At 41.6% G+C, this 64,178-nt stretch overlaps 7 protein-coding genes across 8 annotated transcripts in view; all 7 read right to left on the bottom strand.

Moving 5' to 3' along the window:
- Nucleotides 1–8,639: 8,639 nt before the first annotated feature.
- Nucleotides 8,640–9,554, bottom strand: LOC115457250 (olfactory receptor 1509-like). The gene has a single exon (XM_030186672.1). The coding sequence runs from the start codon at nt 9,552–9,554 to the stop codon at nt 8,640–8,642; it is 915 nt and encodes a 304-aa protein (XP_030042532.1).
- Nucleotides 9,555–18,357: 8,803 nt separating this feature from the next.
- On the bottom strand, nt 18,358–19,317 carry LOC115457249 (olfactory receptor 1509-like). Its single transcript, XM_030186671.1, has one exon. It carries the CDS (start codon nt 19,315–19,317, stop codon nt 18,358–18,360), a length of 960 nt encoding a protein of 319 aa, XP_030042531.1.
- A 4,474-nt stretch (nt 19,318–23,791) lies between these two features.
- LOC115457248 (olfactory receptor 1509-like) lies at nt 23,792–24,748 on the bottom strand. The gene has a single exon (XM_030186669.1). It carries the CDS (start codon nt 24,746–24,748, stop codon nt 23,792–23,794), a length of 957 nt encoding a protein of 318 aa, XP_030042529.1.
- Nucleotides 24,749–32,185: 7,437 nt separating this feature from the next.
- On the bottom strand, nt 32,186–33,133 carry LOC115457873 (olfactory receptor 1509-like). The gene has a single exon (XM_030187541.1). The coding sequence runs from the start codon at nt 33,131–33,133 to the stop codon at nt 32,186–32,188; it is 948 nt and encodes a 315-aa protein (XP_030043401.1).
- Nucleotides 33,134–41,043: 7,910 nt separating this feature from the next.
- Nucleotides 41,044–41,976, bottom strand: LOC115457875 (olfactory receptor 1509-like). Its single transcript, XM_030187542.1, has one exon. The coding sequence runs from the start codon at nt 41,971–41,973 to the stop codon at nt 41,044–41,046; it is 930 nt and encodes a 309-aa protein (XP_030043402.1). The 5' UTR covers nt 41,974–41,976.
- Nucleotides 41,977–48,132: 6,156 nt separating this feature from the next.
- LOC115457247 (olfactory receptor 4Q3-like) lies at nt 48,133–49,182 on the bottom strand. Its single transcript, XM_030186668.1, has 2 exons — nt 49,167–49,182; nt 48,133–49,079 (listed from the first exon to the last, which is right to left on the bottom strand). The coding sequence occupies exons 1-2, from the start codon at nt 49,180–49,182 to the stop codon at nt 48,133–48,135; spliced, it is 963 nt and encodes a 320-aa protein (XP_030042528.1).
- Nucleotides 49,183–61,791: 12,609 nt separating this feature from the next.
- Nucleotides 61,792–64,178, bottom strand: part of LOC115457747 (olfactory receptor 1509-like) — a 5,237-nt gene continuing 2,850 nt past the window's right edge. The window contains exon 2 of one of the 2 annotated variants that reach the window (XM_030187325.1): nt 61,792–62,713. In XM_030187325.1, the coding sequence (XP_030043185.1) occupies nt 61,792–62,562 (771 nt within the window). In that variant the 5' untranslated portion in view covers nt 62,563–62,713. Of the gene's footprint in view, nt 62,740–64,178 lie in introns of those variants that run through there. The other variant, XM_030187324.1, reaches the window with a different exon arrangement.

Genomic DNA, 64,178 nt, shown 5'->3' with positions numbered 1-64,178 from the left:
ACCATGCGCTCGTATCAAGTCACATCAAATTCAACCACGTCCAAAGCATGGACACCTGAATGTGGAGTCCCACAAGGATCGCCTCTATCACCAACTATATTCAACCTAATGATGATCCCTTTAGCCAAACTACTATCAAACCACAACCTCAACCCATACATATACGCCGACGATGTGACAATATACATCCCATTCAAACAAGATACCAAAGAAATCTCCAACGAAATCAATCAAAGTCTACACATCATGAACACATGGGCAGATGCATTCCGCCTGAAACTAAATGCAGAAAAAACCCAATGCCTGATACTCACCTCCCAATATAACACAAATGAATTCAACGCAATAAACACACCAACCCTAAACCTTCCAGTCTCAGAAACGCTAAAAATCCTTGGAGTCACCATCGACCGCCACTTAACACTCGAAACCCACGCAAACAACACAACCAAGAAGATGTTCTACTGCATGTGGAAATTGAAAAGAATAAGACCATTCTTCCCAAGATACGTCTTCCGCAGCCTAGTGCAATCCCTCGTCCTCAGCCACCTGGACTACTGCAACTCACTATACGCGGGCTGCAAAGAGCAAATACTGAGGAAACTTCAAACAGCCCAAAATACAGCAGCCAGGCTCATCTTCGGAAAACCAAGATATGAAAGGGTACAACCACTACGAGAAAAATTACATTGGCTTCCACTCAAGGAACGCGTTACTTTTAAAGTTTGTACACTAGTCCATAAGATCATCTATGGCGAAGCCCCAGCGTACATGTCTGATCTAATAGACCTACCACCCAGAAACGCTAAAAGATCATCCCGAACACACCTAAACCTCCACTTCCCCACTTGCAAAGGCATGAAATACAAGACGCTGCACGCGTCAACCTTTTCCCACAAGAGCACGCAGGCATGGAATACACTACCGCGTAACCTGAGAAGGATTGACGATCAAGCTTCCTTCCGTAAACTACTAAAGACTCACCTGTTTGAACAAACTTACGGAAAGAGCCAACTCACATAGAGTCCACACTCACTATTCATCAATGCATTTTACAACCACTTTGATCCCTCATCCTCACCCCAATCTATCACGCACTTATCCACGGAACTATGGACACCATATGTCTATGTCTAACACTACCCTTTAGCTTCCCATTGCCCCCCTCCAATTACTTCTATGTTGATATCCCATTGTCATATTCCAAATCTGACATTTGAATGTCTCTTATACCTTTGCACAATGTAATCCATAACCAAATTGTAACAAATGTATTTCTATTATTCATATCCTATTGTAAGCCACACTGAGCCCGCAAAAAGGTGGGAAAATGTGGGATACAAATGCAATAAATAAATAAATAAATAAATAAATTTATGCAATTAAGAAGTGATAGCAGTAGCAATACAATTCCAATCTGATTATATATATATATATATATATATATATATATATATATATATATATATATATATATATATTAATTAAGGAAAATTTTGAGAAGACACAATGAGACACATGAGGTTGGACAAAGAGAAACAAGGTGAACAAGAAAGGAGACGAATGTATATTGATACTGGCAAACAATTCTGCTGCTAATTAGTCATTATAATATATTCTTTATCCTACACTTGAACATTCTTTTCATGGTAAAAGGCTGAAAATTGCAAAGCAGTTAATCGATAAAGATAAATCTAAGTAGATAAGAGAGACTTACAGCATATTATTTGGCGAGATCATCACTTGAATGAATAGTTCTTGCCTTGCTCAATTCCAGCTACCAAACACATTCCTGAAAATTCCCTCAAAGTATAATTTTTAGATCCTGAGCGTTCAGAAATTCTGGAGAACAGGCCGTCTCTGCCTTTCTACTTCTCCAAACAGCTACTGGATGGAGTCAGTAAGAAGAGCAGCAGCTACTAAAATGGTCAATGGCCTTCGTCATGAAACCTATGGAGACACGCTTAAAAAATCTCAATATTTTGGAAGAGAAGCGGGAAAGGGAGATATGATGGAGACATTTAAAGGAACTCTGAATGAAGGGGCAAAGGTGAAAAAGGACAGGCTCAGGATACAAACTTTAAATGAATTCTAGAAACTCGGGGCAAGTACATAGATCTCTAACGAAAAGGGAAGGATTGTAGATGGAATGGATGAGCAGACAGGATAGGCAATAGGGTCTTTATTCCGCCTTTATTCTCTCTGTTTCTCTGTCTTTCCAGTAAGCAGTAAAGTGATGTACTTAAATTGTATTTGGGACTCCTGGGATTATAATCTTTGGAGGATCTTAAAAGAAGCAGGTAGATAAACAGTGTTGCTATTTAGACTATTCCCTAGTACATCTGTGGAAAAAAAAACATAATAGTTTGGAATTTCTGGAGTCCATGAGGATAAATCTTACAAGAAAAATAAATTCAAATCATTTTCTTACTGATTTTTTTTCTTGTTGTCAAAATTAAAGTATACGTGGGTTGTTGTTGTTGTTTTTTTTAAGAGGAAGAAATTCTTTAAGTCATAAGAAGGATGTATATTCTTTCTAAATCAATGTATCCTTAGGCACACCAGAGTATTCTGCCTGTGTTTATATCATTGCAGCTTCTGCAGGAACATCATGATTTCAATCATGAGGGGCAGCCTGGCCCTTTAGAAGTCCCGCAGAACTTGCTTTCCTTTTGCATTTGAAACTGGCATATTGATGCATCAACCTTCATGGTAGGAACACTAGCCGAGGACTCCCACACACCTTAGAGGGATTGTTGTTCATAGCATGACAGTATTACAAAGCAAGGTTTATTCTTTATTCATTAAGAGGTCATCATTATTTCTTATACTAGTTGTGGCTCTTTGAAAACTCAGCAGAAGGGTATTTGGGCAATCAACTATTCCTATCTTTTTTCCTCCTGTCAGTGGCCCGACCCCCAAATGCTGAAACAGAATCCAAGCCCCAGCAATCATTCTATCTAAGCTGCACAGAAGTTCTACCATCTGAAGTGATACAGCAATGTCACGGTTTCAGTCATGAGGGAAAAGCAAGTTGTTTGAGAGTCCCTGGGGACCTCCTTGCCTCTCACTATTGAAACCACAATAATGGTGCACCAGCTCAACAGTAGGAATACCAGTGACCGATTCCAGTGCACCTGAGAACAGTCCATCCTAACCTTTTCTTCAAAATGACCCCTTTTTAACTCTTAAAAATTCATGTTACCATAGATAAGAACAAAATAGCAGATCTCCATTCTGCACTCATCCAGTAGCAGCAGTCAGCTTAGGGCCGTGTGTGTAGCCAAATACCCCAGAACACCCCATTCATTCCTAGTCTGACAGGAATCCTACACAGGAGCTGGGGTAAAGCCCATGAATGTTCATTGACTCACAAGGTACTTTTTGGAAGAACTTCACCCAGAGTCATGTACATCAACAACAGTCTGGACACAGGCAATAGAAAATTTCATCACAAAAAAATATTCAAATGACAGTTTGTATAATAGTATAGTCACCTCTCACTTGGATTATTGCAATTTGCTTCTCACTGGTCTTCCGCTCGGGCCATCTCTCTCCTCTCCAGTCTGTCCAGAATTCTGCGGCACGACTTATTTTCCGCCAAAATCGTTTTACCCACACTAGCCCACTCCTCAAGTCACTTCACTGGCTCCCTGTCCGCTTCCACGTACAGTTCAAACTTCTCTTACTGACATTTAAATGCATCCATTCTGCAGCCCCCCATTACCTCTCCACTCTCATCTCTCCCTACATTCCTCCCCGTAAACTCCGCTCGCTGGACAAATCTCTCTTGTCATCCCCCTTCTCCTCCACTTCTAACTCCAGGCTTCGTTCCTTTTCCCTTGCGGCACCTTATGCCTGGAATGGACTTCCTGAGCCTGTACGCCTAGCTCCATCTCTACCTGTTTTCAAATCTATGCTGAAAACCCACCTTTTCACCACTGCTTTTGGCTCCTAGCCACTACTCAATTGCCCTCCCCTTGTTTCTTCTCACCCAGTACTTCCCTCGCCCTTAATTGTCTTGTCTGTCTCTATCGAGCAGGGACTGTGTCTCTGTGTCAGGTGTTCAGCGCTGCGTGCGTCTGGTAGCGCTGTACAAATGTTAATAATAATAATATGCTATTTGCAGTGTTGACACAATACACATTAAAACATCTTAATAGACAGTATGGGATGTAAGCGGAGGTGAAACAAATAGACAGATATGACTGAGTAACAGGAGTTAGACTGAAGATCATGGGACTAATTTAAAGAAATATATCCATCAAGTCAGAATATGATCTCCACTAGGGTAAGAGTGGGTAAGACGGTCCTGCTACAACATGTACAGCTGAGTATATGCGTCTAACTAGCTAGCTTATTTTTTCCATTAAAGGCTTGGGAAGAGTCTCAAGCTTTCATTGCACCCTGAAACAGAAATAGTCTTGTGTTGAGCGAAGCCTTTCTGGGAGTGCAGCCCAGAGTATGGGGATTACTCCGTAGAAGGTCCTTGGAGTATTTCACATCATGTGACATCTTTTGAAGAAGCTGTCGTTAGGGATATTTTTTATGAGAACTAAAGTGACCTTAGAGGTGTGTAGATGGAATTGTTGTTGTTCAAATGCTGTGATCCATTTCCTTCAAGGGACTTGAAGATCAGATATAGAGTTTTAATTTAGCCCTGTATTGTACTGCTATCCAGAAAAGTTTCTGCAGAAATGAAGTGATGTGAACACATCGCTTACAACCATCTATCAGTCTTGCTCCAGCATTCTGAATCAATTGAGACTGGTGCAAACCCTTTTTAGCTAGACCAGTGTAGAGTGAGTACATTACAGTATATCTACATTGTAACCTACTTTTGGATAAAGTGGGATATAAATACAATAAATAAAATAATACTTCAATTTTGACTTTTTGTAGGCGTGAACCACTGTGACAAGACTTGCCTTCTTGATGTGTGGATAGAGACACTGCAGTTGTCATTCATGATAGATCCAGCTTCTGGAACTTTCTTGGATCTGAGGGATCAGCGTAAGTGTTGATTCTAACTGTACCTTAATTGTACCCCAACAAAATTACAGAACATGTACATAGACATGAATTAATGGGACAAAGCTAACATGGATTTAGCCAAATGAAATCTTGCCTCACCAATTTTCTACATTTCTTTGAAGAGGTGAATAAATATGTTTTTAAAGGTGAGCCTGTTGGTATTGTGTATCTGGATAGTAAGAAGGCATTTGACAAAATGCCTTGTAAATGACTCCTAAGGGAAGTAAAACATTATTGGATAGCAGGCAGTGTCCTCTGTGGATTAAGAATGTGTTAAAAGATAAAAAATAGAGAGTAGGGTAAAATGGTCGATATTCTCAATGGAGAAGTGTAGATAGTCGGGTTCCCCAGAGATCTGTGCTGGGACTGCTGCTTTTTAACATATTTATACATGACCTCAAAACAGGAATAATAAGTGTGATGATCAAATTTGTTGGTGACACAGAGCTATTCAAAGTTGTTAAATCGGAAGAGAATTGTGAGAAATTGCAAGACAATCTTATTTGACTGGGGCATCCAAATCGCAGCAAATGCAGTGATGCATGTAGGAAAAAGAAACCCAACATGATGCAAGGTTCCACATTAGGCGTCACCACCCAAGAAAAAGATGTAGGTGTTATCATTGATAATACATTGAAACTCTCTGCTTTGTGTGCAGTAGTGACTGAAAAAGAAAATAGAATGTCAGGAATTATTAGGAAAAGAATAGAGAACAAAACTAAGCATATTTTAATGCTCTATGGTACAAACCTCATCTCAAATATTGTGTCCAATTTTGGTCACAGCATTTAAAAAAAGGTATAGCAGAAATAACAAGGTACAAAGAAGGGCAACAAAAATGATATAGGGGATGGTATGACTTCCCTATGAAGGAAGGATAAAAAGGCCAGAGGACTCGTCAGCTCGGGGAAGAGATGGCTGAGAGTTTTGCGATTATGATTGAGGTCTATAAAATACTTAGTAGAGCCAATGCCCATTAAGTTATTTGTGACCCACTGAGCAGAAAGATATCAAACATTTCAGCCTCAGGTATAGACTAATGATGTCTTTTAAAAAAGAGAAACGTTCATCAATTTAATAAAAAAGAAATTAAACCCAGAAATCACATACACCACAGTTTTTAGGCTGTAGAACATGAAAAACATCAAAGTAGTGAAAGTAATTGCATAGTCCCTTTCTGCTGACCCTATAGTACATAAAAGTTTCAAAAATGAAAGTTGTCCAAATTTACTCACCCCTCCAAACTTTTATAGCCTTTATCTATGTTATTTTTAGTCCCACTTTTGGTGCCTTCTTGCTCAGCAGGTCACATTTTTAACTAGAGGTTGCGGCCGCCATTTTAAAGAGCCAGTTTCCACAGGCACGAGTGAGTAGACATTACTTCTGCCCTTTGGACCTCACAGGACCACCAGGACATGTCCAGGTAGATCCAAGGTCAGATGAAAGCATTCTGTACCCCCAAAGAAATGTCTGACCTGTATACCTACACTGACAGGGGCATCTAATGGTAGAAACCATGTAGTTAGAATCACAAGTAGTAGAACTTGAGATTGCATATTGGAACATTGTTTCTGGATTAGTCCAAATAGTGTATGTCTTAGTATTTCTGCAATACTGGCAATTGCTACAAGGTTAGAGTGAGTAGAATTATTATCCGAGGTCTCAGGAACAAAAGAATTAACTATCTTGTCGCATAAGCTTGGACCCCATGGGAAGGTTAGATCCTGTAGAATAAAATTGAGAGTATTGCCAACACATGCCAATGATTCTTAATTATGCTAACCAAATTCAAGCTCATGGGACTGATTTTCAAAGCATTTAGACTTACAGGTTGTTATTCAACTTTATAAGTCTAAGTTGAAAATATGCCTCAATTTGGGGTCCTTTTACCAAGCTACGGGGCCCTTTTTACTGAAGTGGCCCCCAGAGACACATTGTTATGCGGTAAGAGCTTCATGGCCATGCAGCGGGGAGCCACTTATTGAGGTGATGATAAGGGCTTCCGCATTAACCCGGTGGTAACCGGTCATCACGCGGTAATGCCGAATTACTAGTGGGTTATCGCTGATCAAGCCATATCTGGGGAGTTTCTGTTTCCCCCAGAATGGTGCACTCTCGGGATGAGACTACCGCTGGCGGCCAGGTTGGGCCAGCAGTAAGAAGAGCAAGCAGTAAGCCCGCGTTGGGCTTATCGCCACTCTATAACATAAGAAACAAACAATCTATCAAGAAGATCATAATGGGTATCCAATATTAATTAATCCCATTGTGCAAAACAAGCTCTTACATAGGCTTTATGTATGACATGTTAGAATATCCCCTGATCTCCAAATGCTACTTCAATAGCTGTATGTGTTGTTGATTTGTGATTGACAGAGCTATTTGATATGCAAAAACTGACCAATCAGCAATGATGTTCGCAGGGACCTAGGATGGTAACTGGCTATAACTTTATTAAGTATATATATATAACTTTATATACCTTGAAATCCAAATGAAAATGGCTTACTAGTTGTAAATGTGAGATTGATATCAAAAGAATTGAGCCAAGACACACATAGTTGTAAATTATTCTGTGTAGATGTTCAGAGCCACAATACGCCTGAGCGTGTTTACGGTACTCCGTTTTAAGCTGCATTATTCACGTTATTGATGGAATCACAAAAAAACAGAAATAAAAGATTCAGATCTCCAGAGAGAAAAACCAAAATTGTTTATTTGTTGGAATAAAATACTTTCTAATAATCACTTATTATTCATACTGTACACCACCTTGAGTGAATTCTTTCAAAAGGGTGGTAAATAAATCCTAATAAATAAATAAAAGAAATAAAATGTAAGTATTCTGTTCTAAAATGTTTATCCACTCCTACCCTAGCTGAGATAATATTTATCCATCTCTCTGACCTCGTGTGCAACTTTCTTTAAATCAGTCACCTTATTATCTAACGCTTCTTACTCCCTTACCTGTCTATATGTTACATCTTTGCTTTACCCTTCATTATCAATTAAAATGTCCAATTATGTGTTGTGTTCACATTGTAAGTAGTAACTATGCCATACTTTGTATTGTTATTTGAATATTTTTACTGCTGTAATTGCCTATTGCTCATGTTTGATCTATTCTTACTGTACACCGCCTTGAGTGAATTCCTTCAAAAAGGCGGTAAATAAATAAAATACATATGAGATAGATATCCATTTGTGACATACAGACGTGGACATCCGTATTCTGAGTTGGATGTCCTTCCTAAAATGCTCCCCAACGTGTCTTTCAACAAACCTCCTAATGAATCTCAAAAAAATAGTTTAAAAAACACCATCCATACAAGTTTAATAAGCATATATAGTATTTACATAAATTAGGACTCTTGGATTCCAGAATGAACAGAGCATGAGATACAACGCCCAGTTTTTCTTAAGAACAGCATAACTCATTGTTTTTCTATACCTTTCAAAGGAAAGTCCATTAAAAAATGAATCAAGGGGAATAGAGACCAGATTAAGCATGCATCAGTTAATAAGAGAAGGTGGTTTACACGACACTGTCTTCACTTAAATGATCAGCAAATCGGTTGATATGCATCTCCAGAAAGGACACTCTCTCAACGTCCCAGCCTCTTCATGGCTTTTTTCACCTCCTTGTTTCTGAGAGTGTAAATGAAGGGGTTTAACAAAGGAGTCACGATGGCAAAAAATACAGAGACCAGTTTGACAACTGCTAAACTCACCGGTGGTTTCATGTACGTAAAGACAAGGGGACCAAAAAACAAAGTGACCACCACGAGATGGGAGGCACAGGTAGAGAAAGCTTTCTTCTTTCCCTCAGTTGTACGAATTTTTAAGATAGTGGAGATGATGAACGCGTAGGAAACAAACAAGACTGAGAAAGAAACAATGGATATGGTTCCGCTGTTGATCATGTCTGCAGTTTCGCTGAAGAAGGTTCTAGAGCAAGCCAACAAAGATAAGGGGTGGGTGTCACAAAAGAAATGATCTATCTCATTAGGACCACAAAAGGGCAGCTGGATTACTGGAAATACCTGACCGAAGCCGTGCATGAGACCACCTACCAAAGTACAACCTATCAGCAGGAGACAGACTCGTTTGTTCATTATTGTGGCATAACGTAAAGGATTGCAGATGGCAACGTAGCGGTCATATGCCATGAGAGTCAGGTGGAGGCATTCTGTACCTCCAAAGAAATGCAGGAAGAAAACTTGTGCCATGCAGCCATTGAATGAGATGGTTTTGCTCTGCAAGAGAAAGTTTACCAGGAATTTGGGGACAGTCACTGTGCAGAAGCTCAAATCTAAGAAAGATAAATGGCTGAGGAAGAAGTACATGGGAGAGTGCAGGTGAGAGTCCACAAATATGGTTACAATAATGAGAAGGTTCCCAGATACAGTCAGAAAGTACATTACTAGAACCAGCACAAAAAATATGATCCGTAAGTCTGGATCGCTAGAAAGTCCTAGCAGGATGAAATGTGTGACTCTGGTTTCATTTGTGACTGCCATTCCTTCCACTTTGTCAAATGTAGGCAAACAGAAACACAAGAGACAATAGAGAGAATATATAAAATCAGACAGTTATCTCAGAGAACATTTATATTCTCTGAAAGGACTTCCAGAGATCCTGCGTCATGCTTTGTCTCTAATCCTTTTCAAATCCAGGATAAAGCTCACCTTTTTGAGGCTACATTTACATCTTGACTACTTCTCCGTAATACAGTATCCGAGAATGTCTTCTTCATTATATATTCTTCTCCTGACTTGATTGTAAGCTCCGGGGAGCTGGAACTGTCTCTTTTAGAAGAGTCTGTACAGTGCTGCAGTGTTTTAGAAATGATAAATAGCAATAAGGACATAACTTCCTCGACAAACTTGGTCTCTCAAGTTATGCTTCAATTCTATTTTAGGCTTACGTACAGTTTTATAAGAACACACTCAATAGCCTCCCCTCCACCCTAATGTAACCTTGTCCCCAAAATGGATTCTGGAACCCCTCTTCTCTTAGGGGGTCCTTTTACAAAGGTGCACTGAAAAATGCCTTGCAGTAGTGTAGGCGCGGGTTTTGGGCGCATGCTGATCTATTTTTTAGCGCACCCTTAAAAAATGTCTTTTTGTTGCCGAAAATGGATGTATGGCAAAAATCAGAATTGCCGCGCGTCCAATTTGGGTCTGAGACCTTACCGTCATTGGCCTGCTGGTGAAGAATCCAGGCGGTAATGACCTACGCGCACCAAAAATGAAATTACCAAAAGAGCCACACGGTAGTCGGGCGGTAACTCCATTTTCGCACACGTAGACGCTTACATGGCTTAGTAAAAGGGCCCCTTATTCTTACACATATCTAGTGCGTTTTTTCTAGCGAAAAGTGCCGGTACTCAAATAACAGGCCACCCCTGATTACTGAGGGACCCACTCCACAACAGCCAGGCCCCCTGCAACAGGTCACAGAATCTATGACAAGGCAGAATTGGTGTGTAGAGCCTGAGCTCTTTCATGAAAACTTGGGGACCATGGGTCAATTTTACCAGACCGTAGAAAAGGTGCCGGTACTCAGTACCCCCTCAAAAAAAGCCCTGCACATATCCAACCATTATACCTCGATAATCCTTCAGAGAGTAGCATCTTTCTTAAGGTACTTTCTGTAAATTTAAATTCCCCTTGAAAACATAGTTCCAGAGGTTGATAGAGCAAGTTCTGCATGGTGAAAGTGAAGGTTGTGAACAAAGGTCTGCCCATATGTAGCCAAATGAAGAGCTCATGGTTTTTTTTTTAAATCCATCCCATCCTATGTATCAAGATCAGCACTTTTACTACATGAAGGCTGCTCATCGTATCGTACTCACTGGCCTCCTTCTCACGGTTCATCAGTTTTCTCAAGATGCTATTGAATTACATGGAATAAACCTCAATGGATCTTTTTATAATCTCACAATACTTTCAATTACTTTATTCTGAAGGGAATGAAATGTGTATATCTCAGACTGGGTCTAAAAATAAATAATAGAATTAATGATTTCTGTAATCAAGAAGCGATGCCACTGGCTAGGCAATTTCATTCTGAAAATGGCCTTCCCACTCTTCCTACTTAAACTTCATCGTCTACTCAAGGTTTGTTTGGCATTGATTGTTCTCTTTTGATATATTGAGGAAAGAGCTGGAAAGAGACAATGAAACACAGCAAGTGAGGTGGGACAAGGGGAAATAAGATGAACTTGACCGCAGATGAATTTATACTGAAACTGGAAGAAAAGCTGGCTGCTAGTTAGGAATGATATCAAATTTCCCCATCCTGCACCAGAATAAATATTTTTTGGGTAGTAAAAAGCTGGAACTTTCAAGGTAAGTAAACAATAATGATCAATGTAACTAGATATAGATACTTACAGCATATTATTTGGAGAAATCATCACTTGGGTGGATAATGTTTGCTTTGCTCATCTCCAAATATCGAGCGTATTCCTGAAAATTACCACAAAGCGTCAATTTTAGATCCTGTGCATTCGGAAATTCTTGAGACTAAGTGACCTCTGCCTCACTAGCTCTCATAACAGCTACAGGATGAAGTTGGTAAAGAGGGGCGGCTACTAAAATAGTCAGTGACTTTGGTCATAAAATGAATGGGGGAACAGACTTAAAGAGACGCCTGAAAGGCGAGATACGACGAGAGACATTTAAATTCCTCAATGGCATAGATGCACAGGAGGCGAGTGTCTTTCAATTGAAAGGAAGCTTTGAAACGAAGGCGCGAAGGATGAAGGTGAAAGGAGACAAATCCAGGAATGATCTAAGGATATACTTCGTCACGAAAACTGTGAAGAATGCATGGAATGGGCTCCCGGTGGAGGAGGTGGAGACACGGGCTGTATCTGAATTCAAGAAAACTTAGTACAAGTACATAGCATCTTGAAGGTAGAGGAAGGAATTGTAGATGGTATGGATGGGCAAACTGGATTGGTCATATGGCCTTTATCTGCCTTCATGCTCTTTGCATCTTTGTTTCTCCGTCTCTCCAGTAAACAGAATAGTGATGCACTTAAATTGTGTTTGAGGCTCGTGGGATTATAATCTTTGGAGGATCTTAAGAGATGCAGGTGGATAAACAACATTGCCATTTACATAATTCCCTAGTACACCTGTGAAAAAAAAAAACAATAGTTGTTTTGGAATCTATAGCGTTCATGGGGATAAATCTTACGGGAAAAATATATTCAAGTCATTTTCTCACTGATATTTTTTGCTGTTGCTATATTTCAAAGTTTATCTGTTGTTTTTCAAGTGCAATAAATTGCTTGTCATATGAAGAAAAGAGATGCACATTCTTTCTTCGTCAATGTTCCCTCAAAGCCACCCCGGAGTACTATGCCCAGGCTTCTACCATTACAGCTGGTGCAGCAATATCATGGATTCAACAATGAGGGTTAGGCAGACCTCCCGGAAGTCCCACAAACTAGTTTGACCCTTGCAATTGAAACTGACATAGTGATGCACCAGCCCCCATGGTAGGAACACTGGCTAAGGACTGCTGAATACCTTAGGGGGATTGTTGTTCATAGGGTGAGAGAAGGGGCTGAAAAAAGAAGGGAGGGAGGGAAGGGCCTGTAAAAAAAAGGTACTGAGGCTGTAAAAAAAGATTGATGCTCTAGAGGAAGGGGGTTGCAAAAAATGGTGGATGCTGTGGAGGGAGGGAGATAGAGGGCTGTAAAAAAAGGTAGATGCTGTGGGTGGTGGATGGAGGGTGGGAGGGAGGGGCTGCAAAAAAGGTGGATGTGGTGGAGGGAGGGAGGGAGGGAGGGGGCTGTAAAAAAAGATGAATACTGTGGGTGGGTAGAAGGAGGGAGGAGAGGGATACTATAAAAAAGGTGGATGCTATATATATGGGTGCAGCAGAGCTGTAAAAAGGTGGATGCTATGTGTGGGTGCAGGGAGGGGGGCTGCAAAAATATGAATGTTCTGTGGGTGCAGGGAAGGGGCTGTAAAAAAGGTGGATGCTATGGGTGCTGGAAGGAGGTCTGGGGAAAATATGGATGGTATCTGTGTACAGGGAGGGGGGGGGGCTATAATATTGGTTAAATTATAACAAATAGGCTTGCAGAAATTTTGTGCACAGAATTTTGCAGGATGTCAGACTCACAGAAACAGAAGCCTGTGCTGTCGCATTGGTGATCTGCAAGGGCAGGCTTCTACATGGAATGTTGCTAGTGGAGGAGTAGCCTAGTGCTTAGTGCAGCGGACTTTGATCCTGGGGAACTGAGTTGGATTCCCACTGCAGCTCCTTGTGACTCTGGGCAAGTCACTTAACCCTCCATTGCCCCTGGTACAAAATAAGTACCTGAATATATGTAAACCTCTTTGATTGTAACCACAGAAAGGCAGTATATCAAGTCCCATTTCCCTTTCCCCCTTTCCCTTATGACATCACAATATCAGAAGTGAGCCAAGTATTGGGCAATCAAGCCATTGTGACATCACTGATGAGGTTGGCTCTTATTGGTGGAATGAGTGGAGGAGTAGCCTAGTGGTTAGTGCAATGGACTTTAAGCCATTGTGACATCACTGATGAGGTTGGCTCTTATTGGTGGAATGAGTGGAGGAGTAGCCTAGTGGTTAGTGCAGTGGACTTTGATCCTGGGGAACTGAGTTCGATTCCCACTGCAGCTCCTTGTGACTCTGGGCAAGTCACTTAACCCTCCATTGCCCCTGGTACAAAATAAGTACCTGAATATATGTAAACCGCTTTGAATGTAGTTGCAAAAACCTCAGAAATGCGGTATATCAAGTCCCAGTTCCCTTTCCCTTTAATTGACATTTTTTTCTGTTTTGTTTAAACAAGTTTTAACTTGTGTCTCTGTTCTAAAAATTAAAAATAAAGTTAAACCAATTATAACTTCATCTTTAAAAAGTTAGACTAATGCAGTCCACAGCACAAAAGATAGTAATGAAAATTCAGTCCACTTCAAAACACCTTCTTGATAATTATCTGTGATGATACGGTGGAAGGCAAAAGTCCTGATGAACTTGACAGATTTTGTTCCCGCATTTTAAGATATTTTTCTGAAAACAAAAAGGTATTTCACGCAGCTTAGTGAAAGGACCCCTATATGTTTATTAATAATCATAACAATAACCATAATAATAATTTTTTATTCCACATATTCCAAAAAAATTAGTTCAACGTGGGTCATATAAATTACAGAGCCAATACAACCCGGCATAGGCGCCCCGTAGAAGAGCCCAGTTCTGACCTTTGCCGCCTACCTCCCACCCCCCCCCCCTCTGAAATTTAAAACTTGATACCTGCTCGGGGTTAAGGGAAGGCGGCGTCGGCAGCGACGCAGGTGCTGACGTGGTGTCTCTGCCGACACCGCCTTCCCTTAACCCCGAGCAGGTATCAAGTTTTAAATTTCGGAGGGGGGCGGGAACTGGACCTGGTGCTCAGTGGGAGGGAGGGAAGGAGGAAGGCCTGATGCTGGGTGGGTGGGAGGAAGGGGTGCTTGATGCTGGGTGACAATTATGGGTTTAAGCTCCGCCCCTAACCCAGCCCCCAACCCACCCCCTTTAGCCTCCCCAAACAGTTGGGCCACCGACCGCCTATGCAACCCGGGAATATATTATGTAAATGTCAATTAATACAAAAGTAGATTACAAAATCAGATAAGCATACAAATATGAAAGTGAAATTATATACAGCATTCTATCTTATACAATCATAATAAACATGCAAATAGAAAAAAGGATTTTGTACCACATTCTGTCTTATTACTACCATATCTTAATGTCGTATTTTCTAAAACTTTTATATCAGTAATAAACCAGAAGTCATAAGGAAGATTTTTCCATAAAACAGATGCTTGATAAAAAAAAAAAATTAAGCTTCAAACAGACGAGAATACTTTAACCCCTTAGGACTTGGAAAGATAAAAGGGCTAGGTTGTTGGCGAGACTAAAATTTAAAAGCAGATGCAAAAGTAAACATGGAGTATATACATTGGAGGAGCTCATCAAAACACAGTAAACTTTGAAAATCACTCTTGCCTCCATTGGAAGCCAGTAGAGGCAGATATAATATCAAGAGATGTGGTCAGATTTTGAAAGTGAGTAGATCAATCGAACTGATGTATTTTGAGTCATTTGGCGTTCTCAGTTGGTGTGTGAAAATGCCACACCCCCCTTTTACAAAGCTGTGCAGGGGGCCATAGTATGCAATTGAAAGGGGAGGGTACATGTGGCGGGATCAAACACAGGTCATGGACATGTTCCCTAGAAATACAAACAAGCTGTAGGTTGCACAGGTGCATGGTGCACTTCGTAGACCAACGTAAGGCTGCCTTAGACCCATTATAATTGATTGAGCTTAACATCTCCTCCTCCACCCCCATTCACTATTTCTGTGGATAACACTCTCATCCTTCCTGTCTCATCAACTTGTAACCTTGGGGTCATCTTCGACTCCTCCCTCTCCTTCTCTGCACATATTCAACAGACTGCTAAAACCTGTCGTTTCTTTCTCTAAAATATCAGCAAAATTCGCCCTTTCCTTTCTGAGCACACTACCAGAACCCTCATCCACACTCTTATCACCTCTCGCTTAGACTATTGCAACTTGCTTCTCACAGGTCTCCCACTTAGCCATCTCTCTCCTCTTCAATCTGTTCAAAATTCTGCTGCACAACTAATATTCCGCCAGTGTCGTTATGCTCATATTAGCCCTCTCCTCAAGTCACTTCACTGGCTTCCTATCCATTTCCGCATACAGTTCAAACTCCTCTTATTGACCTATAAGTGCATTCACTCTGCAGCTCCTCAGTACCTCTCCACTCTCATCTCTCCCTACATTCCTCCCTGGGAACTCCGTTCACTGGGTAAATCTCTCTTATCTGCACCCTTCTCCTCCACTGCTAACTCCAGACTCCGTTCCTTTTATCTTGCTGCACCATATGCCTGGAAGAGACTTCCTGAGCCGGTACGTCAAGCTCCATCTCTGGCCGTCTTCAAATCTAAGCTAAAAGCCCACCTTTTGATGCTGCTTTTAACTCCTAACCCCTTACTCACTTGTTCAGAACCCTTATTTTATCATCCTCACCTTAATATTCCCTTTTCTCTTGTTTGTCCTGTTTGTCTGTCCTAATTAGATTGCAAGCTCTGTCAAGCAGGGACTGTCTCTTCATGTTCAAGTGTACAGCGCTGCGTACGTCTAGTAGCGCTTTAGAAATGATAAGTAGTAGTAGTAATAATAAAGTAGGGTTAGGCATCTTTTGTGGTTCTCTTCTTATAATGCCTTACATAGGCCTAAGTACCATTATAGAATTGACGCTCAGTGCAGCCTGTTCAAACTTCTTCTACTAACCTATAAATGTACTCACTCTGCTGCTCCCCAGTATCTCTCCACACTCGTCCTTCCCTACACCCCTTCCCGTGCACTCCGCTCCATGGATAAATCCTTCTTATCTGTTCCCTTCTCCACTACTGCCAATGCCAGACTTCGCGCCTTCTGTCTCGCTGCACCCTACACCTGGAATAAACTTCCTGAGCCCCTACGTCTTGCCCCATCCTTGGCCACCTTTAAATCTAGACTGAAAGCCCACCTCTTTAACATTGCTTTTGACTCGTAACCACTTGTAACCACTCGCCTCCACCTACCCTCCTCTCTTCCTTCCCGTTCACATTAATTGATTTGATTTGCTTACTTTATTTATTTTTGTCTATTAGATTGTAAGCTCTTTGAGCAGGGACTGTCTTTCTTCTATGTTTGTGCAGTGCTGCGTATGCCTTGTAGCGCTATAGAAATGCTAAATAGTAGTAGTAGTAGGTGCCAAGGTACAGAATTCCACCATTTATTTATATATTTATTTTCAGCATTTATGTTCCATCTAGACCTAAGCCATTTATAATTTTTTTCTCACCTACTGACACTGTCCCTACTGGGCTCACAATCTAGTATTATATTGTACCTGGGGCAATGGAAGGCTGACTCCGGAGCTGCAGAGGGAATTGAACATGGTTCCCAGGATCTCGATTGGCAGCAGCGGGAATCGAACCATAATTCCCACTTTTCACTATGAACAACACAATTCATTCAGTGGAAAAAAATCAATGGAAAAATAATCCGAATTTTATAAAAATAGATTAAAGAGCATACATGAGCCTGTAACAGCAGAAGGTTTACATGATGGAATCTTTCTATAAATGTACTACAAAATCAAAAATAGGGATGTGGAATCGCAAATACATTATATTCTAAAAAAAAATGTATGTTCCACTATAGGAAAGAGACCACAAGAGTCACTCAATGGAAGGAAAAGCCTCAAAGAGTTCCAAATCAGAATAATTTAGAGCTATATCTTGATCAATAAGGTCTACTCTTCATCATCGTCAAAAACCTTCCATATCTATGCAAGAGTTCCAATGTGTGTGATTTGAATTGGGACTCTTGCACGGATAAGAAGATTATGGCTGGTGATGAAGAGTAGATCTTATTGATCAATATATAATTCTAAAAATTGTTCTGATTTGGAGCTCCTACGTGCACCCGTGTGCTAATTTGGGGTTACCGCCCGGCTACCGCGTAGCCCTTGTGGTAATTTCATTTTTGGCGCATGTCCGAAAAATAATTTTTATTTTCTGACGTGCGTCAGCAATGCTTGTCAAGTGGCATTCTATGCACATAGGTCATTACCTCCCGGGTAACGTGTGAGACCTTACCACTAAGTCAATGGCTGGCGGTAAGGTCTCAGACCCAAAATGGATGCGCCAATTTTTATTTTGCCGCACGTCCATTTTTCGCAAAAATTTTAAAAAGGTATTTTTATACAGGTGCATTGAAAAATGGATCCGTGCGCACCCAAAACCCATGCCTACACTCAGTGGCATTCCTAGGTCAGCTGCAAGCCGGGGCGGATCACCACTGCACACCCCCCCCCCCCCCAGGTACAGCGGTGCTCCCCCCCCCCCCCAGGGTGCAGCACGACACACACCCCTGGCGCATCAACAGATGCTGGGAGCACTGCACGGCTGTCGGCTCCGCTGGCTCCCTCTGCCCCGGAACAGAAAGTAACCTGTTCTGGGGCAGAGGGAGCAGGGAACCAGCGGAGCTGACAGGCATGCAGCTGCTCTCTGCACCCCTCCAGCAGCGTGCACCCGAGGTGGACCGCCTCCACCGCCCCGCCCTTGATACACCACTACCTACACTACTGCAGGCCACTTTTCAGCGCACCTTAGTAGAAGTATCTCTGAGTGATCTCTCTGGTTTCTTTCCTATAGTTGAACATTAATTTTTTGGAATATAATGTCTTTCTTTAAATGGGACAGGAAATCAGTCTATATGTATCCCCCACAGAAAGGACACTTTCCTTTCGCTCAACTTTTTCATGGCTTCTTTTACCTTCTTGTTTCTGAGAGTGTAAATGAAGGGATTTAACCAAGGAGTCACAATGGTGGAAAAAACAGAGACCAGTTTCTCACCTGCAAACGTCACCGGAGGTCTCATGTAGATTAAGACAAGGGGGCCGAAAAACAAAGTAACAACCGTGAGGTGGGAGGCACAGGTAGAGAAAGCTTTCCGCCTTCCCTCAGCCGAGCGAATTTTTAAGACAGTAGAGATGATGTATGCATAAGATATAGACACAATCAAGAAACAAACAAGGGCTAAGGATCCAGTGTTGGCCATATCTGCAATTTCACTGATAAAGGTACTAGAGCAAGCCAATACATATAAAGCACGGGTTTCGCAACAGAAATGATCTATCTCATTAGGACCACAAAAGAGCAGCTGAATTGTTGGAAATGACTGCGCAAAGGCATGCATGAAACCACCTACCCATGTAGAAACTAACAGTAGGAGACAGATTCGTCTGTTCATTATTGTGGTATAACGCAAAGGATAGCAGATGGCAACATAACGGTCGTAAGCCATCAGGCTCAGGTGAAAACATTCTGCACCCCCAAATAAATGTAAGAAAAACACTTGAGAAATGCAGCCATTGAATGAGATGGTTCTGCTACGTGAGACAAAGTTACTAAGGGATTTGGAGACCGCAACTGTTGAAAAGCCAAAATCTAAGAAAGACAAGTTGCTGAGGAAGAAGTACATGGGAGAGTGCAGCTGAGAGTCCACATATATGGTTACCACAATTAGAAGATTCAAAGCTATGGTGAGCAGGTACATTACTAGAAACAGCACAAAGAACGTTATCTGTAAGTCCGGATCGCTAGAAATTCCTAGGAGAATGAATTGTGTGACTCTGGTTTCATTCCTGACTGACATTCCTTCCATTTCATCAACTGTAGAGAAACAGAAACAAAAGAGACAGTAGAAGGAATACATAAAATGAGAGACAGATGTTCAGAAAACATTAATATTCTTTAGAAGGACTTCCTGAGTTGCTGTGCAATGGTTGTTCTCTAGTCCTTTTCAAATCCAAGCTAAAAATCTCACCTTTTTGAGGTGACATTTAAATCTCGCATTCTCCTAGAACACCTTGTTTACTTAGTAACATACTAAAGGGTCCTTTTACAAAGGCACACCGAAGAATGGCCTGCATTGGTATAGGCGCGTGTATTAGATGTGCGCAGGTCCGTTTTTCAGTGCGCCTGCAAAAAAATTGTCTTTTTTTGGCCAAAAATTGATGTGCGGCAAAATTGGCACGCATCCATTTTGGGGCTGAGACCTTACCGCCACCGGGCGGTAATCGTCAGCGCGCGTTCACTGCTGATTACCGCCCGGTTATCGTCACGCAGTAGAAAATAAAAAAATATTTTTTTTTCTGCCGCGTGTATCGGACGAGCGTAAAAATTAGAATTACTGGCCAGGGCGTATATAACAAATCATAAACATTTAAAGTACCCTAGTTAAATGATAAAGATAAATATAAATAGAGAGAGAAACTTACAGCATATTATTAGGAGAGATCATCGCCTGAATGGATGATTTGTACTTTGCTCATTTGCAAATACCAAACATATTCCTGATAATAATCACAAAGTATAATTTATAGATACAGTACATTCAGAAATTCTGGAGAATAGGATGGTCTCTGCCTCACTAGCTCTACCAACAGCTTCAGAGTGTAGACTTTCTCCAGTAGGCATCAGAGTAATACACTTAAACTGTGTTTGGGCTTTTGGGATTATAATCTTTGGAGGATCTTAAAAGAAGCAGGTGGTTAAAAAAAAACTTTGTTATTTACATAATTCACCTGTACATCTGTGGAAAAAAAAAACAATAGTTTGGAACCTCTGGAGTCCATGTGGATAAATCTTCAATGCAAACGTCAAGTCATTTTCTCACTGATTTTTTTTCTTGTTGACCAAATTCAAAGCATAACTGATTTTCTTTCAAGAGCATGACATTTTTTTAAATCTTATGAAGAAAAGAGATCTTTATTCTTTCTTAGTCGACATTTCCCTAAAGGCGCACCAGAGCACTCTACCTGTATTTTTACAATTACAGCTACTATAGCAATATCAAGGTTACAATCACGAGAGGCAGGGGAGGACGGCCTGGAGCTCCTGCAAAAATGGCTTGCTCCTTGCAATTCAAACTGACCTATGATGTACCGAACTCCGCGGTTAGGAACACTGTCTGAGGACTCCCAAACACCTTAGAGGGATTGTTGTTCGTAGCATATCAGAATCATATACCAAGGTCTATTCTTTAAAATTTACAATTATGTCTCTTTCAAAATTGAAAAGACGTGTTTTTGGGCAGTCATCCCTTTCCTACACTTTTTCCTTCTCTCTGTGGACCAATTCCAAAACATTGGCACTGCATCCTCAGCACGTGGGGCAACCCACAGCCTAATCGTATCGCAGGCCACCTTTTATCGTAGCTTCGTGAAAGGGCTCCTTATATTGTAAAGCATGACACAGTGATTGAGATCTTGATAACCAACCAATAATAGCAACAGTTTGTTTAGTCAATAGATGGGGAAATTCCAGGGCTTTTTTTGAGGGGGTACTCAGGGGTACTGAGTACCGGCACCTTTTCCAGCGTCTTCTAAAATTGACCCAAGGACCACAAGTTTTAATGAAAGAGCTCAGGCTCAAGACACCAATTCTGCCTTGTCATACATTCTGTGACTGGTTGCAGGGGGCCTGGCTATTGTGGAGTGAGTCCCTCAGTGATCACCCTACCCCTGAAGGGTGGCCAGGCATTTGAGTACCGACACCTTTTTTGCTAGAAAAATTGCACTGGGAAATTCTGTAAATTGGGGCTAAATTTTAGGCCCCGCATAGGGGTAGACAGCGCCAATTCTAGAATGCTGTTATATAACACTACATAAGTACATAAGTAATGCCACACTGGGAAAAGACCAAGGGTCCATCGAGCCCAGCATCCTGTCCAGGACAGCGGCCAATCCAGGCTAAGGGCACCTGGCGAGCTTCCCAAACGTACAAACATTCTATACATGTCATTCCTGGAATTGTAGATTTTTCCCAAGTCCATTTAGTAGTGGTTTATGGACTTGTCCTTTAGGAAACCGTCTAACCCCTTTTTAAACTCTGCCAAGCTAACCGCCTTCACCGCGTTCTCCGGCAACGAATTCCAGAGTTTAATTATGCGTTGGGTGAAGAAACATTTTCTCAGATTTGTTTTAAATTTACTACGCTGTCGTTTCATCGCATGTCCCCTAGTCCTGGTATTTTTGGAAAGCGTGAACAGACGCTTCACACTAGCCCAAAGCCACTTTGGTTAGCCAAAATGTAGGCCCAGCCACTTATGCCATGTCAATAGCAGACATAAGTAGACTGCAATGTACACAATAGATAGTATTCTACAAGTTGTAATGGGCAAAACGCCCATAACACACCCAATTTCTACCCATTGGAATACCTCACCTCCCTCCCCGCCTTGCAGTTGCATGCTGTGGTACTTAGGTGTACTGTTTATAGCATAGCAAGTATCGGTGCTAATCAGGCATGAAGTACTTGTAGTCTATACATTTCTCTGTACTGCTGGCACCTAATTTTAACTGGCCTTTATAGAATTACCCTTCCTGTGTCTTAGCAAAAACTGCTTATGTGGCATCTGCGCTTGGCACCATTCTCAACTGACACACACAAATGCTATATTGAGCTGTTGAAAGGTGGGGGGGACCATTTGGACAAAGCATGTACAGCTCATAGGAATGTCCTCCAGCAATGTATACAAGTTACAGAGTGATATAACCTTTCGGAAGTTACTAAAGACAAACTTATTCAAAGACACTTATAACAAGAATCCTTCATAAAAGACTTCACATCAAAAATGCACCAGAACAAACCAACATTGATTCCTTTAATCTGGTTACTTTAATTACATTGACATTATTGAACGTTTCACCTTGCCCTTGTTCTTATATACCTGATATGAATTATTTATTTATTTCTTCTAATTCACTTGATATTTTATCTTTAACATCTAATTTGCTTGATATTCTTATATACCTTAATTGAAACTCTTCTATGTACTTATCATTCCGTTAACGGTTATCGCCATTGCGGCATAATGTAAGGCACATTGAGCCTGCAAATGTGTGGGAAAATGTGGGATACAAATGCAGCAAATAAATAAATATAGGCTATGAAGATTGCATGACGCACTTGAGCACACCAATGTAAGTCTTCCATGTTCATGTCATAATTGGTCAAGCCTAACATGTGGAATATTGAAGCAGGTTTAGGCATCTTTTGTGGTTCTCTTCTGTAATGCATTACACATGCCTAAGTGTCACGTTTTCAAAGCTGGAAACTGGGTTTGTGAGCCCTTGGACCACTGCCGAGGAGCGGCAGTGGCAGGCAAAACCACCCCACACTAGAGACAGGGCAGATCTCTGACAAACAGTTAGGCTTCACCTGCACCTGGCCACTTTTCACCAGGAGTTGAGCTCAAGGCTTCAGGTGGCCGGCAGGACTTACTGGACAGGGCAGGACTGGCTAACAGCTAGGCAGCACAGGGACAGCAAGGCAGGGAAAAGATAGGCTAAAGGACAGGACTGCCAGCTGAAAACAGCCACTAAAACAGGGAGCAAACACAGCTAGACAGGAGACTGAACTAAAAGCTGCAAGCAGCCACTGAAGCAGGGAACAAACACAGATAAACCCAGAACTAGACAAAGACATACAAACAAGACACAAGACAGGGAAACAAGCAATACCGTAAACTAAACCCAGACTAACTAGAACAGGCAAGACTTCAGGCAAGAAGTAGAGCAAGGAAACAAACTCAGGCTGAAGTGCAAAAGCACCAACATACCAGGGCCTTAGACACAATGCAAAGGCAATGCAGCAAGGTTTCAGAATGGCTAATAAGCCCAGCAGCACCTGGAGCTCAGCTGCAACAATCACCAGGAAACTACGGGTGCTGTGTAGGTTCAATCCTAGCAAGCAAGTCTGGCAGCCCGGAAGATCCGGACCGGACTGGCCTGAAATCTGGAACAGGTGACAGTCCACAGCAGCCACCAGTTCTGGCCACCAGAGGGCGAGGTGAGCATAGACGAAACACTAAGTACAGTTATTGAACTGATGCCAGTACGTATCACTGTGGTGCATAACTTCAACTGCCAGGTTATAGACCTACCACCATAGATCTCACTTTTCACTAAGAATAGCATAATTCATTCAGCTTTATTATACCAGTCAGTGGAAATCCTATTTAAAAATGTAATCAAATGAAAAATAATCTGAATTTTAGAGAATAGTTTAAAGAATATACATCAATCAGGATGAGCTGATGGTTTACATCATGCTTTCTGTAAAAGGACAGGAAATCATTTTGTATGTATCCCTAGAAGAGACGCTTTCTTTCCCCCAAGTTTCTTCATGGCTTCTTTCACTTTCTCGTTTCTGAGAGTATAAATGAAGGGGTTTAACCAAGGGGTCACGATAGTGGAAAAAACGGCGACCAGTTTCTCACCTGCAAATGTCACTGGTGGTCTCATATAGATTAAGACAAGGGGACCGAAAAACAAAGTAACAACTGCGAGGTGGGAGGCACAGGTGGAGAAGGCTTTCCGCCTTCCCTCAGTTGAGCGAATTTTTAAGACAGTGGAGATGATGTATGCATAAGATATAGACACAATCAAGAAACAAACAAGGGCTAAGGATCCTGTGTTGACCATATCTGCAATTTGACTGATAAAGGTACTAGAACAAGCCAATACATACAAGGCACGGGTTTCGCAATAGAAATGATCTATCTCATTAGGACCACAAAAAAACAACTGAACTGTTGGAAATGACTGCGCAAAGGCATGAATGAATCCACCAACCCATGTAGAAACCACCAGCAGGAGACAGACTCGTCTGTTCATTATTGTGGTATAACGCAAAGGATAGCAGATGGCAACATAGCGGTCATAAGACATGAGACTTAGGTGAAAGCATTCCGCACCCCCAAAGAAATGCAAGAAAAACACTTGAGAAATGCAGTCATTGAATGAGATGATTTTGTTATGCGAGATAAAGTTACCAAGAGATTTGGAGACCGCAACTGTTGAAAAGCCAAAATCTATGAATGACAGGTTGCTGAGGAAGAAGTACATGGGAGAGTGCAGGTGGGAGTCCACACATATGGTTACCACAATGAGGAGATTCCCAGCTATGATGAGCAGGTACATCACTAGAAACAGCACAAAGAACATTATCTGTAAGTTTGGATCACTAGAAAGTCCAAGGAGGATGAATTGTGTGACTCTGGTTTCGTTCCTGACTGAAATTTCTTCCATTTCATCAACTGTGAGGAAACAGAAAACACAAGAGACATTAGAATGAATACATAAAATGAGACAGAAGCTCAGAGAACATTAACCACATTTACATTTTAACGACTTTTCTATTATACATCTTCCTAGAATCTCTTGTGTATTATATATGTTTCTTTCGACTAGATTGTAAACTCTCTTGTATGTGTCTGTACAGCACTGCAGACTCATCGTAGTGTTTTAGAAATGATAAAAAGTAGTAAGGACTGAAACTGTTAGGCAACTTTGGTCTATCATGCTCTGTCTTCGATTCCTTTTTATTTTAGGCTTCTATGTATGTTCATGACACACTCATTGACACCCAAATGGATTCTGCAGCCAATGATCTTTTACTTACAAACATCTGATCTGACGAAGAAGGGCAACCTTCGAAAGCTAATCAAGAAATGTATTAAGTTATGTCCAATAAAAAAGGTATCATCTTATTTTCTTTTCCATGTTTTATTTTGTTGTATTTCTATTGATTATCTTACAAACATGAAACAGCCCACATGAAGTCTCCTTCCCCCCCAAACTCAAGCACAGTTCATCAGTTCTCTGAAGGTGTTATTTAATTACTTGGATATAACCATCAGTAAAATTTTGTGTAATCTCACAGCATTTCCAGTGAAGAATTCTTTCCTCTTAAAAGGAATAAAATATATTCAATCTCAATCCAGGTCTAAAAGTAAATAATTGAATTAATGATTTATTTAAACAAGAAGTGATGACACAGGCAATACAATTCCAGTCTGACAATTGCCTTCCCACTCATCCTACTTAAACATAATGGGATACTCAAGATTTGTTTGGCTACGATATATTAATAGAGTTGTCAAGAGACACCAATGAGTGGGACAAGGTGAAACAAGGTGAACAAGACAAGAGATGAGTGTGTACTGAATCCCAACATATTCTTTATCCTGTATGTTCAAAGACTATAAAATCAAACAGCATTGAAGAATAGGGTAATGGTTAGAGCAGTAGATTGAGAATCAGGGGACCCAAGTTCAATTTCACTGCAACGCCTCACCATTTTTGAAAAAAGGGCACTTAACTCTCCATTGTCTTCTAACGAAGATTGTGAACTCTCCGGAACAGAAAATAACATATATCTAACCACTTGCAGGCAGTATATCAAAGAGCAAAATAAACATTAAAGATAATTCAGTATTTAAGATTAAAGTTAATAGAGATATAAACTTACAGCATATTATTTGGCGAGATCACTTTCTGAAGGGACAATTTTTACATTGCTCATTTCCAAATACCAAACATGTTCCTGAAAATTACCACAAAGTATTATTTTAAGACACATGAATTCAGAAATTCTGGAGAATAAGAAGTCTCTGCCTCACTAGCTCTGCCAACAGCTACACGTTGAAGACTTTCTCCGGTAGGCAGCAAAGTGATGAATTTAAACTGTTTTGCGGCTCCTGGGATTATATTCTGTGGAGGGTCTCAAAACAGGCAGGTGGTTAAACAACTTGGCTATCTACACTATTAATGAATATGTCTGTTGAAAAAAAACAATAATTTGGAACCTCTGGAGTCCACGTGGACAAATTTTGCAAGAACATTGGATGCAAGTCATTTTCTCACTAATTTTTTTCTTGTTCTCTAAATTCAAAGCATATCTCTTTTTTTCTTTCAAGAGAAACAAATTGTTTTAAGTCATACGAAGAACAGATATATGCATTCTTCTTAGTCAATGTTACCTTAAAGACTCACCAGAGAATTCTGTCTGTGCCTCTACCTTTACAGCTAATGCAGTAATATCGTGATTACAATCACCCCCTGGAAGTCCTGCAGAACTTGCTTACCTCTTGATATTGAAACTGACATATTGATGTTCTCTCCTCCTTAGTAGGAACTTTGGCTGCTGACTCCCACACCTTAGAGGGATGGTTGTTCGTAATATGTGAACATTACAAATCAAAGTCTATTCTAACATTTACAGCTCATAATAATTTATTATACTCGCGTGTGACTCTTTCAAAATCCCGCAGAAGTGTATCTTCTTCCTGTCATCTCACCTGTCACCTTGATTTATTTAATTATTAAGATTTATTTACCAGCTTTTTGAAGAACTTCACACATAGGCATTAGATAACTTTACCAGGAAAAGTTTTTTCAAATAACGGTATATATTCAGGGGCATTTTCGAAAGAGAAGGGCCCCCATCTTCCAACACAAATCAGGAGATGGGCGTCCTTCTCTCAGGGTCGCCCAAATTGGCATAATTGAAAGCCGATTTTGGGCGTCCTCAACTGCAGTCTGTCGTAGGGACGACCAAAGTTCACGGGGGCGTGTCAGAGGCATAGCAAAGGCAGGACTGGGGCTGGAATTTGGAAAAAAGAAGGGCGTCCCTGACGAGTATTTGGTCGACTTTTCTTGGTCCAATGTTTTTCACGACCAAGCCTCAAAAAGGTGCCCAAACTGTCCAGATGGCCATCGGAGGGAATCGGGGATGACCTCCCCTTACTCCCCCAGTGGTCACCAACCCCCTCCCACTCTCAAAACAAATTTTAAAAATTTTTCTGCCAGCCTCAAATGTCATACCCAGCTCCATTACAGCAGTATGCAGGTCCCTGGAGCAGTTTTAGTGGGTGCAGTGCACTTCAGGCAGGCGGACCCAGGCCCATGCTCCTTACCTGTTACACTTGTGCGGGTAAATGTGAGCCCTTCAAAACCCACCAGAAACCCACTGTACCCACATCTAGGTGCCCCCTTCACCCCTTAGGGTTATGGTAGTGGTGTACAGTTGTGGGTAGTGGGTTGGGGGGGGTTGGGGGGCTCAGCACTGAAGGTAAGGGAGCTATGCACCTGCGAGCAATTTGTGAAGGCCACTGCAATGCCTCCTAGGGTGCCCGATTGGTGTCCTGGCATGTGAGAGGGACCAGTGCACTACGAATGCTGGCTCCTCCCACGACCAAATGGCTTGGATTTGGTCATTTTTGAGATGGGCGTCCTCGGTTTCCATTATGGCCGAAAACTGGGTACGACCATCTCAACATTTAGGTCGACCATCTCTAAGGTAAACCTAAATGTTGTGATTTGGGCGCCATGACCATATTATCAAAACAAAAGATGGACGCCCATCTTGTTTCGATAATAGCGGTTTCCCTGCCCATTCGCCGGGACGTCTTTAGAGATGGTCGCCCTTAGAGATGGTTGTCCCCATTCGATTATGCCCCTCTTTATGTGCTACTTACACAATATACGTTTATTTAGATTTTGCTCACACCTTTTTCAGTAGCAGCACAAGGTGAGTTACATTCAGGTATGCTGGGTATTTCCCTGTTGGGCTCCTGATCTAATTTTGTACTAGAGGCAGTGGAGGGTCAAGTAACTTCCCAACATCACAAGGAGCAGCAGTGGGACTTGAACCAGCCACCTTGTAATGTTAAGGTGGGTCCTCTAACCACTAGGTGACTCCTCCTTCATTAAAGCATCTTTGTCAAAATCATGGATGTAAATGCAGGTGAAATGTATAGACAGGTATGAAAAAGTAACAGGAGTTAAATAGAGAACATGGAGAATAAATTAAAGAAAATTGCACGTGAAATCTGAAATATTTATTTTATTTATTTATTTGTTACATTTGTATCCCACATTTTCCCACATATTTGCAGGCTCAATGTGGCTTACATAGTACCGTAAAGGCAATCGCCAAGTCCGGTAGGGGACAAGTACAAAAGATGTTATGGTGGAATAGGGAAGATAAGATTCAAGCACGTGGGGGTTAAAGGTAAGGAGGGTATGATAATGTCCAATACGATCTTTGGTAGTGAAGTGTTGCAGAGTTGAGGCATTTAAGTTGGGTCAGTCAGGTATGCCTTTCCGAATAGATGAGTCTTTAATGATTTTCTGAATTTTAGGTGATCGTAGATTGTTTTCATAGCTTGTGGCAGTGCGTTCCATAGTCGTGAGCTTACGTAAGAGAAGTTGGATGCATGGGTTGTCTTGTATTTTAGTCCTTTGCAATTTGGGTAGTGGAGAATCAGGTAAGTCCGTGATGAACTGGTACTATTTCTGGTTGGGAGATTAATCAGGTCAATCACGTAACCTGGGACTTCACCGTAGATAATCTTATGGACCAAGGTGCAGGTTTTGAAAGTGATGCGTTCTCCGAATCCCATGGTAGAAAATAGTTTTCTATTTTCTACCATAGGGGCGATCCTGGCAGTAATCCGCAGTTGGTGCGTGCTGCATGGTTACCGTGCGGGTAGCGTGTGAGCCCTTACCTCTAGGTCAATGAGTGGCAGTAAGGGCTCAGGCTGTAAATAGGCAAGTACTAGTTTTAATTTCAGTGTACACACATTTCCCAGCCCATTAAAAAAAGCCCTTTTTCCAAGCCATGGTAAAAGATGGCCCAGCATGTGCCCAAAACACGCACCCACACTACTGCTTGCCGTGGCATGGTAAAAGGACCCCATGGAGGGGCATAATTGAACGGGGTGCCCAAGTTTTCATGAGGGTGTCCTTGCAGGACGGCCCCTAAAAGGGCGGGGCAACCTGTATTATCGAAACAAGATGGGCATCCATCTTTCATTTTGATAACATTTAGGTCGGCCTTAGAGATGGTCATCCTTAGGTCGTCCGAGGACGCCCATCTCAAAAACGACCAAATCCAAGCCATTTGGTCATGGGAGGAGCCAGCATTCATAGTGCGCTGGTCCCCCTGACATGCCAGGACACCAACCTGGCACCCTAGGGGGCACTGCCGTGGACTTCAGAAAAAGGTCCCAGGGGCATAGCTCCTTTACCTTGGGTGCTGAGACCCCCAACCCCCCCCCCCAAAAAAAAACCCACAACTGTACACCACTACCATAGCCCTTAGGGATGAAGTGGGGCACCTACTTGTGGGTACAGTGGGTTTCTGGTGGGTTTTGGAGGGCTCACATTTATCACCACAAGTGTAACAGGTAGGGAGGGGATGGGCCTCGGTCTGCCTGCCTGCCTGGTACCTGCATACTGCTGCGATGGACCTGGCATTTCAGGCTGGCATAGAGGCTGGCAAAAAAGTATTTTTAAAGGGTTTTTTGAGGGTGGGAGGGGGTTAGTGACCACTGGGGGAGTAAGGGGAGGTGATCCCCGATTCCCTCCGGTGGTCATCTGGTCAGTTCGGGCACCTTTTTGATGCTTGGTCATGAAAAAAAAAATGAAAGTCGCCCAAGTGTTCGTCAGGGACGCCCTTCTCCTAAGCACGGCCCAGTCCCGCCTTCGCTACACTGCTGACATGCCCCCATGAGCTTTCGTCGTCCCCTCGACGGAAAGCAGTTGAGGGCACCCAAAATCAGCTTTCGATTATGCCGATTTGGGCGACTTTGCGAAAAGGACGCCCATCTCCCGATTTGTGTCGGAAGAAGGGCACCCTTCTCTTTCGAAAATGCCCCTGTTAGTGACTTTGGAGGTATATAGAGGTATAAATACACTGGCACATTTCCGTTAAAGGTATTGAAAATCAGACATAGGGATTTAAATTTAGCCCTCTATTTGGTAACCAAGTTTTTCCAGAAATAGTGCATCGCATTATGAATCAATTTGAGCTGGTGCAAATCCTTTGTAAACAGATCAGTGTGGAGTGTGTTACCTTAATCAAATCTTGATGTTAAAGGGCATGAACTACTGTAATAATACTTGCCTTGTCAAGTTTCCAGTTTGAAGTTGAGATTGCATAATATAATTCTCCGATCTATATATTTTTATGCACCTATAATGTAGACTTCCTTATTCAGATGGCTATAACATTTTCCACTTTAGCCTGATAATCTTAAAAAAATACTGAACTGTGTTATCGTGATATCGATAACAGATTTTTAATATTACAGAAAAAATTTGAATCAATTAAAAAGTAAAAAAAAATATATAAAGCTTCCAGCATACATGCACTTCACAAGAGACAAATGGCAATTTCCAAGAAAAAGAATGCTAAATTTATTGCTTCCAGTTTATTTATTTATTTATTAGGATTTATTTACCGTCTTTTTGAAGGAATTCACTCAAGGCGATGTACAGCAAGAATAAGTCAAACATAAGCAACAGACAATTACAGCAGCAAAAATATTCAAACAACAATACAAAGTATGGCGTGGAGGGGCATAATCGAACGGGGCGCCCAGGTTTTCCTGAGGGCGTCCTCGCAGGACGTCCCCGTGAAGGGGCGGGGAAACCCGTATTATCGAAACAAAATGAGCGTCCATCTTTCGTTTCGATAATACAGTCGGGGACGCCCAAATCTCAACATTTAGGTCAACTTTAGAGATGGTCGACATAAATGTTGAGATGGTCGACCTTAGAGACCCTTTTTGTCAAGGCTTATTCATTAAAGAACTGTGTTTCATTTTTAAAGGCCCGTGGTGCTGTTTTTTTGTTTGGACTTTAGTTTGTACTTCGTTCCCTCTCTTTTGCTATATACGACCTTAGATATGGTTATCCCCGGTTTTCGGTGCTAATGGAAACCAAGGACGCCCATCTCAAAAATGACCAAATCCAACTCATTTGGTCATGGGAGGAGCCAGCATTCATAGTGCACTGGTCCCCCTGACATGCCAGGACACCTACCGGGCACCCTAGGGGGCACTGCAGTGGACTAACTGATGCTCTAACTGAACGAAAGAAGCCCTTCCCTTACCGATCCCTTAGCGATTCAGAAAGGAACGGGCATGCATGAAGGAAATTGCATGCAAATGAGCTGCTCGCGGTTAGCTCATTTGCACACAATTTCCTTCCTAAGGAGGGGAAGCCAGTGCAGAGCAGCCAAGCATTATGCGTGGTTGCTCTGCACGGCTGCTCTGCACATGCCAAAGACGGCTTCATACGTGTATAATAGCCGTCTACAACCTTAAAAAACACAAGTCCAGGTGAAAATGTCCAAGTGCTCATCAGGAACGTCTTTTTTTTGAGTATGGGTGAAGGACGTCAAACTGTTAGGCGCCTCCGTCCCTGTGACGGGCAGTTGAGGATGTCCAAAATATGGATGTTTCTGTGAGAAGGACATCCATGCCTTTGTTATGCCTCTGACACCCCCTTTATTTATTTAGATTTTGGTACACAAGTAGCAGCAGTGGGATTTGAACTGGCCACCTCTGGATTGCAAGACCAGTGCTCTAACCACAAGGTCACCCCTCCACTCCACTACCTTGAAATTTGGTTGCCCCTTTGGGGGAGGTCAGTTCAGGACGTCCAAAATGTTTAAAAGAAGGATGTCCATGCCTTCGCTATGCCTCCGCTGATACACACACACCTCCCCCCCCCCCCCCCCCCCCCCCCCCCCCCCAGGGACCTGCATTCTGCTGCGATGGACCTGAGTATGATATTTGAGGCTGGCAAAAAAAAAGTTTTTAAAGTTGATATTTTCATCAAAGATGGGAGTAAGGTGGTTTAGGAGATGGGGTCTTTCTTTAAGGGCACAGGAAATCAGTTTTTATGTAGCCCCAGAAGAGACACTTTCCTACCTCCCAGCCTTTTCATGGCTTCTTTCATCTTCTCATTTCTGAGAGTATAAATGAAGGGATTTAACCAAGGAGTTATGAGAGTGTAAAATACAGATATCAGTTTGTCACCTGCAAGTGTCACTGGTGGTCTCAGGTACGTGAAGACCATGGGACCAAAAAACAAAATGATCACCAGGAGATGAGAGGCACAGGTAGAGAAGGCTTTCTGCCTTCCCTCAGTTGAACGAATTTTTAAGACAGTGGAGATAATGTATGTGTAAGAGATAGACACCACCATGAAACAAAAAACGGATACTGATCCACTGTTGACAATGTCTGCATTATCGCTGATAAAGGTGCTAGAGCAAGCCAACAAGGATAAGGGATGGGCCTCACAAAAGAAATGATTTATCTCATTAGGACCACAGAAGGACAGCTGAGCTGTTGGAAATGTCTGACCAAAACCATGAATGAAACCACCTACCCATGTCGAAACCACCAGCAGGAGGCAGGCTCGTCTGTTCATTATGGTGGTATAACGTAAAGGATTGCAGATGGCTACATAGCGGTCATAAGCCATAAGGACCAGGTGAAAGCATTCTGTACCACCTAAAAAATGCAAGAAAAACAACTGAGCGATGCAGTCACTGAAAGAGATGGTTTTGCTCTCTGAGAGAACGTTAACAAGGAACTTGGGTACAGCAGCTGTCGATATGCATAAATCTAAGAAAGATAAGTGGCTGAGGAAGAAGTACATGGGAGTGTGCAGTTGAAAGTCCACATATATGGTTATCATAATCAGAAGATTTCCAGCAATGGTGACCAGGTAAATCATTAGAAACAGCACAAAGAATATTATCTGTAAATCTGGATCACTAGAAAGTCCAAGAAGGATGAATTGTGTGACTTTGGTGTCATTCCTGACTGCCATTCCTTCCACATTATAAACTGTAGGAAAACAGAAACACAAGAGACAATGAAAAGAATAAATGAAATGAAGCAGATGCTCAGAGAACATTAACATTCTCTATAAGGACTTCTTGAGTTGCTGTGTCATGGTTTATCTCTAGTCTTTTCAAAATCCTAACTAAAAACTCACTTTTTATGTTACTTTTCAATCTTGAACATTCTCTAATACATACTCCTAGAATTTCTTGTATAAGTACGTAAGTATTGCCACACTGGGACAGACCAAAGGTCCATCAGGCCCAATATCCTATTTCCAACAGTGACCAATCCAAGTCACAAGTACCTGGCAAGATCCCAAAACAGTACAATACATTTTATGCTGCTTATCCCAGAAATAAGCAGTTGATTTTCCTTAAGTCATTTTAATAATGGTCTATGGACTTTTCTTTTAGGAAGCCGTCCAAACCTAATCCAAGGTGAAAACTCACTTTTTGAGGTTACTTTTACATCTTAACTACTCCTCTATAAAACCTTCTCCTAGAATCCTGTGTTATATATGTTTCTCATGACTAGATTGTAAGCTCTGTGGAGCAGAAACTCTCTCTCTTGTATATGTCTGTACAATCCCCCTTGAAAACAATTTCATAGTTCGATAAAAAGAGTTTGATTAATCCATTATATTACTTTTTGCCTCAGTGCAAGTTCTACGTGGTGAGAAAGCTCTTTTGCTAAGTCTTGTATTGGATTTTGAAGGGGAGTGGGGGGGAGGGTATGGGTTCTTTTATCTTTTCAAGACGATTTCTCTTGTTGCTTTCCTTGTAATCTCAATCGTTAATAAACATGATTTAAACATAAAAAATCAATTCCAATCCCATTTATCAAGATCAGTACTTTTTGTATATGAGGTCTACTCACTGTCCGCCTTCCTACAAACTCAAGCACAGTTCATCAAGTTTTATAGGTTGATAAAAAAGGATTGTTTAAAATATGATATAGTTCATCGCCTTAGTTAAAGTTCTACATAGTAATCCTGAAGATAGTGAATAAAGATCTACTGCAGTCAAATGAAGAACTCAATTAAAAATATCTATCCCAATCCTATGTATCGAGATCAGCACAACCCCTAACGTGACGTCTACAGACCAGGTGATCTCCACTGTCCTCCTTCCTCCAAACTCAAGCACAGTTCATCAGTTCTCTCAAGGTGTCATTTAATGACATGAACATAATCATCAGTGAAATGTTTTACAATCTTGCTGAAAGAATTGTTTTCTACTGAAGTGAATAAAATGTATTTCATCTCAGTCTGGGCCTAAATGTGAATAATAGAATTAACAATGTATGTAATCAAGATGTGATGGTTCCAATCTGAAAATTACCTCCCCACTCTTTTTCTCTAAACGTGATGGTCTACTCAAGGTTTATTTGGCAATGATGGCTCTCTTTTGATATATTAAAGAAAAAGTTGGAAAGAGACAATAAGACATAGCAAGTTAGGTGGGACAAGGAGAAACGAGGTGAACTAGAGAGGAGATGAATGTGTACTGAAATTGACAGAAAATCCTCCGGCTAGTTAAGGATCATAATATATTCTTTATCCTGCACCTGAAGAGATATTGTTTTGGTGTTTCCCAAGTTAACCCTGTAAGTGAAGCATATTTACAAAATGGTATTTTAACACTTAGGTTAAAGGACAGGAGAGCCTAAGGCATGGAAGAGTAGCCTAATGGTTAGAGATGTGGATTAAGCAAGTTTAAACCCTACTTCATTGTCCTTAGTCCTTCATTGTGTTTTTTTGTCAACTGAGGTTGTAAGTTTTTTAGGGACAGGGAATATCTGTGTGTACATTACAGGAACTATTAAAAAAAAGTAAACATTTAAGGTAATTAATAAATATAAATGTAAATAGAGTTAGATACTTACAGCATAAGAAATAGAGAATTCATCACCTGAGTGGACGATTTTTGTCTTGCTTATTTCCAAATACTAACTTGTCTGGCTGCTGTGCTCAAAATGCAGGTGCCGCTCCCGACGAAGCAGAAAAGTGAAACGGAAGTGCTCTGTTGAGCTCACCGAGCAAGCGGACAGATGCATTCAGCTAAGTGCCTGTTTTATTCATTTACATGACAACTTCAATATAAAAATGAATGAAAGTGTGAAGGAGACAAATATTGGAAATTGAAAAAAAGAAAAAGAAAAAAATATGTACGAAAAAAAGAAGGTTAACGGACTAGTGAGAAGGTTCGTTCAGCGACTGAAGTAGAAATCAAATTCCACAGGCTGAGCTTCTCAGGTCTTTTCCTTCGAGGGGGTAAAATAAGTACTAGCTTGTTATTTCCAAATATCAAATATATTCCTGAAAATTACCACATAGTATAATTTATAGACACAGTGAATTCAGAAATTCTGTAGAATAGTTTTTCTCTGCCTCACTAGCTCTTCCAACAGCTACAGGCTGAAGGTTATTTTCACTAGGCTGCAACGTGATGAAATTAAACTGTATTTATAGCTCTTGGGATTATAATCCTATGAAGGATCCTAAAAGAAGCAGGTGGATAAGTAACTGTGCCATTTAGACTATTGATCAATATATTGGTGAAGAAACAATAATTTGGAACCTATAGAGTCCATGTAGATGCATCTTGTATTAAAATAATATGAACGAAAGTCATTTTCTCAATGATTTTTTTTCTTGTCAAAATTCAAAACATATCTGGGGGGTTTTTCCAAGAGCAAGAAATTAAGTCATATGAAGAAAAGCTTCTACCATTGCAGCTGGCACAGCAATGTCATGGTTTCAATCATTAGGGATTGGAAGTCCTTGCTTGCCAACAAGCTAGGGTTATTTTATCACCCAGGAGCATTGGGCTGCCAAACTGTGCAGACCAGTGCTTCCAGCTGTGACACCTAGGAGCCACCCACCCCAAGATAATCACCTCCCCTCTGATCTCAGCCCCCTGTCCAATCAAGCCCCCCTCCAGTCCTGATTCCCCCTCCAATCAAGCCCCTCATTTGATCCCAACCCCTCTGATCAATACCTTCCCCATTCAAGAAGCCCCCTCCTATCCCAACCCACACACCCCAAATGATCCCCCCAACCCCCATGGGTATACCCTAATCCCTGGTGATTTAGTAGTCCATGGCAGGAACGATCCCTAGTCATTCCTGCCCTTCCAGGGCCATTCCTCAAAATGACACTCCTAGTCTTACAGTACCACTGCTAAGAGTCACGTTTCCATTTTAGAATCAGAGGGGGTTATTGATTGGTTTTTCTTTTGATTGGGGTGGGTCAGGAACAGAGAAGTAGGCTTGATCAGAGGGGGAATCAGAGGAAGGTGGGAACAGCATTGCAGCACCTAGAAGATGCCACCTGACAGCATAGAGCTATGGATGTGAGGCCTGATGGACCAAACCATTAGAATAATGCTTCTTGTGGAGTAGTTCACAGGCAGGGTTATTCATTTACCACGGTTATCAGCAAACTGCAGAACTGTGATATTGCAAGTTGATGACTCCCATGGTAAATCAAAGGGGCCCTTTTACAACGCCATGGTAGAGCTACAATGGCATAGTTGCGCCCTAAAGCGGGACTACCGCCAGGCTACTGCTGGATCCCGGCAGTGTTTCCCACCCCAGCATGTGCCATTTCCAGCATGACTAAGATTTTTTTTTTGTAGAGCTGAGGCTTATCCGCTGCCCAGTTACTGCCAGGTTAGTGCGAGAGCTCTTACCGTCGCCTACTTAGGTGGTGGTAAGGGCACCACTGAAAATGGCTGCGTCAATCCCTGTGATTAGCGTAGGGTCATTTCTTTTTTGGGACCAAAACCAACCTTTTACCCACTGCAAATCTACATGCCAACGTCACCATAGGCCCTTTTACCACAGCTTGGTAATGGGGCCCAAACTGCGGTAAAAGCTTTCCTTATATCACACCTTGATAACATCTATCAAACTGTAGGCAATAAGTCACCATAATCGTACATGAAGAAGGAAATATAGTGGCACAGGAAGACTGTGTGGCGGGGCATTTTCGAAAGGGATGTCCAAGTTGCGATTTGGACTTCCTTGCAATACGGCTTGCAATATGGCGAAATCTAGGGGCGGGGAAACCTGTATTTTTGAAACAAGATGGACGTCCATCTTTCATTTAGAAAATACCGTTAGGGACGTCCAAATCCTTAAATTTCGCCGTCCATAGATTTGGATGTCCCTAGACATGGTTGTTTCTGATTTTCGGCGACCAAGCCATTTGGTCGTGGAAGGAGTCAGTATTTGTAGTGCACTGGTCCCCCTGACATGCCAGGACACCAACTGGGCACCCTAGGGGGCACTGCAGTGGACTTCATAAATTGCTCCCAGGTTCATAGCTCCCTTACCTTGTGTGCTGAGCCCCCCAAAACCCAATACCCACAACTGTACACCACTACCATAGCCCTTACGGGTGAAGGGGGGCACCAATATATGGGTAAAGTGGGTTTGTGGTGGGTTTTGGAGAGCTCGCTGTTTCCTCCACAAATGTAACACGTAGGGGGGTATCGGCCTGGGTCCACCTGTCTGAAGTGCACTGCATTACCCACTAAAACTGTTCCAGGGACCTGCATGCGCTGTCATGGACCCGAGTATGACATCTGAGGCTGGCACAACATATTTTTAAAGATGTTTTTTGAAGGTGGGAGGGGGTTAGTGACCACTGGGGGAGTAACGGTAGGTCATGCCCGATTCTCTCCGGTGGTCATCTGGTCATTTCGGGCACCTTTTTGTGCCTTAGTCTTAATAAAAACAGGTCCGGGTGAAAACGTCCAAGTGTTCATCAGGGACGTCCTTGTTTTTTTCGATTATGGGTCAAGGACGTCCAAGTGTTAGGCACGCCCAAGTCCTGCCTTCACTACACCTCCAACATGCCCCCTTGAACTTTGGCCATCCTTGCGACGGAGTGCAGTTGCGGACGTCCTAAATCGGGTTTCGATTATACTGATTTGGACGTCCCTGGGAGAAGGACGTCCGTCTTCCGATTTATGTCGAAAGATGGACGTCCTTCTCTTTTGAAAATGAGCCCAGAACTGAGCCTTCAAATGAGCAGATAATCATTATCTCTGAACTATAGCTCCAGCATGTCAATCACTATTAAGGTATGAAACGAAAAATTATTTTAGTCATTTAAAACACAAACATTTGTCACCAAATGAATGTTCAACATCTACCACAGTGCTTGAAACTTGTTTGATGCCCTCATTAATAATGGGGCCCTTTAACTAAGCCACGTAGGTGCCTCATGCATGCCCAATGCATGGCAATTTGGAATTACCACAATGCTCGGGTGGTAATTTCATTTATTGCGCATGTCCACTCCGTGCACTGGAAAATAATTTTTATTTGCTGGCACACGGGTGATAATGACATTGTACACTCATTGACCATTACCACCCAGTTAACGCGTGAGACCTTACCGCTAAGTGAATGGATGGCAATAAGGTCTCAGACCCAAAATAGATATGTGCCAATTTTTATTTTGCCGCACGTCCATTTTCAGTCAAAAAAAAGCCATTTTTTTTTTACAGGTGCGCTGAAAAATGGATCTGCATGCAACCACAACATACACCTACACTAGCGTAGGTTATTTTTCAGCGCACCTTAATAAAAAGACCCCAGTATGAGGACATTGTTCATAAATCCAGTTGAATAATGGGGTATGTATCTGCGCTAATTAGCCGTGTTCGCTCTGCTCTCAGCTGCCATGTGCTTCACATATGTCTACTAACTCACTCTGCATTTCTGTGTTTTCAAAAATTTGCTTCAGAAACCAGTGTTGTAAAGGTTTCTGTAAAAATATATACAAATATTGTTTAATTGCTCTAAGCCATGTAAAATAATATCAAAACACACTGTATGCTACCCAGTGCGTTTTTTCTAATATAAAAGGTGCCGGTACTCAAATGCCAGGCCACCCTTCAAGGGTGAGGTGATCACTGAGGGACCCACCCCACAATGATCAGGCCCCCTGCAACCAGTCACAGAATCTATGACAAGGCAGAATTGATGTGTAGGGCCTGAGCTCTTTCACATAAACTTGGGGACCATGGGTCAATTTTAGTAAACAATGAAAAAGGTGCCGGTACTCAGTACCCCCAAATACCACCACAAAAAAAGCCCTTATGCAACCTCAATAGAAGTGAGCCACTGGCTGATACACCATGGCATCAGCATAAGACATAAGCATCGCCACACTGGGACAGACCAAAGGTCCATCTAGCCCAGCACCCTGTCTCTGACGGTGGCCAATCCAGGTCACAATCACCCGACAAGATCCACAGAGCAAAGCGTTTTGTACCGCTTGTCCCAGGAATAGTGGATTTTTCCCTACGTTCCTTTAATAACATTATTTGCTTCCTCATTGTAGTGTTTAAAAAAAATGCAGTGACGCAATGACATCATCAACACACAATCTTTATTGCACTGAATCTATGGACAAATACGTAATGTCTCTAAAATAAAATAGTCATAAAAATTTATTTATAAACACAACTTATAGAATACTATAATATACGCAGGTTGTATGGCGCACTTAGGCACGTCAACTTACCCCGCACAAGACACGTCATAATTGATCATGCCTAACATTTGGCACACTAAGGACACCTTTTACTAAGCTGTGGTAAAAGGTGACCTGCGTATTTTTGCCACACGTAGAGTTCCTTTTACCGCAATAGGTAAAAAGCTGGAAAAAAATGAAATGGACACGCAGTAAGTTCGTACTTGCTCCATAGCCATTTTGGAGGGAGCCCTTATCCGTCACCCATTGAGGTGGTGGGAAAGTCTCCCGCACTAACCTGCCGGTAACTGGGCAGCATGCGGCACTGCCCTATTACCGCCAGGTAAACCACCCCCCCCCCCCCCCCCCCAGTAATTATTTTTGGAAATTTCTGGCAGCGGCAGAAATGCAACGCACTGTGAGCAGAACTACGTCAAGCTCCATCTCTGGCCGTCTTCAAATCTAAGCTAAAAGCCCAACTTTTTGATGCTGCTTTTAACTCCTAACCCTTATTCACTTGTTCAGAACCCTTATTTTATCATCCTCACTTTAATATTCCCTTATCTCTTGTTTGTCCTGTTTGTCTGGCCTAATTAGATTGTAAGCTCTGTCGAGCAGGGACTGTCTCTGCATGTTCAGGTGTACAGTGCTGCGTACGTCTAGTTGCGCTATAGAAATGATGAGTAGTAGTGGTATTAGTCTTTGAGATTTGAGAATCTTGCTACTCTTTGGGATTCTGCACAGAATCTTGTTAATCTTTGAGATTCCAGAATCTTACTAGTCTTTGGATTCTGCACGGAATCTCGCTACATTCTGGGATTCTGCACGGAATCTTGTTACTCTTTGGGATTCCGGAATCTTGCTACTCTTTGTTCTTATCCCTTAAATGTCCTGTTTGTCCTGATTATATTGTAAGCTCTTTCGAACAGGGGCTGTCTCTTCATGTTCACGCCTACAGCGCTGCGTACGTCTAGTAGCGCTATAGAAATGATAAGTAGTAGTAGTTCCGGATTGCTGCATAGGAAACCTGTTGCCACATGGCAACTCTTCAGTAAAATGGCCCCTCAAACATGCTTATACAAGTATTCCATAATGCCTTAGGTATACCTAAATGCCATTATAGAATTCATGCTCACTACGCACCATGGTTGGCATCTAATTCATTCCCAACATAGCTCCCACTTTTGGTCAAGAACTGCATAGTTCAATAAGCTTCCCTCTACCAATCAACAAACATTCTCATTAAAAAAATTAATAAAGGGAAACAAGCTGAGAATTTTATAGAGTAGATTGACGATCATACATCAATCAGTGAAAACAAACGAGTTAAATGACTAGTGTCTTTCTTCAAAAGAGCAGTAAATTGACTTTTATGTGTCCCCTTTATTTAAATGGACAATATATCAGTTCATATGTGTCCTACCTCCCAGTTTCTTCATGGCTTTTTTCACCTTCTCGTTTCTGAGAGTATAAATGAAGGGGTTTAACACTGGGGTTATAATGGTATAAAAACCGGAGATTAGTTTGTCACCTGCTAGCGTCACTGGTGGTCTCATGTACATGAAGACAAGGGGGACAAAAAACAAAGTGACCACCAGGAGGTGGGAGGCACATGTAGAGAAGGCTTTCTGTCTTCCCTCAGCTGAACGAATTTTTAAGACAGTGGAGATGATGTATGTATAAGAGATAGACACCACCAAGAAACAAATAAGGGTTAAAATTCCACTGTTGATCATATCTGCAATTTCACTGATAAAGGTGCTAGAGCAAGCCAACACAGATAAGGGGTGGGCGTCACAAAAGAAATGATTTATCTCATTAGGACCACAGAAGGGCAGTTGGGTTGCTGGAAACGCCTGTGCTAAAGCATGAATGAAACCAAGTACCCATGTAGAAGCCACCAGCAGGAGACAGGCTTGTTTGTTCATGATCATGGTGTAACGCAAAGGATAGCAGATGGCAACATAGCGGTCATAAGCCATCAGACTCAGGTGGAAGCATTCTGTGCCCCCAAAAAAGTGCAAGAAAAACACTTGAGCAATGCAGTCATTGAAGGAGATGGTTTTGCTCTGCGACATAAAATTAACAAGGAATTTGGGGACAGCAACTGTTGAAAAGCCTAAATCTAAGCAAGACAGGTTGCAGAGGAAAAAGTACATGGGAGAGTGCAGCTGAGAGTCCACGTAGATGGTTATCAGAATAAGAAGATTCCCAGCTACGGTGAGCAGATAAATCACTAGAAGCAGCAGAAAGAACACTATCTGTACATTCGGATTGCTAGAAAGTCCGAGAAGGATGAATTGTGTGACTCTGGTTTCATTGTTGATGGCCATTCCTTCTACTTCAGCAACTGCAGAGAAACAGAAACACAAGAGACAGCAGAAAGAATACATAAAATGAGACAGATTGTCAGAGAACATTAATATTCTTTAGAAGGACTTCCTGAGTCACTGTGTCATACACTTTCTGTAGTCCTTTTTTCACTTCAAGACTAAAAACTCATCTCTTTGAGGTTACTATTACATCTTTATCACTTCTCTATAATACATTCTCCTAGAATGTTAATTTTTTTAAATTGACTAATTTGTAAGCTCTGTACAGCAGGCACTGTCTCTTTTCTATGTGTCTGTACATTGTTGCATATACCTGGTTGTATTTTAAAAAATGATAGATCGTAGTAAGGACAACTTTGGTCTCTCATGTCTCATGTTCTGTCTTCTTTTCTATTTTAGGCTTATATACAGCTTTATGTATTCATGAAACACTCATTATCCCCTAAAGTAACTCTTGCCCCTGAATGGATTCTGCTGCCCATTTGCTCCTATTGTTACGGACATCTATAGTTATACCCCAGTAACCATTCAGAAAGTAAAATCCACTCTCTTAGTCTACGTTCTTTATTTTTAAATTGATCTTGAAAAAAATAAGTTGTGCTAACGTTTTTAACTCACTCTAAAAATCAGCTGAGATGCCCTTTATATTCCTATGGCATCAATGTTTAATGCCAGCTGATTTCTAGCGTGAGCTTAAACACACTGGCACACTTTAGTAAAAGACACCCATGGTTTCGAAGGATGTTAAAAGAGGATTTAATTCATTCTATAGCTCATTGCCTCAGAACAAGGTCTACATGATAAACCTATAAACCTGAAGATTATGACTATTTATTTTATTAATTAGGATTTCTTTACCGCCTTTTTCAAGGAATTCATTCAAGGCGAATTACAGCAAGAATAAGTCAACTATAACAATAGACAATTACAGTTGTAAAAATACGTCAATAACAGTGCAATGTTTGGCATTAGTATTCAACAATGTTAGTACAATATGCAATAAACGTTCTGTCTGTAGCCAAATAATTAGCCCATTCCCAATCCTATGTAGGAAGATCGGCACAAACCCTCACATCAGCTCTTTTCCCAAATGAAGTCTTGCCACCGTCTTCTTCCCCTAAACTCAAGCAGTCCGTTAGTTCAGTTAAGATATTTATTTAATTACATGAACATAACCATCACTGCAACCTTTTTTTTTAATCTCGCAATACTTCAATGAATTCCTTTCTTCTGAAGGGAGCAAAATGTGTTTCATCTTAGTCTTTGTCTACATGAAATAACAAAATTGATGTATGTTTTTAAGAAGCGATGGCACTGGCAATAGAATTCCAATCTGACAATTGCCTACCCACTCTTCCTATTTAAACTTGATGGTCTACTCAAGGTTTGTTTGGCAATGATTGTGTGCGTCTGTTATATTAAGGAAAGAGTCGGAAAGAGACAATGAGACACAGCAAGCGGAAAAGGAAAAAATCATGACTAGGACAGGAGAAAAACGTATATGGAAACTGGCAGAAAAGCCTGCCGCTAGTTACAAATCATATTCTTCATCCTGTACCTGAATATTCTTTTCGTGATCCCCAGCTTTACCCTGTACGTGAGGTATGCATACAAAATGACTTTTTCACACTTTGGTTAGATGATTGAAAAACAGCAAGAGTGGAAGAGAAGCCAAGTTCAAACCCTACTGCTGATCTTTTCCATCTCGGGCAAGTCATCTAACCCTCCATTGTCTTGAAAACCAACTCAGACTTGTACGTATACCACTTGCAGACAATATAGAAAAAAACAAAATAAGTAGGTCAGTTGATTGAACCATAAATTCCTACAGCATTTTAAATCGAGAGATCATCAATTTCAAATACCAAAGATATTCCTGAAAATTACCACAAAGTATAATTTGAGGACACATTAATTCAGAAATTCTAGAAAATTGGAAGTCTCTGCCTCATAAGATCTGCCAAGAGCTAAGGTTGAAGGCTTTTTCCAGTAGGCAGCAAAGTCTTAAACTTAAACTGTACATGGGACTCTTGGGACAATAATGTTTACAGGATCTCAAAGGAAACAGCTGGTTAAACAACTTTGCCATTAACATTATTCCCCAGCATGTCTATGCAGAAAACAACAGTTTGGAACCTTAGGAGTCCATGTGGAGAAATCTTTCATGAGAAATGGATACAAGTCGACTTTTCACTGATTTTTTTCTTATCGTCAAAATTTAAAGCGTATCTGTTTTTTTTTTTCAAGAGCAAGAAATTCTTTGCCGTATGTATTCTTTCTTAGTCCATGTTCCCTAAAAGGCATACCTGACCACTCTGCCCAGGCTTCTACCGTTGCAGCTGGTGCAACAAAATTTCAATCATGAGGGGCAGGAAGGAGCCCTTGAAGTCCCACAGAAATTTCTTGGACCTTATCATTGAAGTTGACAAATTGATGCACCAGCCGCCATGGCATGAAGACTAGCTGAGGACTCCCACACCCCTTGGAGGGATTATTGTTCATAGCATGTCAGCATTAAAAAAACCAAAAGGGCCCTTTTACAGAGTAGCGGTAAGCCCAACGTGGGCTTACCGCTCGCTCTTCCAGGACTACCGCCGGCCCAACGTGGCTGCCTGTGGTTATCCTGCCCCAAAAGCACACCATTTACCCCCAAAAATGGCTTGCATGCCAGAAACCTGGCGGTAATTGAGCATCACCACTCGCTGCTCGGTTGCCGCCGGGTTAGCGCAGGAGCCCTGGTTCCCACAGCATTTGGTACTGGTAAGGGCTCCCTATCTCATGGCAACTTGGTAAGAGTTCTCTTAACACATGGCCATGTGTGTCTCGGGGCTTTTACCTACTGCAGTAAAAAGGGCCTGGCACATGGGAAAAACGGCCCCTGCCGCTAGCACGGGGCCCTTTTTCCCGCAGGTTGGTAAAAGGACCCCTAAGTCTATTCTTTATCATTAACACATCATCATAATTTATTGTGGACCTCTTTTATCAAATCGGGCTAGCGATTCCGGGTGCCGCAATGCTGACAAAGCCCATTCACTTTGAAAAGAGGCCCTATATTAGCTGTGACTCTCAAAATATAACAGAATTGTATATTTATTTTATTAATAAGAGTTCTGTTCCACACTATCCTATTCTAGGCAGGTATATGGTGCCCACCCATTCCTACCCTTTTTTCCTCCGTTGTGTGGCCCAACCCCTAAATATCGGTACCCCCATCTCAGTTCCAGCAATCATTCCTTCTTATGTACACAAGATGGAGCAGCCACATCACAGTTTCAGTCGCGAGGGGCAAACAAGTTGTTTGAGTTTCCCAGGAGACCTCCCTCTGACTCTCCATTGAAACCATCACACTGGTTCACCAGCTCCAACAGTAGGAATACAGGCGACAGATTCATGCACACCTTAGAACAGTGTGTCCGAACCTTTTAAGACCTGTCGCTTCTTTCTCTATAACATCAGCAAAATTCGCCCTTTCCTCTCTGAGCACACCACCCGAACTCTCGTCCACTCTCTCATTACCTCTCACCTTGACTACTGCAACCTACTCCTCACTGGCCTCCCACTTAACCATCTATCCCCCCCTTCAATCCGTTCAGAACTCTGCTGCGCATCTTTATCTTCCGCCTAGACCGATATGCTCATATCACCCCTCTCCTCAAGTCACTTCACTGGCTTCCAATCAGGTACCGCATACAATTCAAGCTTCTCTTATTACCCTAGAAATGCACTCAATCTGCAGCCCCTCATTACCTCTCTACCCTCATCTCCCCTTATGCTCCTACCCGTAACCTCCGCTCACAGGACAAATCCCTCCTCTCAGTACCCTTCTCCACCACCGCCAACTCCAGGCTCCGCCCTTTCTGCCTCGCCTCACCCTATGCTTGGAATAAACTCCCTGAGCCCATACGCCAGGCCCCCTCCCTGCCCATCTTCAAATCCTTGCTCAAAGCCCACCTCTTCAATGTCGCTTTTGGCACCTATTATACATCTATTCAGGAAATCTAGACTGCCCCAATTTGATTGACTGCACTTTTTTGTCCTTTAGATTGTAAACTCCTTCGAGCAGGGGCTGTCCTCTGTGTTAAATTGTACAGCGCTGCGTAACCCTAGTAGCGCTTTATAAATGTTAAGTAGTAGTAGTAGTTTTATTCAATATGAGCCCATTTTAACACTTAGAAATTCACGTTACTATAGATGATGATGAAACCAAAATAGCAGATCTCCATTCTACTGCCGCCACTCATCGAACGCGTGAAACCAGTGGCGACCGCAGTCAGTACAGGGTCCAGTCTGTTGGTGTGTACTCACAGACCCAAGCCCACACAGGAGAAGAAGAGTAATCCAGTCTTGATGTTGTAGGGCGTGAACCACTGTGACAAGACTTCCGTACTTGATGAATGGAGAGAGAATGTGTAGTTGTCACAGATGACTGACATAGCTCCTGAAGTTTAGTTGGATTTGGTAGATCAGCAGAACTGTTGATTCTAGATGGACCCCAAGGGTACTAATTATTGATTTAAGGTGGATTTTGTATCTTTTCTGCCATAATCTACTATACTAGCATATCACTCAGTTGCAATACTCTATGAAAAATATTTGCTCATGGATTTGAGAAAAAAATGTAACTCTGAACAAGGATAGGTAAATCTGATTCAGATTTATTGCAGTTAAAAGATGATTATAGCAAAAGATAATGCATGCTTAGTATATCTCAAGAATCCATTCAATGAACTCAAGATTAGGCACTAGTAGGTCAATCACAGATGTTCCTTTACAGTTTATAGAATTATATCCCTCACAAATAAACAGCTACATTTATGCTAATATTTCTAATTGTTTTCTTAAATCAGGGTTTATACATTCTGTGAGGAAACACTTTCCGTCTCTGTACGGCTGTTTTCACTTCTACTTTCTGAGTGATAATAACAGGATTTAGTGTTGAGATGATGTATAAAACAGAGACCATCTTGTCAGCTAAAAATGTCACTGAGAGTCTAAGGTAGTTGATGACACAGGGCCCAAAAAACAAAATGGCCACCATGAGATGAGAAGTGTAAGTAGAGAAGGTTTTGTGCCTTCCCTCAGCAAATCAAATCTCTAGAATGGTGGAGATGTTACCTATATAAGATAAAAGTAACGCCAAGAAGCAAGTTAAGGATATCATTCCACTGTTGCCAGTGATCACATTGATCATACCTAACCTCTGGCACACTGAAGGCCCCTTTTACTAAGCTGCGGTAAAAGAGGCCCTGCGCAAGTGGCAGTGCGTGATTTTGCCACGTACAGCGTCCCCTTTTACTGCAGCAAGTAAAAAGGTGTAGAAAAGAAATGGCCATGCAGAACGTTCACACTTGCCAAGCAGCCATTTCAGAGGAAAGCACTTATCGCCACCCATTGAGGTGGTGGTAAGGTCTCCCACGCTAAACCGGCAGTAACCCATTATTTTTGAACATTTACGACAGCGCTGTTAATGAAGAACTAATACCGGCAGCTAAATTGGGCCGGTGGTAGTTCCAGATTGCTGTGTGGAAAGCCAGTTGACGCATGGGCAACCCTTTAGTGAAAGAGTCAGGGCTTTTTTTGAGGAGGTACTCGGGGGTACTGAGTACCTCCAGTGTCTTCTAAAATTGATCCATGGACCACAAGTTTTAATGAAAGAGCTCAGGCTCAAGACACCAATTCTGCCTCGTCATAGATTCTGTGACTGGTTGCAGGGGGCCTGGCTATTGTAGAGTGAGTCCCTCAGTGATCACCCCACCCCTGAAGGGTGGCCTGGCATTTGAGTACCAGCACCTTTTTCGTTATAAAAATTGCACTGGAAGAGTTATAGTAAACATGCTTATATTAGTATTCCGTAATGCCTTAGCCATACCTAAGCGCCATTATAGAATTGATGCTCACAACGCACCATAGTGAATCCTAATTCACTGCTACCATAGCTCCACTTTTGGTTAAGAACTGCATAATTCATTTAGCTTTACTCTACCATTCAATAGAAATTCCTATAAAAAAAATTAATCAAGCAAAAAAATAATCAAAATTTTATAGAGTAGATTAAAGTTCATTCATCACTCAGTGAAAACAGATGGGTTACATGACAGTGTCTTTAAAAGAGCAATAAATCAGTTTTTATGTGTCCCCTTTATTTAAATGGACAGTATATCAGTTCATATATGTTCTACCTCCCAACTTCTTCATGGCTTTTTTCACCTTCTCGTTTCTCAGAGTATAAATGAAGGGGTTCAACACGGGGGTTATAATGGTATAAAAACCAGTGATTAGTTTGTCACCTGCAAGCGTCACTGGTGGTCTCATGTACATAAAGACAAGGGGGACAAAATACAAAGTGACAACTAGGAGGTGAGAGGCACAGGTAGAGAAGGCTTTCTGTCTTCCCTCAGCTGAACGAATTTTTAAGACAGTGGAGATGATATATGCGTACGAGATTGACACCACCAAGAAACAAGCGAGGGTTAAAATTCCACTGTTGATAATATCTGAATTTTCATTGATAAAGGTGCTAGAACAAGCCAATACAGATAACGGTTGGGAATCACAGAAGAAATGGTTTATCTCGTTAGGACCACAGAAGGGCAGTTGGGTTGCTGGAAACGCCTGTGCTAAAGCATGAATGAAACCAAGTACCCACGTAGAAGCCACCAGCAGGAGACAGGCTTGTTTGTTCATGATCATGGTGTAACGCAAAGGATAGCAGATGGCAACATAGCGGTCATAAGCCATCAGACTCAGGTGGAAGCATTCTGTGCCCCCAATGAAATGTATGAAAAACATTTGAGCAATGCAGTCATTGTAGGAGATGGTTTTGCTCTGCGAGATAAAATTAACAAGGAATTTGGGGACAACAACTGTTGAAACGCCCAAATCTAAGAAAGACAGGTGGCTGAGGAAGAAGTACATGGGAGAGTGCAGCTGAGAGTCCACATAGATGGTTATCAGAATAAGAAGATTCCCAGCTACAGTGAGCAGATAAATCACTAGAAGCAGCAGAAAGAACATTATCTGTACATTCAGATTGCTAGAAAATCCGAGAAGGATGAATTGTGTGACTTTGGTTTCATTGTTGACGGCCATTCCTTCTACTTCATCAACTGTAGAGAAACAGAAACACAAAAGACAACAGAAAGAATACATAAAGTGATTGTCATAGAACATTAATATTCTTTAGAAGGACTTACTGAGTCGCTGTGTCATGCATTTTCTCTAATGCTCTATCAATTTCAAGCTTAAAAACTCACCTTTCTGAGGTTACTTTTACATCTTGACCACTTCTCTATAATACATTCTCCTAGAATGTTAAATATTTTTTTTCTTGACTAATTTGTAAGCTCTGTACAGCAGGGTCTGTCTCTTTTCTATGTGTCTATACATGGCTGCGTACACCTGCTACTATTTTTAAAATGGTAGATCGTAGTAAATAGAAACAGAGAAAAATGACGGCAGATAAAGGCCAAATGGTCCATCCAGTCTGCCCATCCTCTGTAACCCTTAACTCTTCCTTTCCCTAAGTGATCCCACATGCTTATCCCATGCCTTTTAAATTCTGACACAGTTCTCGACTCCACAACCTCCACCGGGCGGCTATTACACGCCTCCACCACCCCTTCTGTAACTTTGGTCTCTCATGTGTTTCTTCTTTTCTATTTTACGCTTACAGTATATACAGCTTTATATGTTCAAGACACAGTCATTAACCCCCCAAAAGTAATCCTTTCCTCCAAATGGATTCTGCTGACCCATGCTCTTAGTCTTACAGTTATTTATTTATTTGTTGCATTTGTATCGCACGTTTTCCCACCTATTTGCAGGCTCAATGTGGCTTACATAATGCTGGAGTGACAGTCGCCCCTTCCGGATCTGAGAAATACAGATTGGTATAGCATGTACATTATACAGTAGGTTTCAAAGTGAGTGGAGGAGTGGCCTAGTGGTTAGGGTGGTGGACTTTGGTCCTGGGGAACTGAGGAACTGAGTTCGATTCCTGGCACAGGCAGCTCCTTGTGACTCTGGGCAAGTCACTTAACCCTCCATTGCCCGCCGCATAGAGCCTGCCATGAGTGGGAAAGCGCGGTGTAAAAATGTAACAAAAATAAATAAATATTGTCTTTATGTACATGGATGAAAGAGTGATTTACATTATGCCGTAATGGCGCTCACCATTTCTGGATCTGAGAAATATAAAGTGGTATAGCATTGTTATTCATTGATGATAGCATAAATTACAAGGTGGTATTGCATTAAAGTTCATAAATGATAGAATAAAGTAAAGGGTGGTTAAATAGTCAGATATAGAAAGTTCATTTAGGATGAGTCATTGTGGTATGCCTTTTTGAACAGGTTGGTTTTCAGTAGCTTTCGGAAGATTGTTAGGTCGTGCATTGTTTTTATAACATTAGGCAGTGCGTTCCATAGTTTGCACGCCTATGTATGAGAAACTGGATGCATAGATTGATTTATACTTAAGTCCTTTGCAGCTAGGGTAATGGAGGTTCAAAAATGTGCGTGCTGACCTTTTTGTGTTCCTGGTTGGCAAATCTACGAGGTCTGACACGTAGGTCGGGGCTTCACCGTGAACAATTTTGTGAACCAAGGTGCAGGCTTTGAACGCAATACGCTCCTTTAGTGGGAGCCAGTGTAGTTTTTCTCTTAGGGGTTTGGCGCTTTCGTATTTCGATTTTCCGAATATGAGTCTGTACCTCAGTAACCCTTCAGAGAGCACCATCCTCTCGCTTAATCTTCTTTCCTTCGTTTTCAGTTGCCCTTGAAAACGTAAGGAGTGTTTTACTAAGGTGCACAAGTGTTTTTTCATTACCCTAAAAGTCAGCTGGCGCTAAACGCTGAGATGCCCATTTTATTCTTATGGGCATCTCCGCGTTTAGGCCCAGCTGATTTTTAGCATGAGCTACAAACGCTAGCACACCTTAGTAAAAGACCCCCATATATTCAAAGGTTCTTAAAAAAAAAAGGTTTAATTCATTACCTCAGAACAAATTCTACACGATAATTTATTTATTTATTATTACATTTCTACCCCACGCTTTCCCACTTAAAGCAGGTTCAATGCGGCTTACATAATAATAATATGGATTACAGAGTATTGATAGAGAAAATATAGGTTAATAATAGCAGAATAGTAAAAAAGATAGGTAGGTAAAGATGGGGAAGGGTGAAGGGAGTAGGAGAGGTATGAGCAATGGGTAGATGAGCATTGGAGGAGGGGTAGAGGGGGCAGGAGGGGGATGGGACAGGGAAAAGTAATCCTGAAGATTCTGACAATTTATTTGTTTAGTTATTTTAAGAGGATTTATTTTCCGCCTTTTTGAAGGAATTCACTCAAGGTGGTGTACAGCTAGAATAAGTCAAACGTAACAATAGACAATACGTAAAAATATTCAAATAACAGTGCAAGGTATGGCAAAGTATTCCACATTACAATGTTAGTACAATACGCAATAAAAGTTCTGTCTGTAGCCAAATAAAGAGCCCATTCCCAAGTCTATGTGTCAAGATCAGCACAAACCCTCCCATCATCATTTTTCCCACGTGAAGTCTTATCACCGTGAGCTTCCCACTGGCTCTCCTTCCCCTAAACTCAAGCAGTTCGTCAGTTCAATCAAGAATATTTATTTAATTACATGAACATAACCATCACTGCAACCTTTTTTTTAAATCTCACAATACTTCAATGAATTCCTTTCTTCTGAAGGGAGCAAAATGTCTTTCATCTTAGTCTTTGTCTACAAGAAATAACAAAATTGATGTATGTTTTTAAGAAGCGATGGCACTGGCAATAGAATTCCAATCTGACAATTGCCTTCCCACTCTTCCTATTTAAACTTGATGGTCTACTCGAGGTTTGTTTGGCAGTGATTGTGTGTTTCTGTTATATTAAGGAAAGAGTCACGGTGAAAAACGTATACTGAAACTGGCAGAAAAGCCTACCGTTAGTTACACAATCATATTCTTTATCCTGTACCTGAATATTCTTTGGGTGATTCTCAGCTTTATCCTGTAATTGAGGTATGCATACAAAATGACTTTTTCACCCTTTGGTTAAATGATTGAAAAACGGCAAGAGTGGACGAGAAGCCAAGTTTAAATCCCACTGCTTCTCTTTCCCATCTTGGGCAAGTCATTTCTCTTGTATATTTTTTTTGTTACATTTGTACCCCGCGCTTTCCCACTCATGGCAGGCTCAATGCGGCTTACATGGGGCAATTAAGTGACTTGCCCAGAGTCACATGGAGCTGCCTGTGCCTGAAGTGGGAATCAAACTCAGTTCCTCAGGACCAAAGTCCACCACCCTAACCACTAGGCCACTCCTCCACTCAGACTTAGCTCTCCAGGGACAGAAAACACTTACTGTACCTGTATTGTACATCAATTGCAGACAGTATAGAAAAAAACAAAATAAATACGTCAGTTGATTCAACCATAAAGATAAATTCTTACAGCATGTTATTTCGAGAGGTCATCAACTCCAAATACCAAAGATATTCCTGAAAATGACCACAATGTATAATTTTAAGACACATCAGTTCAGAAATTCTGGAGGATAGATGGTCTCTGCCTCACTAGCTCTGCCAGGAGCTACAGGTTGAAGGTTTTTTTCCAGTAGGCAGCAAAATCATGAACTTAAACTGTATGTGGAGCTCTTGGGATTATAATCTTTACAGGATCTCAAAGGAAACAGGTAGTTAAACAACTTTGCCTTCAACATTATTCCCCAGCATGTCTATGAAGAAAAACAATAGTTTGGAACCTCTGGAGTCCATGTGGATAAATCTTTCATGAGAAATAGATAGGGTTTTTTTTTTCAAGAGCATGGCATTCTTTGTCGTCTGCATTCTTTCTTAATCCATGTTCTCTAAAAGACACACCTGAGCACTCTGCCCAGGCTTCATGTTGCAGCTGGTGCAGCAAAATTTCAATCATGAGGGGCAGGAAGGGCCCCTGGAAGTTCTACAGAACTTGCTTGCACCTTACAGTTGAAACTGACATATTGATGCACCAGTTCCATGGTATGAAGACTAGCTGAGGACTCCCAAACTCCTTAGAGGGATCATTATTCATCGCATGTCATCGTTACAAACCAAAGTCTATTCTTTATCATTAACACGTCATAATAATTTATTGTTATCAAACCACTGTAGCGTTTCCGGGTGTGGCAATGTCGACAAAGCCTATTCACTTTGAATGGGCTTCATCGGGATCGCCCCACGAGAAGTGCTAGAGCAGGTAATGCAACAGTTTTAGAAGGCACGTTAGGGATTTTACACAAGAGAAATGTGCCACAAGATAAATATTGTTAGCGAGGCAGAATTATTAATATTAATCACTTTCATTGAGGCTCAGATGTATTCTTTCTGCTGCTGGTTGGAGTTCTGAAGGAGGTCTTGTCTCTGTAACTGGATGGTGGATCCTTTGCTAGGGAAAGAAGTTATCTATGTGCAGAGTTGATGGTAGGAGAACCTGGAGAAAGGCTTATCTTGGGTGTGTGTGTGTGTAGTCCAGCAAAGGCCTAGAGAGGTTCAGGGAGGGTGCAGAGACAGCGATACAGGTAGGGTCCAGAGAAGAGCAGACTAAGAGGGTTCCAGGTTTTTATATAATTCCTGTTGGGCCATAGGCTGAAGTCAGGTGGGATGTATTAATCCAATCAAAACTCAGGGATAGGTGAAACTGGTTCTGGTTTTTTTTTTGGGATGGAGACATGAAAAAGTTGATTTAGCTGGTCACATAGTTTGAACTATATCATAAGGATTCCTGACTGAACATGTGCTGTAGTACACACCCAAATGTACTTGACAAGATTAGGTGAGTCATTGTCTGGGAGTTTCAGGTAGATGATCTTTCTTTTGTTACATCCAGCCTCTTGGTTTGCCGTCAACATACCAACCCTGAATCCATCCCGCCTGCTTTTGTTACACTGGTTGAACCTTCAACAGTCCTAGTGCTTCAGGCTATCAGTGGTCCTCAGGGAGAGGGTGGAGCCAGATCTGCCTTCTGATAGTGAACAAGCTGCATAGCAAAACACTTTTATCCAGCAAAATCAATAACTGAAAATTCATCAAATCATGCTACAACAGATGATAGAGGCAACTCCTGAAGGTTGCTTGGATTTAGTGGATCAGCATAAGTGTTGAGTCTACCTGTACCCCAAGGTTGCTAACTTATGATTTAAGGGGGGCTTTGTATCTCCCAAAACAGAGGTCTTTGTCAGGTATGTGATCACTTGTTTTGGGGACCCACAAGATCTCAGTTTTACTTAGGTTCAGGCAAAGTTTGATATTTTAGCCCATTTTTCAATTGCTCTGAAGCAGGTAGTAAGATTATTCAGGGCTGTAGGTAAGTCTGGTTCAGTAAGTATGAGTAGCTGCACATCATCTGCATAGATGAAGAAATGAGTATCCATCAACTTTATCAGCTTAGCTAGAGCCTTGAGATAGATTTTAAACAGAATAGGTAATAGTATTGATCCTGTGGTATCCTGCAGATCAGCATCCATGATGTTGCCAAATAGTATGAGCTGTTTATTATCTGATAAATAGGATCTGAACCAGGTAAGTACTGTACATAAGTACATAAGTAATGCCACACTGGGAAAAGACCAAGGGTCCATCGAGCCCAGCATCCTGTCCCTGACAGCGGCCAATCCAGAAGCTTCCCAAACGTACAAACATTCTATACATGTTATTCCTAGAATTGTGGATTTTTCCCAAGTCCATTTAGTAGCGGTTTATGGACTTGTCCTTTAGGAAACCATCTAACCCCTTTTTAAACTCTGCCAAGCTAACCGCCTTCACCACGTTCTCCGGCAACGAATTCCAGAGTTTTAATTATGTGTTGGGTGAAGAAACATTTTCTCCGATTTGTTTTAAATTTACTACACTGTAGTTTCATCGCATGCCCCCTAGTCCTAGTATTTTTGGAAAGCGTGATATCTTTTTCTTCCATTCATGCTTAGCATATCATGGTCCACAATTTAAAAAAAAAAAGCTGCTGAGAAATCAGCAGTACTAACACCCAGGCAAATCTATAAAAAATCACCTAGTAGTGATACAAAGAACTTCTCTGTTCCATAACCAAGTCTGAACCCAGACTGACATGGATCTATCCATTTTCTCACTACTGGACAATCTTTGAGCTGAACACTCTTCAGCCACGCAGGGTGGCTTCCAATGGGGTTGTGTAAGAGACACATAAGTATGCCGAAATCTGTGTTGCTCAGCAAATTTTTTCAAAGCTTTGTGGGAGTCCACCATCCACATTCCTACCATGAAAGCTGGTGATGAATCATTAGGAAAGGGATTGAAAACAAAAATAAGGATATTATTCTGCCGTTGTATCGCTCCACACCTCGAGTATTGTGTTCAATTCTGGTCGCCGCACCTCAAAAAAGACATAGTGGAATTGGAAAAGGTGCAGAGAAGGGCGACAAAGATGATACAGAGGATGGGACGACTTCCCTATCAGGATAGACTGAAGAGGCTGGGGCTCTTCAGCTTGGAGAAAAGGCGGCTGAGGGGAGATACGATAGAGGTCTATAAGATAATGAGTGGAATGGAACAGGTCGATATGGAGCGTCTGTTTACGCTTTCCAAAAATACTAGGACAAGGGGGCATGCGATGAAGCTGCAGTGTGGTAAATTTAAAAGGAATCGGAGGAAATGTTTCTTCACTCAACGCGTAGTTAAACTCTGAAATTCGCTGCTGGAAAAGGTGGTTAAGGCGGTTAACGTAGCAAAGTTAAAAAAAAAAAGGGTTGGGCAGCTTCCTGGAGGAAAAAGCCATAGAATGTTATTGAATGGACAAGGGAATAATAAAGTATTTCTAGGATGGGTGGGACAAATTGCTTGTTCTTTTGGCTGCTGTCGGTGACAGGGTGCTGGGTTTGATGGACCCTTGGTCTGTCCCAGCATGGCGATGCTTATGTACTTATGTAAGTTACAAGAGGCAGTTTAATGTCTATGAGACTGCCTGGGAGTAAGCCTGTCCTTCATAATTGAATCTTTGATATTCCTGCACCAACCCCTCACATACCATTGATAGTGAGAGTACACTGTAGCCAAGGCTATTAGATAGATAGATAGATAGATAGATAGATAGATAGATAGATAGATAGATAGATAGATAGATAGATAGAATGAATGAATTCAAGAGAGCTTGGGACTTTTTAACACTGCTCAGATATTGACTAATACCCTATAAAATCTTTAAGCCATCATAGACCATTCATCATCAATTCTGACATTTGGTATGCTAACTCCATACTTCGTTCCTTTTAGACTTCCTGAGCCTGTACGTCTAGATCCATCTCTACCTGTTTTCAAATCTGTGCTGAAAACCCACCTTTTCACCACTGCTTTTGGCTCCTAGCCACTACTCAATTGCCCTCCCCTTGTTCCTTCTCTCCCAGTACTTCCCTCGCCCTTAATTGTCTTGTCTGTCTGTATTTTTAGATTGTAAGCTCTATCGAGCAGGGACTGTCTCTCTGTGTCAGGTATTCAGCGCTGTGTGTGTCGGTAGCGCTATACAAATGTTAATAATAATAACATTCCATGTAGAAGCCTGCCCTTGCAGATGAGCAACGCGGCCGTGCAGGCTTCTGTTTCTGTGAGTCTGACGTACGTACGTGCAGGACGTCAGACTCACAGAAACAGAAGCCTGCGCGGCCGCATTGCTGATCTGCAAGGGCAGGCTTCTAAATGGAATGTTGCTAGTGGAGGAGTAGCCTAGTGGTTAGTGCAGTGGAACATGGGATGTTGCTACTATTGGAGATTCTACACGGAATGTTGCTACTATTGGAGATTCTAGATGGAATGTTTTGGCTCCTAACCACTACTCAATTGCCCTCCCCTTGTTCCTTCTCACCCAGTACTTCCCTCGCCCTTAATTGTCTTGTTTGTCTGTATTTTTAGATTGTAAGCTCTATCGAGCAGGGACTGTCTCTCTGTGTCAGGTATTCAGCGCTGTGTGTGTCGGTAGCGCTATACAAATGTTAATAATAATAACATTCCATGTAGAAGCCTGCCCTTGCAGATGAGCAACGCGGCCGCGCAGGCTTCTGTTTCTGTGAGTCTGACGTCCTGCACGTACAGGACGTCAGACTCACAGAAACAGAAGCCTGCGCGGCCGCATTGGTGATCTGCAAGGGCAGGCTTCTAGATGGAATGTTGCTAGTGGAGGAGTAGCCTAGTGGTTAGTGCAGTGGAACATGGAATGTTGCTACTATTGGAGATTCTACACGGAACTCCTAACCACTACTCAATTGCCCTCCCCATGTTCCTTCTCACCCAGTACTTCCCTCACCCTTAATTGTTTTGTCTGTCTGTATTTTTAGGTTGTAAGCTCTATCGAGCAGGGACTGTCTCTCTGTGTCAGGTGCGTGCAGGACGTCAGACTCACAGAAACAGAAGCCTGCGCGGCCATGTTGCTCATCTGCAAGGGCAGGCTTCTAGATGGAATGTTGCTAGTGGAGGAGTAGCCTAGTGGTTAGTGCAGTGGAACATGGGATGTTGCTACTATTTGAGATTCTGGAATGTTGCTATTACTTGAGATTCTACATGGAATGTTGCTACTATTGGAGATTCTAGATAGAATGTTTTGGCTCCTAACCACTACTCAATTGCTCTCCCCTTGTTCCTTCTCTCCCAGTACTTCCCTCGCCCTTAATTGTCTTGTCTGTCTGTATTTTTAGATTGTAAGCTCTATTGAGCAGGGACAGTCTCTCTGTGTCAGGTGTTAAGCGCCTCGTGCGTCTGGTAGCACTATACAAATGCTAATAATAATAATAATTTCAAAAATGCACATTTATATCTCAGGTCATTGCATTTTTAACTTACTGTACTGTAGCCATACTATGTACTGAATAATACGAGGAAAAAGAATATCATGAGCCGTGTGTGCTACTGATCTCCCTCGTTTGCTTTTCAGAATGTTGAACTGAGAACCTGATGGTTACTCTGTTCTGTACAAGCAGGATGTGGTGTGCCTATCGTGGTTACATTTCCCTCTCGCGCTCTGCAACTTTCTGCTACTGCAATATGAGGGGGAAATGTCTTGCAGCTGATGATAACAGTTGCAGAACTTTTAGAAGAGAGCTGGATAAAAGCACAAAACAATGCCTTTCTGATAAAACTGTGGCTTAAATTATTAACTATTTCATCCCCGATACCTTTTCATTCAAAGCCCAGAAATTCCAGAAAACCTAACGATTACTTAATATATTTCAGAATTCATGTATAAATTCGTGAAAATTACTCTTGACATTCTTGCCAGACTGCTCAAGGACCCTGGTCTTTGCCTGCCAGAGTGAGATATTTGAATTTACAGATAAGGGAGGTAGCCGTAATTTTATGGATTAAAAATAGGAAAATAAATTCAGAAATTAATATAAATAAGTCAGAAAAGGTGAAAACTATAAAGCACTGAGTATAATTTGGTGTATGGTGGTAACTCTAGGAATAATAGAAGTTATGGCTTCTCCAGGCATCACTACTGAACAGAACAGTTAAGATTCATTTTTGGTATTTATTTATTTGTTTGTTTGTTACTTTTGTATCCCACATTTTAGAGCTCTTAGCCAGAAAAATCATTCAGGTTTCAAACGTTTATTTGGGACTTACTATCCTGCTCATCAAATGAGCGGAGGAGTGGCCTAGTGGTTAGGGTGGTGGACTTTGGTCCTGGGGAACTGAGGAACTGAGTTTGATTCCCGGCACAGGCAGCTCCTTGTGACCCTGGGCAAGTCACTTAACCCTCCATTGCCCCATGTAAGCCGCATTGAGCCTGCCACGAGTGGGAAAGCGCAGGGTACAAATGTAACAAAAATAAAATAGATACTATTGGAGATTCTACATGGAATGTTGCTACTATTGGAGATTCTACATGGAATGTTGCTATTCCACTAGCAACATTCCATGTAGAAGCCTGCGCGGCCACATTGGTGATCTGCAAGGGCCGACTTCTAGTGGAATAGCAACATTCCATGTAGAATCTCCAATAGTAGCAACAGTGGAGGAGTGGCCTAGTGGTTAGGGTGGTGGACTTTGGAACTGAGGAACTGAGTTCGATTCCCACTTCAGGCACAGGCAGGCCCTTGTGACTCTGGGCAAGTCACTTAACCCTCCATTGCCCCATGTAAGCCGCATTGAGCCTGCCATGAGTGGGAAAGCGCAGGGTACAAATGTAGCAAAAATAAAAATATGTAAGATGTTCTTTTCATAAATGTTGTTAGCCACGTAGCGCCCGCCATGGTGGGAATTTGTGGGATATAAATGTTCTAAATAAATAAATAAATATTCCAGAAACAGAGTTGCAAAGGAGTAGAATGTCTTTTTATTGCTTGGCACTAGCTACCCCACTTATGGTTCAAACCCCCTTGCTCCCATTGACACTCCTTGAGACCGCAGACAAATCACTGCCAGCCCTAGATAAAAAAAAATGTTGCAAGATTCTAACACTATTAAATTTAGGGCCTCTTTTACTAAACTGCGCTAGCGATTCCTGGCGTAGCAAATCAGAGAAAACCCACTCAGGGGCCCTTTTACCAAGTCGCGTAAGGGCCTACGCACATCCAGCATGCGTCAAATCAGTATTACCACCCAGCTACCGCATGCCCTGGGTGGCAATTCTGAATTTGGCATTGCGCCAAAAACACGTGGTAGAAGTTTTTCTCTATTTTCTACCACGTAGCACTTACCCGGCGGTAAACAGCAGTGGGTGTGCTCTACATGCCTGGGTAGCACATAAGACCTTACCACTAGATCTGTGGATGGTGGTAATGACTGGACGCACGCTGGTTTTTATTTTGCTGCACGTCTGTTTCTGGGCCCCTTAAAAAAGGCCCTTTTCCGGGACGTGGCAAAAACTGGTCGGACGCACGCCCAAAAGATGCACTTGCACTGCCGCTTATCGCCGTGGCTTCCTCTCATTTGCCACGTGGGAATCGCTAGCCTTCTGTTGGGGGCATTCTCAGCAATTTATCATTCATTTATGGCAGTGGACATTTTTTTTTACAGCAGATTAACTATAAGTCTCATTCCCTGTCCTCTTCTGCAGATAGTAGTTAACTAGAAAATTATCGTGTACTAAGGAGCCATGTTAACTGTTAGTGCATATTAATTGCTGCATCGACAGTTAGAAAACAGTGGCCTTAAGGCTCCATTGCCTTAGGTACAACCTAGATTTTAAGCTCTCTGGGGCAGGGAACTAACTCCTGAACCAGACTGTAACTGGCTTAAGCTGGATTTGAAAAGGTGAATAAATAAATCCAATTCTTTTTTTTTATTTTTAGGAGCCAGAAAAGAATATTAATATTAATTAACCCAGGAATACTAAAAGATCAGCACGCACATTCCTGAGTCTTCACTTCCCCCCGCTGTAAATGACTAAAATACAGATTAACACATGCGTCCAGCTTTTCCTACGCGAGCACGCAGCTGTGGAATGCATTGCCATGTGACCTGGAAACAGTTTACGACCTAATCAACTTTCGTAAATCACTGAAGACTTAGCTCTTCAACAAGGCATACCACAATGATCCATGATAGGAACTGTAACGCATTACCACATATCTGATATTCCGAATGTGATCTCTCTGTACCTGATTGCTTAATTTTATTATGTCATCTCTATGTAACACCAATTGTATCTTTTACTCTGGAATGGCGAATGCCATGACGGAACATTGTAAGCCACATTGAGCCTGCAAATAGGTGGGAAAATGTGGGATACAAATGCAACAAATAAATATTAAAACTGAAGTTTCTTCCATATTTGTCAGGAACATACGCGTAGGTTGGAGGGTGGTGTTGCTTAGCAGCCTGATATTAATCTGTCAAATTATCATTTCAAAGCTTCCTTTAAATTAAAAAAAAAAAAAGAACCATTATTCACATTTTTGATGGAAGCACAGAAACAGGAAGGAAAGATTCAGATCTGCAGAGAGAGAAAAAAAAACAAATTGTTTACTTGTTGAGGCATAATACTTGAGTTTTAAGATCAAATAACGTTTCCACTATTAAGTCATCTAAAAGAACAGTCTAGTTCTTTAAGGATCAATGAGCATAATCAAATGAAACTAAATAGATTTTCTTTTTACATATAGGACAGTGTCTATATGAACTAATCTACTGATAATTCAAGTACGAAGTGTTTAGTTCTAAGGGATAAGTTTACTAAGGTGCTTTAGAGTTTCTAATGCGCCTTTAAAATTAAGGCGTGTTAAATGCTAACGCGCCTATACATTTACGTAAACCATTTACATTCGTTAAAAACACTAATACACCTACAGCCCACCTTAATAAACATAGGCGTGAGTTTGCAAGGTAATCAATACACACAGAAAGGCAACTTCAGAAGGTGATTGGAGGGAATGAGACAACAGTACAGGAGACAAAGGGAAAGAGGGTTACCAAAAAGAATTGGGACAAACATCTGATGGTCCAGTCAGAAAAAACTTCAATATTTCTCACATCCAAGCAAAAGTTATTATATAATAGCAAACGTGAATTTAATCAATAGATATATAGAGTCTTAGAACAAGTTGCTAGTAAGTCTCAAAAATAATTTTAGACAATCAATTCAAGTTTATTAATGAGCAAATATTTACATATATCTGGGTCCTTTGATTCTAGAGTGTATAGCTCCACTTTTCACTAAAACTCCATATTTCAAAACTTGTTAATGGAAATTTTATTTAAAAAATCATTAATCCAAGGAAAATCATTTTAAAGAGTATACATCAAGTCAGAGAGAGCAGATGACTTACATGATGGTATCTTTCTTTAAATGCATAGGAAATCAGTTCATATTTGTCCCCAGAAACGATTTTTTACCTCCAAGTCTTTTCATGGCTTTCTTTACCTCCTCGCTTCTGAGAGTATAAATGCAGGGGTTTAGCAAAGGGGTCACGATGGTGTAAAAAACAGAAACCTGTTTGTCTGCTGCGAATACCACCGACGGTCTCATGTAGAGGAAGACGCAGGGGCCGAAAAACAAAATGACCACCAGGAAGTGGGAGGCACAGGTGGAGAAGGCTTTCCGCCTTCCCTCAGCTGAGCGAATTTTTAAGATAGTGCAGATGATGTATGCGTAAGATATGAACACCCCCAAAAAACAAATCAGAGCTAAGGTTCCGCTGTTGGCCATATCTGCAACCTCACTGATAAAAGTATCAGAGCAAGACAACAAAGATAAGGTGTGGGAGTCACAAAAAAAGTGATCTAACTCGTTGGGACCACAGAAGGATAGCTGAGCTATTGGAAATGACTGCGCACAGGCATGAGTGAAGCCACCTAACCATGTAGAAACCACTAGAAGAAGACAAACTGTTCTATTCATTATTGTGGTATAACGCAAAGGATGGCAGATAGCAACGTAACGGTCATAAGCCATCAAGGTCAGGTGAAAGCATTCTGCACCCCCAATGAAATGCACAAAGAAAAATTGAGTAACGCAGTCGTTGAAAGAGATAGTTTTGCTCTGTGAGAGAAAGTTAACTAGGGTTCTTGGGACAGTGACTGTAGAAAAGGACAAATCTAAGAAAGACAGGTTGCTGAGGAAGAAATACATGGGAGTGTGCAGGTGAGAGTCCACATAGATGGTTAACACAACGAGAAAATTCCCAGTCACGGTGAGCAGATAAATCACTAGAAAGAGCACAAAGTATACTATCTGTAGGTCTGGATTGCCCGAAAGTCCAAGGAGGATGAACTGTGTGACTCTGGTTTCATTCCTGACTGCCATTCCTTCTACTTTACCAACTGTAGGGAAACAGAAACACAAGAGACAATAGACAGAATACATAAAATGAAGCAGATGATCAGAGAACATCAGGGCTTTTTTTGAGGGGGTACTTGGGGGAACTGAGTACCGGCACCTTTTCCATTGTCTGCTAAAATTGACCCATGGTCCCCAAGTTTTAATGAAAGAGCTCAAGCTCTACATACCAATTCTGCCTTGTCATAGATTCTGTGACTGGTTGCAGGGGGCCTGGCTATTGTGGGGTGGGTCTCTTAGTGATCACCCCAACCCCTGAAGGGTGGCCTGGCATTTGAGTGCCGGCACCTTTTTCGCTAGAAAATATGCACTGGAGAACATAGAGATTCTTTACAAGGACTTCCTGAGATGTTGTTTCCTATCAGAATCCAGACTGAAAACTTACTTTTTATATTATCTTGGTAATCAATAGAAATAGAATAAAATAAAACATAGAAAAGAAAATAAGATGATACCTTTTTTATTGGACTAACAATACATTTTTTGATCAGCTTTCGAAGGTATCCCTTCTTCATCAGATTAGAAATAAGCAAATTTTGATAAGTGAAACATCAAAGTATTTCAGTGATAGTCTGGAAGGATGAGGGGGGAGGGGTGGGTTACGTGAGAGACAGGGAGGGCTGCCCACACCTGGCCCTTTGGTCTCTCTTGTTCTGTCTTTTTATTTAATGCTTATATACATCGTTGTATGCTGAGGACCAACTCATTAGCCCCCACCTCTCCCCAACACACACACACCCTGAATGGATTCTGCCGTCTACATGCTGTTATTCTTACTAACATCCCACTGTTATACCATAGTAACCGTTTCTTTCATTTTAAATTACCCGTGAAAACATAATTTCATAGGTTGATTATAAAGGGGTATATTTAATCTATTAGGGGCCCTTTTACTAAGATGCACTGAAAATCGCTTACGGTAGTGTAGACGCGTGTTTTGGGTGCATGTAGAAATATTTTCCAGCGCACCTACAAAATAATGCCTTTTTAAAATCTTTGCTGAAAATGGACATGCGGCAAAATGAAAATTCACACAAAGTAAAAGCAGAGGCTGGCCAAAGACGAGTCACCACTGGAGATATGAATCCAACAGTCTTTGTTATTATACTTAAAAGGAGGACCCGACACGGGCCGTGTTTCGACGCACGCAAGCGTCTACTTCAGGGGGTCATACAGTGAGATCCAAAACAATATACAGGACAGCGACCCTGCTCTTCTCGGTAGTTCTGGATCTTACACAAATTGTTTGTATAGTCAAAACAAGCAAACGAGCTTCCAGCAGCAACTGTAGTAGCAAAAAATCGCAAAATGAAAATTGCCACACGTCCATTTTGGGTCTGAGACCTTACCGCCAGCCATTGACCTAGCCCAAACCCTCAGATCTGCACTTTTCCCACATAAATTCTACT

The sequence above is a fragment of the Microcaecilia unicolor genome, chromosome 14, assembly GCF_901765095.1.
Source record: "Microcaecilia unicolor chromosome 14, aMicUni1.1, whole genome shotgun sequence".
Classification (NCBI taxonomy): Eukaryota; Metazoa; Chordata; class Amphibia; order Gymnophiona; family Siphonopidae; genus Microcaecilia; species Microcaecilia unicolor.
Note: the sequence above shows the minus strand (reverse complement) of the source record. Positions and strands in the feature narration are given on the sequence as shown.

Excerpts from the sequence above, each read along its gene's own strand:
- LOC115457248 (XM_030186669.1), bottom strand. The coding sequence starts at position 24,748 with ATGGAAGAAATTTCAGTCAGGAACGAAACCAGAGTCACACAATTCATC.
- LOC115457873 (XM_030187541.1), bottom strand. The coding sequence starts at position 33,133 with ATGGCAGTCAGGAATGACACCAAAGTCACACAATTCATCCTTCTTGGA.
- LOC115457249 (XM_030186671.1), bottom strand. The coding sequence starts at position 19,317 with ATGGAAGGAATGTCAGTCAGGAATGAAACCAGAGTCACACAATTCATT.
- LOC115457875 (XM_030187542.1), bottom strand. The coding sequence starts at position 41,973 with ATGGCCATCAACAATGAAACCAGAGTCACACAATTCATCCTTCTCGGA.
- LOC115457250 (XM_030186672.1), bottom strand. The coding sequence starts at position 9,554 with ATGGCAGTCACAAATGAAACCAGAGTCACACATTTCATCCTGCTAGGA.